Source organism: Paroedura picta, chromosome 8 (genome assembly GCF_049243985.1).
Source record: "Paroedura picta isolate Pp20150507F chromosome 8, Ppicta_v3.0, whole genome shotgun sequence".
NCBI lineage: Eukaryota > Metazoa > Chordata > Lepidosauria > Squamata > Gekkonidae > Paroedura > Paroedura picta.
Window position 1 is genome coordinate 2,321,830 of NC_135376.1, and position 60,948 is coordinate 2,382,777.

At 52.3% G+C, this 60,948-nt stretch overlaps 3 protein-coding genes across 5 annotated transcripts; 2 read left to right on the forward strand and 1 right to left on the reverse strand.

Annotated features, from left to right (window-relative positions):
• The first annotated feature begins 6,694 nt into the window (after nt 1–6,694).
• Nucleotides 6,695–33,038, forward strand: PCYT1A (phosphate cytidylyltransferase 1A, choline). Of its 3 annotated transcripts, none has more exons than XM_077348038.1 (9): nt 6,695–6,828; nt 17,074–17,226; nt 21,180–21,279; nt 25,135–25,251; nt 27,682–27,833; nt 28,133–28,211; nt 28,504–28,646; nt 29,733–29,921; nt 31,000–33,038. In XM_077348038.1, the coding sequence occupies exons 2-9, from the start codon at nt 17,110–17,112 to the stop codon at nt 31,204–31,206; spliced, it is 1,104 nt and encodes a 367-aa protein (XP_077204153.1). In that variant the 5' UTR covers nt 6,695–6,828; nt 17,074–17,109; the 3' UTR covers nt 31,207–33,038. The 3 variants fall into 3 exon arrangements, with proteins under 3 accessions (XP_077204153.1, XP_077204154.1, XP_077204155.1); XM_077348039.1 differs by lacking the exon at nt 6,695–6,828 and adding an exon at nt 9,954–10,103; XM_077348040.1 differs by lacking the exon at nt 6,695–6,828 and adding an exon at nt 13,984–14,003.
• Nucleotides 33,039–34,149: 1,111 nt separating this feature from the next.
• On the reverse strand, nt 34,150–45,575 carry SLC51A (solute carrier family 51 member A). Its single transcript, XM_077348041.1, has 9 exons — nt 45,374–45,575; nt 42,885–42,979; nt 42,289–42,443; nt 40,718–40,791; nt 39,904–40,062; nt 39,088–39,199; nt 38,403–38,549; nt 36,705–36,810; nt 34,150–34,470 (listed from the first exon to the last, which is right to left on the reverse strand). The coding sequence occupies exons 1-9, from the start codon at nt 45,397–45,399 to the stop codon at nt 34,331–34,333; spliced, it is 1,014 nt and encodes a 337-aa protein (XP_077204156.1). The 5' UTR covers nt 45,400–45,575; the 3' UTR covers nt 34,150–34,330.
• A 1,561-nt stretch (nt 45,576–47,136) lies between these two features.
• Nucleotides 47,137–59,947, forward strand: ZDHHC19 (zDHHC palmitoyltransferase 19). Its single transcript, XM_077347803.1, has 9 exons — nt 47,137–47,335; nt 49,197–49,318; nt 51,383–51,510; nt 52,829–53,001; nt 54,097–54,202; nt 54,993–55,075; nt 55,859–56,111; nt 57,858–57,918; nt 59,739–59,947. Exons 1-9 carry the CDS (start codon nt 47,229–47,231, stop codon nt 59,867–59,869), a joined length of 1,164 nt encoding a protein of 387 aa, XP_077203918.1. The 5' UTR covers nt 47,137–47,228; the 3' UTR covers nt 59,870–59,947.
• Nucleotides 59,948–60,948: the final 1,001 nt, after the last annotated feature.

Here is a 60,948-nt window from a genome sequence, read left to right on the forward strand (position 1 = left end):
ACCTTAAAAGGTTGCTGTGGCCTATAAAACAAGGTAGTGGCTGGGCAGGGTTTAGGTTTGCACTATATGCAAACACCATGTTTTGCTGGTGCTCCCAGAGGAAGAGGTATGTTAGGCCAAAGTATGCTTTTGGTCCTGGGCAGGCTTTTGTTCCTGCTTTATAAACTTCATCAAGGTCACTTGGGGCATTCAAGTTCCCAGGCCGCAGCAAGATTCAAATCAATTTCTTGTTCTTCGCACCTGATTGCCTCGCTAGCAGCTACAAAGAGCTGGTAGCCTCTGCCCCACAGCTGTGCGACTCCCTATTCCTGGAGAGTTGTCGAACTTGGCACCCCAAGCATTTCCCGGTTCTCACTCTGACTGGTCTGCATTAGCAATAAGCAAACTGAAGCCTGGGGAGGAGAGTGTCTATATGTGTCTGACTTCTAGAATGGTTCTCCTGGATTTGTGGTGTGACTGGCTGAAGGCATCGGCTGGGGGGGGGGAGTTTATTGCCAAGAACCGAAGCCTGCCCAGCAAGCGAGAGAGATGCTAAGGGCGTTTTTTCCTCGCCCCAAATACGGAAGGACCTCCGGCTGCTGTGCAAGAGTCTGTCTCCATAAGCCACACCGAGGTTGATCCAAGGAGTCAGGCCAGCGGGTGCTGCTGGGGGTCTTTCTTCATTCCCACTCCGAGAGCAACAGGAAAAGCAGACTTGCACCCAGAACGGAACAGACTTGCACCCAGATCTGTCACCTGGGAGTTGCTCAGGAAAAGGCCCTCAAACTGATGCAAAAAAAGGAAATCTGTCCGCTGGCTAATAAAGGTGCTGCATAGTCCAAAAATTCTTTGTGTGGTTTATTAATCCAAAGTACTCGGAAGCATTAGAGGTTAGTGAGAAGCAATCAGAACGGGGTTCCAGGGGAAGTTCCCGTTTTCAGCAGGAATCCTTCCTCAGTGAGTACTTCCTCAGTCTGGCGATCCCTTTACATGACCAAAGAACTTGGGCTTCCCGCTCACAGTATTCTGGGGTATGCATAGGAACGTCCCCCAGGATATTGTGACCTGTAAGTCTCAGTGAGACTTTGAGAGAGAGATTCATGCGTTATCACTGAAAACGGGAGCTTTACCCCACCAGGCATTGGCCCGAGCCCCTGGGGGCATCTCTATTCTCCTGCCACACAGAATACCCGGGCAAGTCAGAGGGCACGAGAGAGGAAATGGACTCCCTTAGCCTCTCCCAAGCTATGGGGAACTTTTTACTACCCGAAGAAGTCATGGTTTACAACAGGGGTAGACAAACTGCGTCCCTCCAGATGTCCATGGACTACAATTCCCAGGAGCCCCCTGCCAGCGAATGCTGGCAGGGGCTCCTGGGAATTGTAGTCCATGGACATCTGGAGGGCTGCAGTTTGACTACCCCTGGTTTACAATCTCACGCTAAGGGGCACTGCTTCCCTCCCATGCAGAGGGAAGGTTAGGCATATCCCTCATCAGCAGCCATGGCCACAGCTCCAATAGTAGGAGCCCTTAAAATGAGATTTTTCTATAGCGATCGCTTGTTTGTAAGTAGCCCATCCGGTAATGTGACCTCCTATTTTGTGTTGTTGTTTGCTTTTTCAACATATGGCAGCCCTATTTGCCCCCCCCCATGTGCAATCTGCTAGGCCTCCTATCCAACAGGGGGCAGTCATGAAGGGGCCCTGACGTTCTTGCCAAAGCATTGGACCCAGATGCAACAGGAAATGCTTGGCCCTTCCTAAGCAATGTCACCCCCTTGTGGGCTGAAACGGGGGTGCAGGTCCACGGAGAGGACCACCCCTGCGGAATCAGCCAGAAGTCCTCCCCTGGGCAGGCAAAACTAGTTTGCTCTCCCGTCTTTCCCAGTAATCCAAATTAGCATCCAGCTTCCTTTGCCCCCCTTCCCCTGTGGCCTCTCCAGCGTGGCCCCTTGCCCCAGCCATGGCCGACAAGCCACGTAAGCACAGCAGGAAATCCAAGCGCTGTTTGCTGTGCGAAGCCCCTTTCTCCGGGGCAGCAGAAGGAGACCTGTGCCCTGCATGCTCCTTGCAACCCCTCAGCCCCCTCCAGCCGCCTGGCGAAGGCTCAGAAGCAAGATGGCGTGACCCCCGGGTCCCCTCTCCCGTGGGCAGCCACGGCTCAGGCGACGACCAGCAGGAGCTGGACAGAGAGGAAGACGAGGTGCCGTTGCACCTGGCCGATTGGGTAAGTCCAGCCGCGGTCCTTGGAAGGTGTGCTCGGCCTAGCAAGAGTCTACAAGGTGTGAACTTGGCCTTCCCCAAGGCCTGCTTTGCAAGTCTGGGCTCAGACGGGGAGGAGTAGCCCTGAAAATGGATGTTCTCTTGATCATGCACAGAGTGCCTGGCCCTCCCTGCAGGGCAGCTACGATTAGCCTATGGCAAGCAAGGACCTCAGCCATATTTCAAATGCTAGGGTTGGGCCCAGGCTGAACTGAAGTTGCCAGCTCCAGGTTGGGAAATTTTGGGAAGTTGGGGGTGGAGGAAGGAAAGGAATTCAACAAGGGATAATGCTGTGGGGCCCCTTCCCTTTCTAGTAGCCGCTCGCCCCCCCCCCCCAGAGAACCGAGCTCTGTCGCTTGGAGGTCAGTAGCCCATTTTCTGCTCTTTTGTAGGTCACTGCCCACTCCAGATATTTGCAAAAAGCTCACCCCCTGCCACAAATTCTGGTAGTCCTGATGGTGCTGCTGGACTCTGGCTTTTTTCTGCTGCTTCAGATGGACCAACATAAGTGGCTTACACATCTTGATAAATCAATCTATATTTTTTTTCAACCTTCATAGAATCATAGAATTGGAAGGGATCTCCAGGATCATCTAGTCCAACCCCCTGCAGAATGCAGCAAACTCACAACTACCTGCCCACCATAGTGATGCCAATTCCATGGCCAAATGCCCCCCCCCCAAAAAAAAATCCCTGGCCAGTCTGGCCTGGAGGAAATTCATCTCCCAACTCTGAAGTGGCCATCGGCATTTCCCTGGGCATGCAAGAAAGGGCCGCAAGAGCCAAGCTCAGGCACAGTCCCTTCTACCCACCCACTCACAATCTACCACAGTCATAAAATCGGCATTTCTGTCAGATCTAGCCTGTGCTGAAAAACTTCTAAGGGAGGAGAAAACCACCACCTCCCGAGGAAGCCTGTTCCACTGAGATACTGCTCTCATGGTCAGGAACTTCTTCCAGAGAGATTCAAACAGGTAGCCATGTTGGTCTGAAGTAGCACAATAAATATTCTTCTGGATATTTAGCCAAAAAATCTTTTGAATTAATTTCAACCCATTGGTTCTGGTCAGACCCCCTGGGGCAATAGAAGGCAGCTCTGCTCTATCCTCTAAGTGGCAGCCCTTCAGTGAAAGGTAACAACACAAATCAACAATCAGTAAAAATATAACATCATCTACCAAGTGTGACACTTTATACCAGGGGTAGTCAAACTGCGGCCCTCCAGATGTCCATGGACTACAATTCCCATGAGCCCCCGCCAGCGAATGCTGGCAGGGGCTCATGGGAATTGTAGTCCATGGACATCTGGAGGGCCGCAGTTTGACTACCCCTGCTTTATACATTCCACCCCTCCCTCCCTCTTTAATTTTGTTTTTAGTTCATAATTTAGGGTTCCCAGCTTCACATTGGAAATTGCCAGGAGATTATGGGGGTGGAGCCTTGGGGAGGGGAGGGGCTTCAGAGAGCCATTGTAATCCTGGGAGAGCTCCAGCCACCGCCTGGAAGCTGGCAACACTAGGAATACAGGTTTCTCTTCATCCACCTACCCGAAAAGCCCAAGACATTATTTTGTTGTCCGTTTGGATTCCACCATACTATTGCCAGAGACTTTAATCAAAAAAGACCCACATAAAATTACATTCAAATTGTATTCTAGTCGAATACACTGTCGTTTTGCCATTACTCTTCGGCTAATAAATTAGGGATGCTAATTTAACAAAATCCAAGACCGTTCTTTTTGGTTTGCCAACCTGTAGGTGGGATGCAGAGAAAGCGACCTGTCTGAGGCTGCAATTGGGGAATAAGCAGAGAAATTGACCGGAGAAGTTTAGAAGCGACGGAGAAGTTTAAAGAAGAAACGTCTTTAGTTCTTGTTAATACATGATGCCCCAAATGTGGACTAGTTCAAAAACAAATTTTACAGCTTCTTCACTGGCTTGATTGAGTAATAACGAAATTAGCAGGCGATCTCAGAACTGGTCTGCAAAATCTCTAGGCAACATATCACAAAGTAATAGTTCTATGTAGGAAATTGTTTGCAACAACTCTTATGGGGGACCGAGCACTGGGGGCTTGGCCCCCAGTGCTCGTGAGGGAGGATATACTGCCTCAAGATTTTGCGAGCCAGTTCTGTGGTTGCATGTAAATTTTGTTATTTCTCAAAAAAGCGACGGAGGAAAGCTGTGAAAACGTGCTTTTCAACCACATTTTGGCGTTAGGTGTTAACAAGAGTTAAAGAGGTTTCTTTAAACATCGAACTCTGGGTGGGGCTCGGAGATCTCTTGCTATTACAACTGGTCTCCAGGCAACAGAGATCAATTCCCCTGGATAATACGGCTAGGGTAGACTCTCTGGCATTGAACCCCACCAAAGTGCCTCCCTTCTCCAAACCCCACCCTCCCTAAGTTCCACCCCTTTATTTGAGTCATTGATCATTTAGGGTTGCCATTTCCTGCTTGGAAATTCCTGGAGATTTGTGGGCAAAGCCTGACAGGGGTGGAATCTGATGTATGAAGGGAGCTCAGAGGAACGTGGTGCCATAGAGCAGAGGTAGTCAACCTGTGGTCCTCCAGATGTCCATGGACTACAATTCCCATGAGCCCCTGCCAGCGTTCGCTGGCAGGGGCTCATGGGAATTGTAGTCCATGGACATCTGGAGGACCACAGGTTGACTACCCCTGCCATAGCGGCCACCCTCCAAAGGAGCCATTTTCTACAGCTCATTCGTCTCAGTCATTCCATTGCTGGCCATAGAGTGGCAGTCTTCCAGCACAGAAACTTGAAGGGGAGATTACAATGAGAGGTTGTTGAACTGGAGTTCATTTACAAGTTCAGAACCATGGACACTCATCCATGCACAGAAGCTACTGACACTCATCAGGACACTACACAGCTGCGTAGAAGGAGACTGGACATATTCCGTCTGTTCCATTTTTTATTGGTCTTGTTATTCATAGAGAATGAATTGAATTTTTTATCTCACTGGCTGCTGTATCACTTGTGTGTTCAGGAGTAAACCATGAGGAAACCCCATTTTGGGGTAGAAATGTGTTAAGTCTTGCTTTGTGTGCTACATATTTATTATTTCAGTTAGCAGATTATGGGCTTTTCTGTTTTTAACTTTTTAAGTTGTCTCTAATGTTCTACTGGACTCGAATATAAATTCCCCCCCAGGGGAACTGCTCCCCCCCCTCAGAATTTGCAACCCTGTCACTTTTAGTTTGTGGAGTTAATTTCTTTGTCACTGACTTACGTAAACTGAGTCATTGGTGGAGGAGTGGAACCTGCCAGTTCAAAGTCTAGATTTTTACAATAAAATTTAGTTCAGCTAGCCTTTTGCAACCCAGCCCTGCTCTTTTCAACCTTTAGCCCAATCAATAAGGCAGCAGGACTGAAACAACTCCTCACAAATCCACAGCTCTTTTGCTCATTTCAAAGTTCTAAATCGGAGCAGCTCAGATTTAGCCTTCAGTAGAGTTCCCAGCTTGCTGGGGGGTAAATGGTCATGACTGGGGAAGGCACTGGCAAGGCCACCCCATATTGAGTCTGCCATGAAAATGCTAGAGGGCATCACCCCAAGGATCAGACATGACTCGGTGCTTGCAGAGGGGATACCTATACCTTTAGAGTTCCACATCCCTCGAGTCACTGACAGTAGAATTGCCAGATCCACGCTAGGAAAGCCCTGACAAACTGGGGATCTGGAACTCAACTGAAGGCTAAATTGTGTGTCTCCTAGCATCCCTCCCCTCCCCCCTACTTTCCCTTGGTTCCTGTGCATAATATTAGACAGCAACAGGAACCTATGCCACCTATCAAAAACCACCAATCAATATTATCATTGATACTGGCCTAATGGCCCAATGCATGAGTAGAGGTTGATATTATATTGCGTATACCGCCAATTTTATGATGTTGGGGTTTGTTTTTATTGGGGATTGTTTTATCATTTATTTATTTAGATTTCTATACCGCCCATTTCTTTGCAGCTCTGGGCGGTTTACACAGAACATTATAATTTACATGGAACATTACATAACATCAAAACAACTTTAAAAAACATCAAAAGATTACAAAACCAATCATATGTCTTATGATGTGCCTTGTATATTGTTTTATTCTATCTGTGAACCTCCTCGAGCGAGCTTGCTGGGAGTGATGGCATACAAATGAAAAATAAATAAATTTTGAATATGGTTGGTGCGGTTGCCACTCTCCAGGTGGGGCCCAAAATCCTCCCAGGGTTACAACTGAACTTCACCCGACCAGGATCAGTTCCCCTGGAGAAAATGCCAGCCCCAAACCTCCAGGAATGTCCCACCCCAGAGTTGGCAACCCCGCGAGGGGGAGGGGATGGGCGCACGGCAGTGAGGACGCCCCTGGGGTGTCGCCTTGGGCAGCCATAGAAGGGTGGGCGGGGCCTTCTAGGCTGGCCGGAACTTCCGTCCCGGGGGGCGGTTTCCCGGGGGACGCGCAAGGGACGGGCCAGTGCGGGCGTTCCGTTCCGGGAGGTTCCGGGCGGGAGCACTTCCTGTCCAGCCCAGCCTTGTTGGCGCTGTGCGAGGGCGTCCGAGCGGCGCAGCCCCAGGTAGGCAGAAGCCCGGCGGGGTCGCGGGGGACGCGGCGGGGAGGCTGGGCCAGGGCCAGGCCGGGATGGGAGGAGGCTGCAGGCCTTCAAGGGGTCCCCGCCGCCCCCCAATGCTCCTTGGCACCGCCCACACACCCGCCCATGAGGGAGGGGGCTTATGGGGGCGGGGTAGTTTAAAGAAGGGGCCCTTTTGGGAATCTGTTCCGAGGGAGGGGGGGTTGGTGGTAGGGTTGCCACTCTCCAGGTGGGGATCTGGAATTATGACGCATCCCCACCCTGCGGGGGTGAGTCTCTCCGGAGGAAACGGCAACTTTTTTGGTGGGTGGGCTCTGGGGCTTTCCACTCTAGTGCGATTCTTCTTTCCCCTAAGTTCTTCTTCCTCAGGGGGCTCTGGCTCCGTCCTGAAATTGCAGCTGTTAGAGATCAGTTCATAGAATCCTCGAGTGGGAAGGGGCCATGGAGGCCATCTAGTCCCACCCCATGCCCAATGCAGGATCAGCCTCAAGCATCCAGGACGAGGAACTGTCCAGCCTCTGTTTGAAGACCACCAGTGAGGGGGAGCTCCCCACCTCCTTAGCCAGCCCCTTCCACTGCAGAACTAAACTCCTAGAATCCTAGAGTGGGAAGGGGCCATGCAGGCCATCTAGTCCCACCCCCTGATCAGGGCAGAGTCAGCCTCAAGCATCCAGGAGAAGGATCTGTCCAGTCGCTGCTTGAAGACGGCCAGTGAGGGGGAGCTCCCCACCTCCTCAGGCAGCCCCTTCCCCTGCTGAACTAGACTCCTAGAATCCTAGAGTGGGAAGGGGCCATGCAGGCCATCTAGCCCCACCCCCTGCTCAGTGCAGGATCAGCCTCCAGCATCCAGGAGAAGGATCTGTCCAGTCGCTGCTTGAAGACGGCCAGTGAGGGGGAGCTCCCCACCTCCTTAGGCAGCCCATTTCACTGCTGAACTAGACTCCTAGAATCCTAGAGTGGGAAGGGGCCATACAGGCCATCTAGTCCACCCCCTGCTCAACACAGGATCAGCCTAAACCATCCAGAATAACTATCTAGTCCACCCCCTGCTCAACACAGGATCAGCCTAAACCATCCAGAATAAGTATCTGTCCTTCCACTGCTTGAAGACTCCCATTGAGGGGAGCTCCCCATCTCCTTAGGCAGCCTATTCCTCTGCTGAACTACTCTGACTCAGAATACCCCCCTCCCCAATATCTAGCTGGTACTGTTCTACATGTAGATTAAAGTAATTACTGCAGGTCCTATCCTCTGCTGTCAACAGTAACTGCTCCCTGCCCTCCTCCAAGTGACAACCTTTCCAATATTTAGTTCTCCTGGAGAAAATTGTAGTTTCAGAGGGTGGACTGAAACCAAATCTCCTGGAGTTAACAAGCACCAAATCTCCTGGAGTTGACAGCCCTACAGTCCATCTCCAAATATCCAGGAATTTTCCATTCTCAAGATGGCAAACCTATGTGGTGGGGGGTTTTATTAGGAGTGCAGGTTGCGGGGCATTAGACACCTTTGACAGACGTCCCTGTCCCAAACACAGATTCAGGCATGTGGGTTTGATTGCATGGAATGTGGAGTTTTGGTGAGAATTGGCTGGCCTTGGAAAAATGTGTCATTTTGTTGAAAGAGGGGCATGGAGGCGGCGTAGTTTGGGAAGATGCTGAAGATTAAGGCTAGGACTGTCGGTTTAGCCTTGCCCTTAAGAGCTACCACTTTAGTAGGGGGTCTAAGCCTGGCCATGAGTGAAAAGAACCAAGCATCATGTGCTCAACTCAACAGAATAACTAGGAGTGAATTTAATGAAAGGTGAACAAGGTAGGTGGGGGTGGGAGACCCCCTGAGCAGTATCAAGGGGTCCTCCATTTGTTCTTGGGTAATAGATTTTTTTGCCCTGACTTGGATGACTCAAGCTTGCCCAGTGTTGTCTGATCTTGGAAGCTGTGCTGGTTTGACCTCAGTTTGTTCTTGGAAGAGAGAACAGCAAGGAAGTCCAGGCAGAGGCAGGCCAGGGTAAACCACTTCTGTTTGTCTGTGTCCTGAATTGGGTGGCTCAGGGTAGCCTGATCTCATCAGAGCCTGGAAGCTAAGCAGGGTTGGCTGGAATTAGTACTTGAATAAAACACCGACAAGAAGTCCAGGGTTGCTAGGCAGAGGCAGCCAGTGGCAACCCCTCTCTGTTTTTCTCTGGCATGACCTGGATGGCCCAGGCTGATGAATCTGGGAAGGTAAGTCCTGGTCAGTCCTTGGGTCAGTCCTGGTCAGTCCTTGGGTGGCAAACTGCTGAGGTTTCTGCATAGAGATAGGCAACAGGTAACCGCATCTGAACATCTCTTGCCTTGAAAATCCTATGGCAGGCGTGACCAAACTTGGCTCTCCAGTTGTTCATAAACTACAATTACCATGACCCCCCTGGCTCGCGGTAATTGTAGTCCATGGACATCCGGAGAACCACAGTCTGGCCACCCCTGCCCCATGGGGTTGCCGTAAGTCAGCTGCACCTTGTCAACACTTCCCGCTGCCACTGGATTTAGCTTACAGCAGCATCAGGTGTCCATTTAAGAGCTCAATAAATCATAGGTGTTGTTGTAGTGTGTGGTATTTTCAGTTATGGCTTTTTTTTTTCCTCTTTTTTTTCTGTAGCATCTCTTGGCAATTCTCAGTGGGTGCATGAAGGATTGGTTCCAACCACCTTTTCCACTGGTGAAAAAGGAGGAAAGGAATTCTCTTTGACCACTAAGAGATAACGTTTGGGTTTATGGGACCTAAAAGTAATGTGGAAAAGGGGCTGGAATAAGGAATGGAATTAGCCAAGATTGAGCTAAGAACTGACCAGATTCAACTCAGATCTTATTCCTCATTTTGCATCAGCATGTTTTGTTGTACAACATAAAAAAGAAATGTGTTTGTGTGTGTGTAAAAAAATACATAATTTCACACTTTGAAGTGGTGGTGGATAAAATCTGATTTCTATAGTAGGTGCTTTCTAACACAGTTATGAGAAATTGAGACGTTGACAGAAGACTTGGGTTTTATACTCCACTTTTCACTGCCCAAAGGAGTCTCAAAGCAGCTTCCAATCCCCTTCCCTTTCCTCTCCCCACAACAGGCACCCACACAACAGGCAGGTGAGGCTGAGAGAGTTCTGAGAGAACTGTGACTTACCTAAGATCACCAGCAGCCTTCAAGTGGAAGAGGAGTGGGGAATCCTACCCAGTTCTCCAGTTTACAGTCCGCTGCTCTTAACCACTACACCACATTGGCCAGAGGTTAGCTTTTGTGGTTATGATGAAAACAAGAGTTGTCCCCCTGTGTTTATTTATATAACACAACACTTTGGTCATAGCATAAATGACAAGAAATGGTGAGGATGTTATAACCAGGGTTTGTGGAAGCAAGAGTCAGAAAATGTGGTCATTAAAACACAGAAACCCGGAAGGCTTCACTGTTCAGTCTGGAAAGTGGTGAGTGTGCAGACATAACTACAGAGAGAAGATGTTGTGGTCAAAGCAGCTAAGCGCAAAGGAGAGCAGGACAGTTGTGAGAGATCTGTGCAGACCCGGTGCTTCCACATCTGACTTTGAACAGAGCCAGACTAAATGAAGGTTCAACTTCTGTGCTGAAAACTCATTCCTCTTGCGTTCCAGAGGAACATTGACCTTTCTCTTATCTCAGAGAACAGCTAGCTCTCTCTGCTGTTTCGGCATCTCCCCCACACTGGCTTCTTTCCTGTGCTTGGAGAGCCAGATCGATGTAGTGGCTAGGAGCAGGGACTTCTAGTCTGGGATTGTGAGCTGCGCCCTAGCAGAGTTTGATCGCTTTGCTCCCTGAGAATAAAGGTCTCTCCAGGGATGAAAGCTGAGAATGCCCTCCTTCTCTCCCTTTGATCTGGCTGAACTGGAATGGAGGGGGGGGGAGATAGCGTAATGCTATTGCTTCTCCTTCCCCCTCCTCCCCCACCACCTGAGTCCTTTCAGGTCATTGAAGCGGCAGAACTGACTAGACCTGAAGAATTCAGGTGGAGGTTGGCACCCTTTGTCTGAACACAGTTTTTAAGTTGTGTTCTCACGCTCGTGAGGAAGATCGCTTCAGGGAGAGCTGTGTCAGTATGAGATCCCAGTCCTGTAGCACCAATGAGACCCTCAGGGTTTCTTGGAGAAGGAGCTTTTGAGAGGCCTCTGACAAAGGGAGTTTTGACTCTAGGAAGTTGGTGATTATGTTAGTCGGGTCCAGCCCTTGGCAATTCTCTGGCTCAACCGTCGCCATAATATTCAATCTCACACCACTTCTTTGAGTTGTGTCATGCTCTGGCCAGTGTCCTTATTGATAGTTAATGACTGCGTTCTTTGTCGGCCTGGTTTCCTTTTTCCACTGACCAAGCCTAGCAGAATCGCTTTCTGTGTTGTGTGTTGAGTTGGATCGCATGATGTGGCCAATGTAAGTGACCTGGAGTTTTGTGATTTTGCCTACCAGTGATGTATCAGGCTTTATGCGTTCTAGTAGTTTGTTGTTGGTGACTTTTGTGGTCAATGGGACCTGCAGAAGCCTTCTCCAGCACCAGAGTTCGAACGAGTCAGTTCTCCTCTGGTCTGATTTCTTCATCATCCAGCTTTCGCAGCCATAAGTGGCCTCTGGAGATATGATAGATCAAACTAATCTACGTTTGGTAATCTGGGAAGCTCCTGCCCCCCAAAATCACAGTGAATGTACAACTGACTTGGAGCGGTCACAGAATGAGAAGTCTTTTTATACCTCCAAATGAAATCCGACCTTCCCACAAGCCAGGCGTGTGGCTGAAATGCACTCCGGTGGCCCGCATTTGTGGCTTCAGGGTGAAGCGTAGCCTGAATGGGAGCCCTGGCAGGATGTGAGGCGGGTGGTGGTCGGAGAACCTGACTTTCCCTATCAGCTGGAGCCAGTTTCCTGTTTTTCCTCGGTTGCTGCTGTATTGACATAAAGGACATTTCCTGGTGTGTCGTAAGGAGAACTTTTTCTTACACTTTTGATGTGCCTTCTGGTGAATAGCTTCCAGAGGTCCACAATAGAACAGCCTGGGAGTCCAGTGGGCGCCTCCTCCTGATGGATGGCCAGCTGGACTTCCACCCCCCCCCTGAAACATTTGCCAGATGTTTGGAAGTGGTGTCTGGATACCTCAGGCAGAGTCACCTGAAACTCAACCCCCGCCCCCAAAATGGAGGTCCTGTGTCTGGGGAGAAGGGGCAGGATCAGGAAGTGCACCTCCCTTCCCTGGATGGGGTACAGCTTATCGCTGTACCTACCTCCAGGTATTTGGGAGTGATCTTTGATGTCTCTATGGAGGCTCAGATCACGAGGGTAGCCCAATTGGCATTCTACCATCTGCACCAGGTGAGGCTTCTAACACCCTACCTGTCTCCAGAGCACTTGGCCACAGTGATCCATGCAACGGTCACTTCCAGATTAGACTTCTGTGAGTCACTCTACGTGCGTCTTCCCTTGCCTCTGACCCGGAAATTGCTGCCGGTTCAAAATGCAACTTCAGAGAGATCTGTAATTCTCGGGGCTTTAAAAATTCTTGTAGGTTAGACAGGTAGGCACTGACTCAGTTCTGCGAAGAGCTACGGCAGAGGTAAGAACCAACCAGGTTTGCTGCTCTGTTAAGCTGTCTTCAAACAAGGAAACTTCAAGGGGAGATTGCAGTGTGGGACTGCAGATTCAGAACAACGGGCCGTGGGTGGGCAATTCTAGCCCCTGGGGCTGAATAGGGACAGTGGATTCTTTTCTCTCCACAGAAGCTACTGTCATGGCCTCCAGCATCCCCCCTCTTCTCTACTCGAGCTGATTCCAAGATGCATGGTGCCTCTGCTTCTTTTACAAGCATTCTTTCCAACACTGCTCCCGGCCAGGCGAAAAGGACTCTGTTTTCTTGCAGTTTTGCAGCCTTGGAGAAGTTTTTTCTCTCGATCTGGGCTTAACCTGAATTACTGCAGCACCTTCTGTCACCCTGGGGGGGGGGGAGATGGTTGCTTTGGAGGGTGGTCCCTCTGACAATATAGCCCCCTGCAGACCCAGCCCTGCTCTCCCTAGAATCTACCCCCAAATCTCCAGGTAGTTCCCAAACCTGACTCCTAGTGTCAGAGCACTCGTCTCTTGAGCAGGGATTCCCAGCCAGGGGTCCGTGGACCACCAGGGGTTCGCAGTAACTCCAGAGAGGGTCTGTGGCATTTCCCCTCCTGCCTTAATAAGCCACAAGCCAGGGAACCGGCTGCTCTCTTTGCCCCCCCCTCCTGAATGTGAGTGAGTTCTCTCATAGTTCCTGCATCTGGGAGGGCCAGAGCCTCCACGCCCACCCCCACCTCAAGCCTTGTCCAATCTCTCTCCCCCTCCCCTGCTCAGACCTCCTTGACACTGTCTGTCTAATGCAGGTGGTGATATCACTTCTGGGGACGTGGCCAGCTGGCATCACTTTCGGGGCTCCTTCAAACCTGAAGCATTATTTCAGGGGCTCCTCCATGGTCACCAGGGTGAGAAAGGCTGCTCTTGAGGAAGGACAGTGGAAGGGGGGGGGTTGACATGCTGGGGGGATCTCTAACAAGCTTGGTCATTTTCAAGTGGGTCGCCGTGCTGGTCTGAAGCAGCACAACAAAACGAAATCAGAGTCCGGAGGCACCTTTAAGACCAACAAAGATTTATTCAAGGCGGGAGCTTTCGAGTGCAAGCACTCGAAAGCTCCCGCCTTGAATAAATCTTTGTTGGTCTTAAAGGTGCCTCCGGACTCTGATTTTATGGTCTGGTAGTGCTAGTCCCTGATGTCTCCCCAGAGGTAGAACACAGCAGGACGGGAGTCGCTCTGTGCCAAGGTGTGTCAGCATCCGTCCTCTCCGGTCATTTGGGTCCCTCTGTCTCTCGATCTGGGCTTAACCAAAATTACTGCAGCACCTTCTGTCACCCCCCCCTCCCTCCCTCCCCGCCTGCTGAGGAAATAATTGGTCCTTGGTGTGCCGGGGTTCCCCTAAGCAAGCAGCTGGTGGCTTCTGAGGCTGACGTGTGGCTTTGCTCCGGTGAGTCAGCTAAGGAATGGTTGCAAAGCTGGCACCGTCTTGGACCACATGACAGCTGGGAAATAGAGAACGGCCCAGCTCAGCGGCAGAACAGGAAGTTCTTCAGGCCTCGCACGTTTGCAGGGAGAGGTACGTTGGTGGTCCAGGCCGCTTGGATTGAGGTCACCTCTGCGCCGATCCCTTGCCTCTTGGGGCTCTGCCCTTCAGGAGTGAAGAGGGGCAGAGCCACTCCCTACCCCGTCTATATGGGTAGGAAGGTTTTTCCTTCCCTAAGCTCTCTGCCGCCCTTGCTCCTACGCTCCTGCTCAAAGGAGCAATTGCTTCCTCATTCCATTCCATTCTGCAATTTTCTGGGTCAAAGAACTCACTCGACCCCGGTGGCTCCTCTCTGTCAGGAAATCGGAATCTGTCTGTCAAAATCCTCTCCTCTCCGGCTTGAGCAAAAGAAGACAAATCTGCCTGGCTGCCAAAGCCAGAGTGACATAGTGGTTAAAGGACAGCAGGCTCTAATCTGGGGAGCTGGGTTTGATTCCCCGCTCCTCCACATGCAGGCAACTGGGTGACTGTGGGCTAGTAACAGTTCTCTTAGGGATCATCTCGCAGAGCAGTTCTATCAGAGCTCTCCCCATCTACCTCACAAGGTTGTAGGAAGGGAAGGCATTTTTAAGATTCTTGGGAACTCCTTCGTGTAGTAAAAAATCAGGGTATAAAAACCAGCTCTGCTTCTGCTGCTACCGCCAACAGGAACTGCTACCTGCCCCCTTCTAAGTGAGAAACCTCAGGTACTTAAGGAATCATAGAGTTGGAAGGGACCTCCTGAGTCATCTAGTCCAACCATCCGCACTATGCAGGACATTCACATCCCAATCGCTCCTCCACTGTCACCTGCCACCCCCTTGAGCCTTCTCAGAATCAGCCTCTCTGTCAGATGGCTCTCCAGACTCTGCTTAAAAATTTCCAAAAGTGGAGAACCCACCACCTCCCGAGGAAGCCTGTTCCACTGAGAAACTGCTCTAACTGTCAGGAACTTCTTCCGGATGTTTAGATGGAATTTCTTTTGAATTAATTTCATCCCATTGGTTCTGGTCTGACCCTCTGGGGCAAGAGAGAACAATTCTGCTCCATCCTCTGTATGGCAGCCTTTTAAATCCTTGAAGATGGCTGTTCCCTCTCCCCATCCTCTTCTCCAGAGAGTGTTCCCAAGTCCCCCAGTCTTTCCTCATAGGTCTCCAGGCCCCTGGTCATCCCCATTGCTCTCCTCTGCACACTCTCCATTCAGTCCGCATCCTTTCTGAAGTGAGGCCTCATGAACTGCACAGAGGACTCCAGGTGTGGCCAAACTCTGAAATCTTACAATTTGAATGTTATGCCCTTGTTGATACACCCCAAGATGGTATTAGCCTTTTTTGCCGCAGCATCACACAGTGGGCTCAATGGGCAGAACAAACTGGGACAGCATATCTGAGCTGGCGTGGGATTGGCTGTCCCACCCTTCCTCCATCCAGCTGCCTCAGTGTCACCCAGCCCCCACCCTTATGTCTCCCAGTTCACCCCCACCCTGCCTGGCAAGTACAGCCCAGCCCAGCAAAAATGGGAGCAAGGCCCAGAAAGGGGAGAATGGGAGGCAGAAGTCAACCTTGCCCCTGGGAGTCCAGCTAGTGGGTAGCTGATTCAGTGGGTGGTAATTGAAGAACTATGAGCCGCTGGGACAGAGAGCGTTGTCCAAATTCTGCTCGGGCCAAACCTGATTCCTTCACCATTTCCGATACATTGAGATCAGTTCCGCTGGGCAATAACATCATAAGATGCTACCCTTCCCACTTGAAACACCCACCAATAGGAATGCCCCTGAACTGATAATTGTGAATTTCCTTATAGTTGGGAGTGTCCTGCATAGTGCAGGGGGTTGGACTAGATGACCCTGGAGGTCCCTTCCAACTCTAGGATTCTGTGATCAATCGCGACAAGGAGAAAAATAATAGGAGGGAGTTTTAGGAAAGATCTGTTGTTTTACGGCGTTTATTGTTGCTGTATATTAATCTCCCCGAGTCAACAGGGATGGGGTGGCATAAAAATAAAAGGTATGTTTGTTTGATGGTTTGTGGGGGTATCACAAGCACGTGCCCCCTTTGGGTAAGTGTGCTGTAGCGGTTAGACCAGCTTTTAAAAACTTTTTTAGCATTGAAAAACTCTTGGAACATTCTTCAAGTTCTGAGGAACCCCAGAAGAGGTGTGATCATGTAGAACAGGGGTAGTCAAACTGCAGCCCTCCAGATGTTCATGGACTACAATTCCCATGAGCCCCTGCCAGCATTCGCTGGCAGGGGTTCATGGGAATTATAGTCCATGGACATTTGGAGGGACATAGTTTGACTACCCTTGGTGTAGAATATGGTCAGGAAGCACAACTGTGGACACGCCCCCCCCCCCCGGGGCCCTTCCCCTTCCCACCCCTCCAGGCCATGTATGGTCATATTGGCCAATAAATGTTTAATGAACTTGTTTAAATATTAAGAATTAATTAACTCCCACCCATTTGGAAAACCCTCCTAGGGCTGGTAAGAACACCAGGGGTTCACGTAACCCTGGTTAGAAAGCCTGGGCTAGAACATCAAACTATGAGCCAGGAGAAAGAGATTCGAATCTCCGCCCTGCTGCGGGGGCTTGCTGGGTAACTATAGACCAGTTGCACACACTCTCAGCCTAACCCTACCTTGCAGGGGTGTGGTGGGGATAAAAGAGAGGCGAGGACAACAGTTAAGCCGGTTTGGGTTCCTGATGGGGGGAAACGTGGGGTGTCAATGAAACGACTAAATCCAGAAGTGCACGCTCTTGATTTTTGCATTATTATTCTCAGCCCCACAGGCAGGCTGGGCTGGAGACCGTCAGGCCTGGTTCTCCCTAGGACGGGCGTTGTGGGCCTTTGGCCCGCTGCCCAAGCCAAGCGCTAAAATAACTCCTGTCCAGATTCCAACATTCCGGCCGGGTCACGGGAGAAAGACTCTCCCTGCTGCCAGCTGGCTTCAGTGCCCCCTTCCCGCTGCAGCAGGCAGGCGAGACCTCTTGAGAGGGCAGCTCCGCTGGCCATTCTCCCCGTGGGCTCTGCCGCCAGCAGGCACGCCCTAGGCCCTTTGGCTCAGGCCTCCTCTGCACAGAGCCCTTTCCCCCAAGGGGTCACCCGCCACCTTTGTTTCGGCAGGTCTTTCCAGCCGAGCTGCCGGACACGACTCACGGGATGGAGCCGCAGGGCATGGCCAGGCTGAACTCCAGGAAGAGGAGGAAAGAGGGGGTCGGGCCCAACGGGGCCACCGAGGCCGACGGCATCCCGACCAAGATGCCCCGGAACTGTTTGGTGAGTTGGGTCCGGAGGGAGGGGCAGAGCTACTGAGCAGGAAGTCAAGATTAAGGTCACCGGATCGTCCCACTTTTGGAGGGACATCTGGGGGCACCTGGCAAATCGTACTTATGTTGAAATTAAAAAATATATATATCACAATATTATTTTTGCGTTCTATTCTGGGAAACTTTTTGTTGTTCCATATAGACCAAATTTTTAATCAAGAACCCCTCCCCACACACACACACACAGTCAATGGTGTCCCGCTTTACCAATGTTAAAATCTGGTCATCTTAATCAAGATGGATAGATTGGTAGCAACAGAAAAGAGCCAGAGTCCAGAAGCACCTTAGAATCATAGAATCCTAGAGTTGGAAGGGGCCATCCAGGCCATCTAGTCCAACCCCCTGCTCAACGCAGGATCAGCCCTAAGCATCCTAAAGCATCCAAGAAAAGTGTGCATCCAACCTTTGCTTGAAAACTGCCAGTGAGGGGGAGCTCACCACCTCCTCAGGCAGCCTATTCCACTGCTGAACTACTCTGACTGTGAAAAACCTTTTCCTGATATCTAGCCTGTATCGTTGTACTTGAAGTTTAAACCCATTACTGCGTGTCCTTTCCTTAATCTGTGGCTGGGGAGGAGCTTTGGAGGGCCACGCCCACTTCTTCCGAGGCCTGGATTTCCATTTTGTACGGCTAAATGTGGTGCCTCCTGTGGGGACAGATCAAGATGGATGGATCGCCCTGTTAGTCTGTCTGTAGCAGCAGAAAAGTGACAAGTAGCACCTGAAAGACTAGCAGCATTTGGGGCAGGGGAGGAGCTTTCGTGAGTCTTCAAATACAGACAGGAAGTGAGCCGTGACTCCCAAAAGCTCCTCCCCTGCCAGAAATTGTGTTAGTCTTTCAGGTGCTTCTGGCTGAGAGAGTTCCAGGAGAACTGAGACTGGCCCAAAGCCGCCCAGCAGGCATCATGTGGAGTAGGACTGGGGGACCAAACCCGGTTTTCAGATGAGCATCCGCAACGTTATGCTGGCAATGTACCACTAGAGGCAATTTTGTCGGTCGCCCCTCCCTCCCTCCCTCCCTCTAGAATCAGGGCTGCAGTTTTGTTTCCGCAGATATTGGGGCTGGGGCCTCCACAGCACACCTCCTGATTCTCTTTTTTTCCAAGCAGCAGCGATTTGGCCAAATTGGCCCAGGGGAGTCTGCCTGTAATCCAAGGGCCTAAAGACCTGCAGAGGGCTTTCTCCTTTCCTTCCCCAGGCATTCCTCTTCCCTCTGATCATTCTTTCCAGCTGCTGCCCAAGCTCAGTCCCTCCCACCATCTCATCTTTCCTGCTCAACAGCCAGCCTTCCTTCCCAGTATCAGATAACTGCCTCAATTGAGTCTGTCCTAACCCCCCACCCCACCCCCCTTGTTCCCTCTTTAGGGGACAGCCGTGGCTCAGTGGCAGAGCCTCCGCTTTGCCTGCAGAAGGTCCCCAGTTCAACCCCTGGTACCTCCGGTTAAAAAGGGCCAGGCAGTAATGATGTCAGAGACCCTAAAGAGATGCTGCTTGTCTGAGTAGACAATACCAACTTTGATTCAGAGGAAGGCAGCCTCCTACGTTTATGTTGGGGAGGACTGTGGCTCAGTGGCAGAGCCTCTGCTTGGCATGCAGAAGGTCCCAGGTTCAATCCCCAGGGGCATCTCCAGTGAAGAAGGACCAGGCAGCAGGGGATGGGAAAGAACTCTGCTTGAGACCCTGGAGAGCTGCTGCCAGTCTGAGTAGGCGATACTGACCTTGATGGACCAAAGGTCTGACTCCATATAAGGCAGTTTGAGATGTGTGAACGGGGAGGGGCCGTGGCTCAATGGTGGAGCATCTGTCCAGGGAACTGGTTGGCCACTGTGAGAGGGAATACTGGGCTAGATGGAGCCAGTGTGGTGTAGTGGTTAAGAGCAGCAGCCTCTAATCTGGAGAGCCGGGTTTGCTTCTGCACGCCTCCACATGCATCTGGCTGGATGACCTTGGGCTGGTCACAGTCCTGTCAGAGCTGTTCTCACAGAGCAGTTCTCCCAGAGCTCTCCCAGCCTTATCTACCTCCCAGGATGTCTGTTGTGGGGAAAAGAAGGAAAGATAATTGGGAGCGATTTTTGAGACTCCTTCAGCTAAAGAAAAGCAAGGTCTAAAAACCAAGTTTTCTTCTTCTGTTGGTCTGACTCACTCCAAGATAACTTCAAAAAAAAGTGACCCGGTTTCTCGTACTAGGAAATCTGGGTCTTCGTTCATCATTGAGGCCACAGCGTCTGGGGATTTGTTGCACAAGAACGTCCCCAAAGCCCCACTGAAACAGACCGGCACCCCATCCAGTCCAGCGTCCTCTTTAGCACAGTGGCTCACGGGGACTCAGATGTCCTTCTGTTCCCCTCTCTGCTTCCTGCCATTGAATCCGTTGGTCACTGAGTGAGAGGGAATGCTGGGCTAGTGGTTAAGAAAGGCAGCCTCTAATCCGGAGAGGCGAGTTTGATTCTCCACGTTCCACAGGCATACGGCTGGATGGCCTTGGGCTGGTCACAGTCTTGTCAGAGCTGTTCTCACAGAGCAGTTCTCTCAGAGCTCTCTCATCCTCACCTACCTTACAAAGGTGATTGTAAGCCACTTTGAGGCTCCTACTGGTAGTGAAAAGCGTAGCGTATGAACAGTGGCCAACAGATTCAATGACAGGCAGCAGAGAGTGGGAATAAAAGGACAGTTGAGTCCCTGTTAGCTGCTGTGTGAAAAAGGACGCGGGACAGGATGGAGCCTCGGTTTGATCAGTGGGGCTTTTGGGACGTTCTTGTGCCAGATGCTGTGGGCTTAATGTAGAACAAAGACCCAGATTTCCTAATAAGAAAAACTGGGTCACTTTCTTTTTTTTTATTGCTTGAAGTGAATCAGACTACCAGGTATCTAGAAGAGCTGGTTTTTATACCCCGCTTTTCTCTAGCTGAAGAGGTCCAAAGCGGCTTCCCTTTCCTCTCCCCACAACAGACACCCTGTGAAGTAGGGAGGGCTGAGAGAGCTCTTTGAGAACATTCTGAAGAGAACTGTGACTAGCCCCAGGTCATCCAGCCGGCTGCATGTGGAGGAGCAGAGAATCAAACGAGGCTTGCCAGAGTAGAGGCCACTGCTTTTAACCACTATGCCAAGCTGGCCCACAGGGATTTGCCGAGGTCTCGGGCAAGGGGTCTTTTCAGCTGCTTGTGGTCCTTGAATAAGGCCCCACCCTGGCCAGCCACCTCCTGGAGCACATAAAGCTTGTGGCCTCTTTTCCCTTAGAGAGTCAATGTGTTGCAGCGGTTGCAGTGATGGGCTCTGGCAGCCCTTCTCAACTTTTTTCCATTGAAAAATCCCTGGGAACATCCCTCAGGCTTCAAGAAGCCCCAGAAGTGGCACAATCCTGCAGAATAGGGTTGGGAAGCAGAGCGGTGGACACGCCCACCCAGGGCTCCTCCCCTTCCCACCCCCTCCAGGCCCGTCATCAGCCATGGGGACCATATATGGTCATATCTCCCGATAAATGTTTAACAAATTAAATATATATATATTAATAATTAATGCATTCCTACCCATTCAGGGAACCCTTCCAGGGCCGTCAAGAAGCCCTGACTGAGAAAACCTGGGTCTGGGAGACCCAAGTTCAAATCCTCTTTCTACCCTCTTTCTGCTTGGTGACCTTAGCCCAGTCATAAAAACTCTCCGACTTGCCCACCTCAAAGGGTTGTTGTGAGGATAAAGCACTACTGCTTTATCCTGTTGTGAGGATAAAGCACTACTGCCAAGAAGCTATTTTTCTGCTTGGGGAATAGGGTTGGATCCATCTCACCTCAGAGCATTTGCCTGGGCAGCTTTGGTGCCCCTTTCCAGGTGTGGGCAAAATATTTTTACTGCTTATGCGAGTTCTCTTGGTTTGGGCTGACTTTGAGCCCCACTTTATTATCTCAGGGTCTCCGGGAGCCGGCTCCGTTTTCCGATGAGCTCGAAGTGGATTACAGCAAGCCGTACATCCGGGTCACGTACGAGGAAGCCTTGAGAGGAACCCCACGTGAGTAGTTCTCCTGGGACCCCAGCTGGCTTAAGCCGGGACTTGGTGGCGCTTTCTACACCTCCGTGACCATAATCAATCTCTCGCCTCTTAACATAGGATGCCAGGTTCCCCCACTCAGACTGTATCTGAAGAAGTGAGCTGTGACTCCTGGAAGCTTCTCCCCAGCCACAAATGTTGTTAGTCTTTACGGTGCTGCTGGAACCCTGGCTCTTTTCTCCTGCTACAGGCAGACTAATAGGGCCACCCATCAAGGCAGATCCCGGAGGGTCCCTGTGTTGGTCTGAAGCAGCAGAACAAAGTTTGAGGCCAGGGGCGCTTTGAAGACCAGCAAAGTCAAGGTGTAAGCTTCCGTGTGCAGACACACTCTTCAGATGCATTGAAATAGAATCTCCTCAGACCTGATATCTACAGACAGGGGTGGGAGGTCATTCATTCATTCATTCATTCATTCATTCATTCATTCATTCATTCATTCATTCATTCATTTGCTGTTCAGGGCAGTTTACATCAACAGGAATAATACAAATAATAACAATAAACATTATGGGACGATAACACTGGGGAGGACAATAAGTCAACGCATACTGATGGCCCAGCGGGAAGGGTGAGTCTGCAGAGGTGGTTGTAGGAGGGAGGCTCAGGGGGCCGATGGGAAGCCGTGATTCAGGCTGACCTCAACCAAATGCCTGGCAGAGGAGCTGCCTTTTGCAGGCCCTGCAGAACTGTCCAAGGAAAGCCCAGTTAAACTGAGGACGCATAAGTGACTGAGTAACAAGCACAGTGAAAATTGGATTAAAGCCATTGGTACGATTCATAGATGGCAGGAAATCCTAACTGTTCTGTTATATCTGAGGAAGGGCCCGTGTGCCCACAGAAGCTCATAGAACAAAACTTGGTTGGTCCTAAAAGTGCCCCTGGAGTCCCAACTTTGTGCAGGAAGGGCTAGTTAAAGGTGCAAAAGTCACTGACCAACCAGGATAGCTAAGACTGGATTAAAGCAGTCGGCAGGGCTGGTGAATAGCAGCAAATCAGCATACAATTAAAAGAGTGAAGAAACAAAACTATGTTGGGGTCCAGCGGCACCTTAAAGACCGAGGAAGGTTAATTCTAGGTCTAAGCTTTCATGGGCGTGCCCACTTCTTCAGATACTTTGTTGGTCATAAAGGTGTCCCTGGGCAAAAATCTTTGTTTTTCAACTACTCGCCTTGAGCTATCCCTGATTCACATTTTGCCTCCTGTATGTAGAATGATCTTCAGAGGCTGAATGGCATTATTTTTATTTTGTTTCTTTCTTCAATGTGCAATCCACCCTGTCTTGAGTAGGCAAACAATCCCTCTACTTCCCAGGACACAGGACAGGTAGACTCACATTCGAGCAGTATCTGAAGACGTGAGCCAGCTGTGACTCATGAAAGCTCCTCCCCTGTCACAAATTTTATTATTATATTTCGATTTATCCTCCGCCACTTCTAAATTGGCTTGTGGCGGGTTACAGAGTCTTATTAAAATTAAAAACCCCATTAAAAAGACCAAAAAATCCAACATTTTTGTTTCTCTTGAAGGCCCTATGGCTCTTTTCTCCTGCTAGAGACGGACCCACCTTGATCCGGCTTCCCCATTTTGCTGTAATAGAAAAGCCTGGCCATTTCCTGTTTCTTTTTCACTGCAAAGACGCACCCTGTTTAATCCCCAGCAAGGGCTCAGAAATGCAGGAGGAGATTCCTCAGGCTGACTCAGCCACGGCCTCCTTTCCTGCACCCTCGACTTCCCCACGAAAATGCAAAATCCCCTTAATCCCCCAACTGTTAACAGCAGCGGAGTCAGCGGAGGGGAAGATTGAAGCTGCTCTGTACCATTCGATGCTTCTCTGGATAAGCTCCAGTCCAGATTTCTGGCAACTGAGAGCGAGGCAAAGCCAGCTGCCTCAGGTTCCCTGAACTGGGCAAGCAAGGGGGATCCAGAGCAGTGGTTCCCAGCATGGGGGTTGCGACCCCTCGAGGGGCTCACAGCCTTGACTCTCCATGATACAGGAGCATTTATCTAAAAACATTAACAAGGACGGACTCACTGCCACTGATGAAAGACTGAAAACGGAAAACAAATCTAGAGACCGTTCTGGCAGAGTCGAAGCCTGAATAAATAATATAAGAGACTCTTTATCTTTTCAAGCTTTATTAAGCCACTGGACAGATTCTTTTTTTCCTTAGTTCCTCTGCAGGGCCAGCCACAGGGCAGAGAGGCCGAGGCCTTCCCCTGAGAAGACCCTCAGAAGAGCCCTGCTGGGTCAGGCCAGGGAGGGTCCCTCCAGTCCAGCCTCCCGTCTCACCCGGGGGCCAGCCAGTTCCTCTGCAGGGCCAGCCCCAGGGCAGAGAGGCCGAGGCCTTCCCCTGAGAAGACCCTCAGCAGAGCCCTGCTGGGTCAGGCCAGGGAGGGTCCCTCCAGTCCAGCCTCCCGTCTCACCCAGGGGCCAGCCAGTTCCTCTGCAGGGCCAGCCACAGGGCAGAGAGGTCGAGCCCTTCCCCTGAGAAGACCCTCAGGAGAGCCCTGCTGGGTCAGGCCAGGGAGGGTCCCTCCAGTCCAGCCTCCCGTCTCACCCAGGGGCCAGCCAGTTCCTCTGCAGGGCCAGCCACAGGTCAGAGAGGCCGAGGCCTTCCCCTGAGAAGACCCTCAGAAGAGCCCTGCTGGGTCAGGCCAGGGAGGGTCCCTCCAGTCCAGCCTCCCGTCTCACCCAGGGGCCAGCCAGTTCCTCTGCAGGGCCAGCCACAGGGCAGAGAGGCCGAGGCCTTCCCCTGAGAAGACCCTCAGAAGAGCCCTGCTGGGTCAGGCCAGGGAGGGTCCCCCCAGTCCAGCTTCCCGTCTCACCCAGGGGCCAGCCAATTCCTCTGCAGGGCCAGCCACAGGGCAGAGAGGCCGAGGCCTTCCCCTGAGAAGACCATCAGGAGAGCCCTGCTGGGTCAGGCCAGGGAGGGTCCCTCCAGTCCAGCCTCCCGTCTCACCCAGGGGCCAGCCAGTTCCTCTGCAAGGCCAGCCACAGGGCAGAGAGGCCGAGGCCTTCCCCTGAGAAGACCCTCAGAAGAGCCCTGCTGGGTCAGGCCAGGGAGGGTCCCTCCAGTCCAGCCTCCCGTCTCACCCAGGGGCCAGCTAGTTCCTCTGCAGGGCCAGCTACAGGGCAGAGAGGCCGAGGCCTTCCCCTGAGAAGAGCTTCAGAAGAGCCCTGCTGGGTCAGGCCAGGGAGGGTCCATCTAGTTCAGCCTCCTGTCTTCCACAGGGGCCAGCCAGTTCCTCTTCAGGGCCAATAACAGGGCATAGGAGCCGAGACCTTTCCCCCAAGGTTGTGTCCTGGCACTGGTATTCAGAGGTTGACTGTCTCTGAATTTGGAGGTCCCCTTATATGAATATAAAAAGAGCTCTGCTGGATCAGACTAGTAGTCCATCTAGTCCAGCCTCTTCTCTCACACGATGGCCAGCCAGTTCCCCTGCAGGGACAAAAACAGGACACACAGTTTGTTCATATTTTAATTACGCATTTTAATCCCTCTCTGTGCGAAGTGGTCTCTCCTTTTCTCTGTCCTGAACCCACAGCCCAGCCTCTTTCTTTGCTTGGGTTCAAGCAGCCTTCTGTTTACCCGAGAGTCCCTTGCATCACCAGAAGGCTCCTCTTTAGGGGAAGGGAAATGCAGCCTTCGGTGGAACGGGTCTCTGGGATCCACCCCAGTTTGAGAGCCACAATGATTTTGCAGTGGGGGTGGTGTGGGGGAGGTTACATTTGGACGTGGGATCTGTTTGTGTGTGGAATGGATTTTGAGTGCCGTATTCTTGAACAGAGATCTGTTTTTCTTGCTCCTCTTCCAGTGGACAGGCCAGTCAGGGTTTACGCCGATGGGATATTCGATCTTTTCCACTCCGGCCACGCCCGGGCCCTGATGCAAGCCAAAAACCTCTTCCCAAACACATACCTCATTGTAGGAGGTAAGGAGAAAAGTCCTGCTAATTGGGGGGGGGGGGGGGAGCCTCACACGTTGCAAAAGAAAAACAGCACAGCTCTTTTGCTGTCTTGAGACCTTAGAACAGGGGTAGTCAAACTGCGGCCCTCCAAATGTCCATGGACTACAATTCCCAGGAGACCCCTGCCAGCCTTCGCTGGCAGGGGGCTCCTGGGAATTGTAGTCCATGGACATCTGGAGGGCCGCAGTTTGACTACCCCTGCCTTAGAAGTTGAGTTTTCATGCTGTGGATTGGGGGGGTGGAGGTGAGGGGTCCTTGGTACTGCACACAATTTGTTTCAGGTGCATGAAAGTGGTATTTTCCAGCCCCGTCTCCAAGTTCCTTTGCACTGGAACGTAACCTGCTGACTGCTGAGCCAGGAGACTGTTGTGGTCTGAGTCTTGTGGATTGTGATAGGTGCCAGGATGTGGGAGAAAGAGATAAACTCCATAAGTGTTCGGGGGCGACCCATGGTGCTGCCTGATACTGAACCAGATGCTTGATCCACCAAAGTCAGTCTGGTCTACTCAGGCTGGCAGTAGCTTTCCAGGGTCTCAGGCAGAGGTCTTGCCCGTCACCTTTTGCCTGATCCATCTCTGGGGATTCTGGGGATTGAACCTGGGACCTTCTGCATGCCAACCAGGGGCTCCATCACAGAGTGCCAGCCCCCCCCCCCCAATCAGTATTGTGTGCTCAGAAGCCAGCGCCCCTCCAGTTCCCAGGCAGAGGTCTTTCACATCAACTACTGCCCATTCTTTAACTAGAGATGCTGGGGGTGGAATCCGGGACCTTCTGCAGGCCAAACAGAGGCTCAGCCATTGAGCCAGGGTCTCAGGCCAAGCTCTTTCCCCTTCCCTCCTGCCTGGTCCTTTTAGCTGGAGATGCCGGGGATTGAACCTGGGACCTTCTGCATGCCAAGCAGAGGCTCAGCCATTGAGCCAGGGTCTCAGGCCAAGCTCTTTCCCCTTCCCTCCTGCCTGGTCCTTTTAGCTGGAGATGCCGGGGATTGAACCTGGGACCTTCTGCATGCCAAGCAGAGGCTCAGCCATTGAGCCAGGGTCTCAGGCCAAGCTCTTTCCCCTTCCCTCCTGCCTGGTCCTTTTAACTGGAGATGCTGCCTGGGATTGAACCTGGGACCTTCTGCATGCCAAGCAGAGGCTCAGCCATTGAGCCAGGGTCTCAGGCCAAGCTCTTTCCCCTTCCCTCCTGCCTGGTCCTTTTAGCTGGAGATGCCGGGGATTGAACCTGGGACCTTCTGCATGCCAAGCAGAGGCTCAGCCATCGAGCCACAGCCCCTCCCCAGTCACATATGAACACACATGAAGCTGCCTTATACCATTGGGCCATCAAGGTCAGTCTTGTCTGCTCGGACCAGATTGAGCCTGTGAACTTCTGCATGCTAATCAGACGCTCTTCCACTTAGGCAGGGACTGCAGCTCAGTGGTAGAGCCTTTGCTCCGCGTGCAGAAGGTCCCCGGTTCAATCCCCAGCATCTCCGCTTGAAAGGGTTCAGGCGACAGGTGATGTCGAAGACCCCGGCCTGAGTCCCTGGAGAGCTGCTGCCCACCTGAGTAGGCAATACTGACCTGGATCGACCAAAACAGCGTCCTGTGTGTTCACTGACCCACAAGCCCTCCCCATTCCAGAGCCACAGGTAAGAAATGGCAACCTTGTTTAAGAGAATAAGAGACTTGGTTTTATTTAGTTAGCTTATTTTGCGATTTCTATACCACCCCTCTCAATTGGCCATTTCGGGGCAGTTTACATAGTCTAAAAATTCAGTAAAACGATAGTTCACATAGATAAAACCAGATTAAGACTTCTATGAAACCACAATTGATACTCTTGCATCTGTCCTAATGACTAAGTTACATTCGGCAAGATGTTAGTCTTTGGAGGGAGCGGGGAGGAAAGGGAGGGCAGGGGGTGGCCCAGGATTTGCTATGTTATCTAGCTGTTATCTAGGTGGCCTCAGCCTTCGACCCAGTGGAAGAGCTCTGACTTGCAGGCCCTGTGGGACCCAGTTAAGGTAGCCGGAGGTATGAGAGCATGTCTTTGCGGTGGGGGCTGAGATCAGGACCCTTTGACGAAGAAGAAGAAGAGTTGGTTCTTATAAGCCACTTTTTCTCTACCCAAAAGAGTCTCAAAGCGGCTTACAGTCACCTTCCCTTTCCTCTCCCCACAACAGACACCCTGTGAGGTGGGTGAGGCTGAGAGAGCCCTGATATCACTGCCCGGTCAGAACAGTTTTATCAGTGCCGTGGAGAGCCCAAGGTCACCCCGCTGGCTGCATGGGGAGCAGGAGTGGGGAAATCGAACCCGGCATGCCAGATGAGAAGCCTGCCCTCCTAACCACGACACCAAACTGGCTCCACCCACCCACCTCGTCCCACTCTCTGTCTTCTCTGCCCGCAGTCTGCAGCGACGAGCTGACCCACAACTTCAAGGGCTTTACGGTGATGAACGAGAGCGAGCGCTATGACGCCGTGCAGCACTGCCGCTACGTGGACGAGGTGGTGCGGAACGCCCCGTGGACGCTCTCGCCAGAGTTCTTGGCTGAGCACCGGGTAAAGGAGGCCGGGGGTGGCGTCGGGCATCCCTCGTGTCCTTCCCCTGACCCCCAGGAAGGCGTCAGAACAGGCAGCCGTGGGAGCTCCTGCTTTCCCCTGAGAGTTCTCTATAATTGGGGGCTAGAAATCTGGCCTTCGCTCCCACAGCTGAGCCCTTCCTGCTCAGGGCATCCTGGGTCATTTTGGCCCTGGGATCCTGCCGCTACAGCAGGGGTGGCCAAACTGTGGCTCTCTATGGACTACCATTCCCATGAGCCCCTGGCAGGTTGCTGACAGCTCTTGTCGCCCAACTGCAGATTGACTTTGTTGCCCACGACGACATCCCGTATTCCTCCGCCGGGAGCGACGACGTCTATAAGCACATAAAGGACGCAGGTGAGTGCAGTGAAGCAGACGGTCAGGACAGATGGACGGAAGAAAGGAAGGAAAGACTGCTGGGCACAGAGAACGGTTACAATGGGGAATTTGCTGCCAGAGGATGCAGGGAGGGCCACGGGAATAGGCAGCTTGAAAAGGAGATTTGAGAGATTCATTGGGGATAAGCCTATCGACGGCTGCTAGATCTGGAGAGCCACAGTTTGCCCCCCCCCCCCGCAGCGTAGGGATTTCAGGCCAAGAGACACTCAGAGGTGGTTGGCCACTGCAAGCTGCCTTCTGTCTCTGCCAGGAATGTTTGCGCCGACTCAGAGGACGGAAGGGATCTCCACGTCGGATATCATCACCCGCATTGTCCGGGACTACGACGTCTACGCGCGGCGGAATTTGCAGCGGGGCTACACGGCCAAAGAGCTCAACGTCAGCTTCATTAACGTGAGTCCAGGGAGGGGCGGCCCCACCGGCTTCTTGTCGGTCACGTGGTGCCTCCTCCGGGCCAGCTGGTTGGAAGGGAACCTGGGCTGCGTGGAGAGACCTAGGCCCCGACGTGCTCTTGCCTGACGTGAGCTTGCTTGTTTTCATTTGGCAGAGCTGTGTTTGCCCTCCCCAAGACCCCCAGTGCAGCATTTGTAGGGGTCTCTTCCTTCATTTGGAGCCCCGGACACACACACACCCCACAGACACACCCTGCAATACGGTTTTCTAAGCAGGAGGCAGGCAAAGGGGGCTTGCCATGACCGGCCTCTGGACTTCCCGTGTGTTCTCCCACCCACTACTAACCAGGGCTGGCCCTGCTTAGCATACGAGATCTGAGGAGACGGAGCAGACTTGGGCCGGGCAGGATAGGGCAGGTGATGTTGGAAAGATGCAGAAAGTCACAGCTGACTTACAGCAATCTTGAGTCTTTTCAAGGAAAGAAGGCAGCAAACTGCTTTTTGGTTCCCCGCTTCCATTATCTGGAGGAATCCCAAGGCTTCTTCCAAAACCTTTTCCCTTCCTCTCCTCACAACAGACACCCTGGGAGCGAGGTGAATGTCACAGGTTTAGGGGGACGTCAGTATGGGGAGGGAACAGGGGGAGAGGGACACATCAAATGGGCAAGGCAGGTTGACAGGACCAGATAGGTTTATATGTCACCCGATAATTAACTTTAAAATATATACGCAAAATTAACTAATTCCATTCAGGAAACCCTTAAAAACAAATTTTATTGATAGAATCGTAAAATCCTAGAGTTGGAAGGGACCTCCTGGGACATTTAGTCCAACCCCCTTTACTATGCAGGTCACTCATTGAGGCACTGAACTTTGGCAACAAAATTCAACAGTATTTATACAGTATTTACAGTGGATGAGCAAGAGGGTTAGGGTTGTGAGTGCCCTGCATGGTGCAGGGGGTTGGACTAGATGACCCAGGAGGCCCCTTCCAACTCTGTGGTTCCATGATTCTATCCACCAGAACTGTCAGGGAAGTGTGCCGTACTGATATCTTGACCCGCCCAAATGCCCTTGCCTCTTCCAGGAGAAGAAGTACCATTTGCAGGAGCGCGTTGATAAGGTGAAGAAGCGGGTGAAGGACGTGGAAGAGAAGTCCAAGGAGTTTGTCCAGAAAGTGGAGGAGAAGAGCATTGACCTCATCCAGAAATGGGAGGAGAAATCCCGCGAGTTCATCGGCAACTTCCTGGAAATGTTTGGGCCCGAAGGAGCCCTGGTAAGAGCCCCCAAGCCCCCCGTGCCCCATCGCAGCCTCCCCTTCCCCCCCCCCCAGGGGCTTAGGGGCACCCCTGGCCACGGTACTGCGCTTTGCGACAGGTCTTCCCCAGGGCCTGTGTGAGCTCAGGGCCCAGAGCTTGTAACTTCACCCCCCCCCCATCTACTGGTATTATGGGAGGAGGAAAAAATCTCTATATCCGCTTTCTTCATCCCAAGCCATGACAAAAGTGGGAGTCTCAGGAGTGAATCTCTCCAGGGACAGGATGCTGGATAAGAGGAATAGAAAAATCAGGAAAGTCCTGCTGTATCAGGGCTATGATGGTCCCTCCAGTCCAGCCTCCTGCCTCACACAGGGGCCAGCCAGTTCCTCTGCAGGGCCAGCCACAGGTCAGGGAGGCCGAGGCCTTCCCCTGAGAAGACCCTCAGAAGAGCCCTGCTGGGTCAGGCCAGGGAGGGTCCCTCCAGTCCAGCCTCCCGTCTCACCCAGGGGCCAGCCAGTTCCTCTGCAGGGCCAGCCCCAGGGCAGAGAGGCCGAGGCCTTCCCCTGAGAAGACCCTCAGAAGAGCCCTGCTGGGTCAGGCCAGGGAGGGTCCCTCCAGTCCAGCCTCCTGCCTCACCCAGGGGCCAGCCAGTTCCTCTGCAGGGCCAGCCACAGGGCAGAGAGGCCGAGGCCTTCCCCTGAGAAGACCCTCAGAAGAGCCCTGCTGGGTCAGGCCAGGGAGGGTCCCTCCAGTCCAGCCTCCCGTCTCACCCAGGGGCCAGCCAGTTCCTCTGCAGGGCCAGCCACAGGGCAGAGAGGCCGAGGCCATCCTAAGAACACCAGAGGACCCCTCCTGGGTCAGACTAAGGAGGGTTCCTTTAGTCCAGCATCCTGGCTCACAAGATGGCAAGCTAGGTCCTCTGGAGGGACAACAACAGGACAGAGGGGCTGAGGCCTTCATAAGTACATCAGAAGAGCCCTGCTGGATAGGACCAAGGTCCATGTAGTCCAGCCAGCCCATCTCACATGGGGATCATAGCATTGCCATCTTTCCATCCCCCGACTCCAGCTCCTTAACTGCCTCTCTCCCCTGCAGAAACACATGCTGAAGGAGGGCAAGGGCCGGATGCTGCAGGCCATCAGCCCCAAGCAGAGCCCCAGCAGCAGCCCCACCCACGACCGCTCTCCCTCGCCGTCCTTCCGCTGGCCCTTCACGGCGCGGACGCCGCCAGCCTCACCCGCCAGCCTCTCCCGGAATAAGTCCACGATCACCTACGACATCAGCGAGGACGAGGAGGACTGAACCGGGGAGGGGAGGGGGGATCGCAGATGTGGATCGGGCAGTTCCCAACCTCCAGAGGGCGAGGAGAGCCAGCGGGGCGTGCCGGGAAGCCATCGCCGAGAGGCTAGGTCTGTCACGGGGCCCTCCTCAGGGAGGCTCTTCCTTCTCAGAATTAGGGGGGGAAAGGACATGGCTCCGACTTCTCCCGCAGTTTCCCCTTCTCCCCGCCCCACCCCCTTTCCCCTTTCTTCGCTTTTCCCCCCTGTTGGTTCCGAGGGGGAGAGGGGGAAGCGTGGCTCTTCTTCTTTTTTAAAAAAGCAAAGGCGTTCTACTTTTCAAGCCTTCACCAGTGGTATTCCGTGCACCACTCCAGTTGGTTGGGAACGGTCAGCCGGGCACAGCAAAGGAGCCAGTCGTCGTTGGGGTGGGTGAATGGGTGGGTGGGTGGGGAACCTCGCCTCTCTGCCTGTTTGGCCCGCTAATCGCGCAGCGCTTCGAAGCTCTCCAGGCCTGCATGCCGCAGAAAGAAAGCAAAACGGGCCACCCACAAGACCCCAGGGGGCAGGCAGCTTCCGAGAGGGGAGGGACAGAATGCCCTTTGGCTTCCCAAGATTTTGGAGCAGGTCTTGGCACCTTGAAAAGCCTGGTTGGAGGGAGGGAGGTGTTTCCTTCCTGTCACCAAGTCGCCAGTCCTCAAGAGAAAAAGAGGTGGCAGCCTGTGGGCATCCCACGCAGCATCTACTGATTTCCCCACTGTGACCCAGTGGCACTGTTGAATTTTGTCTTGCCCTACGTGGTTGTTTTGTCTTTGGGGTTTTCGGGGATAAAAGAAGGGATTAAAAAGGGAGCGATCCCCGTGTTCCCCAAGTCCCACCAAGGGGCAGAGCTTCCCTGAAAGGCAGAGCCCTGGAAGGCTCCGCAGGGGATTGTGGGCAGAATGGCCGCAGAGCATGAAGGGAAAGCAGCTCACTCCCCTATCAGAGGGGACCCTGAAGGCGGTGCTCTCGCCTCTGTTGTGTGCCGCTCACGACGCAGCATTTGGCTATCTGACTCGGGGAAAACCTGCTTCCCTTCAGAACTTGCTCTACAGCAGCCAAACCAAAGAGCGCCCAAAGCTGCCGGCGTGGTCTTTCTCCCACCCCGACCCCCCTCCATCAGCAGAAGTTCATTGTCCATTCCTCAGCCCCTGTTGTTGACTCTTCACAACGAAGTGACGGTGGCCGGGCTGCATTTGTGCTTTGACGAAACGTCCTTTGACCCTTCCCCTCCCATGTGCGTGCATGCGCATGTGTCCTCCCCCGGCCCAGACTGTAGCACGTATCTCTGTCCCGCGTCTGTCCCTGCATATCTGCTCCTGTCTCTCCGTATCAGTGTTTTCAGTGCTGACCGCCCAGAGGTCTGTGGGCTCCTGTTTGTGACAGGGGAGTGGGGGGGGGGGCCAGCCCCGTTGTTTAAGAAATCTCACTGAACCCATGCGCTGTGTGTGTGTGTCAACCCAACTCCAATATCCAGTAGGCATGATCCAGGTGGAGAGTCTGGCGTGGTCCATGTGCTCAGGCCAAGCGCTGGTGCCTCTTAGCTGCATCCCTGGCAGGGTCTAAAGCAGGGGTTTGTCAAACTGCGGCCCTCCAGATGTCCATGGACAACAATTCCCATGAGCCCCTGCCAGCATTCGCTGGCAGGGGCTCATGGGAATTGTAATCCATGGACATCTGGAGGGCCGCAGTTTGACTCCTCCTGGTCTAAAGTGACACGACACAGAGCTGCCGCTTCTCCATCTTGATGAACTGCCTGTTCGCCGGGTTATTGACTTTTGTTATTCGCTCTGTAATAAACGTTGAGATTTTACGGTCCCTCCTGTAGCTTTGTGTTCGAATGAATGCTTCCGAATGCTTTCTCGGGGGGCCCTGAGAGCTCTTGGGGAGGGGCTGCGGCTCCTAACCGCCACACCAAACTGGAGAAGAAGGGAAGGCGATTGTAAGCCACTTGTAAACTGGGGTGCAAAAAAAGCCCAAATGGAATGAAATGAACGGCACACATAAATTAGAAAGTCTATGGCGGGTTTTATTTCTTTCGACTGCATGTTGCAGTGGTCCAGACACCTCAGGCAGGGAGGGAGGATGTGCACACTCCAAATGACTCTTGCCTCCAATAAATCCCTCTCCCGTTCTTTTCTTCCACGGTGTTTTTGCCTTCCGAGACAATTCTTTGCTTCAGTTACTAGCAGTGTCCTTCAGGCCTTAATTTGGCTGCACACACTTTCTCCCTCCCTAAATTAAGTCTTGGAGCAGGAGAGGGTGTGTCTCATCTTCAACTCTTGGTCTGGAAATTCTGGCGATTGGGTACAGCCTGAGAAAGGAAGTCAGCTAGGCATCGTGCAAGAGATCCCACCCTCTGAAGTAGCACTAAAGCACCATGTGGTGGCATGCCCTTTCACATTGCTTTAGGATGCTCTGGGCTGATCCTGCGTTGAGCAGGGGGTTGGACTAGATGGCCTCTGTGGCCCCTTCCAACTCTATGATTCTATGATTATGCAGCAACAGAGGTTTGACTGCATGTATTGCAGGGCAAATACAGGGACACAAATGGATATGACGGCTCTGTCGTTTTCCTTGTACCTTTGCCAAACGTGCCAGTGGTTCGTTTTTAAATCTGTGTCTAATATGGCAGATAAAGTCCTGCCTACAGCTATTGTAGGGGAGATTCAACACTAGCAGAGAGAAATGTGAAGATAGGTTTGGCAACTCTAGGTTGGGAGAGTCCTGGTGATTTGGGGGTGTAGCCTGGGGAAGCAGGATTCGGAGAAGAGAGCTGTTATCCCACAGAGCCCCCCCCCCCCAAGCTGCCCATTGCTCCAGGGGGGGGGGGTCTCTGCCGTCTGAAGATTGGATGTAATTCCGGGAGAGCAATCACAGCTGAGGCAGCATTGTGGGGTCTGCAAACTGTGGGGCTATAAAAAATGTGTTGCAATTTTTATCTGTGAACGACTGGAAGGGATGGAAACCAGCAGGCGTCCCCCTCCCTTTCCCCCTCCCTTCCTGAGAATATCTGCTTTCTTGGTCCTCCAGAGACCAGAGTCAATGGTCAACAGGTGCATCCTCGTCTTCTGTTCGCCGGCAGGATCTGAGAGCCGCCGTCTCTCCCGTCAGTGGCCGATGCTCTCTGTTTTGCTTTCCGGAGGGGGGACTGGGCCGTACGCGGCTCTGTCATCCGGCTTCCGGTAATACATCCTCGCCAGCACCGTCATCAGGAAGGTCTCGATGATGAGGACCTGGGCATTCATCTCTTTGTGCAAAAGGACAGGAGAAAAGAGACGAGATTACTTGGAATAGCTGCCGTTCCTACTCCTGTGGCCCCTGACTGGGATGGGCCAGGCTAACCCTATCTCACCAGATCTTGGAAGCTAAGCAGGGGTGACCCCTAGTTAGTATCAGGATGGGAGACCTCCAAGGATTTCTATGACAGTTCCTCTGAACATCAGACAATCATAGACACATAGAAACCAGGTAGGGTTGGGAGTGTCCAGCACAGTGCAGGGGGTTGGACTAGATGACCTGGAAGGTCCCTTCCAACTCTATGATTCTATGATCTTTTTGTCACCCTGAAAAATCCCAGATTTGTCAGCCTTCCCTTATAGGGAAGGTGCTCCAACTCCTGAATCCTCTTGGGCAGGGGTAGTCAACCTGTGGTCCTCCAGATGTTCATGGACTACAATACCCATGAGCCCCTGCCAGCAAATGCTGGCAGGGGCTCATGGGAATTGTAGTCCATGAACATCTGGAGGACCACAGGTTGACTACCCCTGCTCTTGGGTACCTTCCTCTGGACTTTTCCCAGCCCTGCATGGAAATGAGGTGTTGCACCCAGGCGACTGGCCTCCATCCCTGCAAAAAACCCTCCAGATATCTGCCTCCTGATCCCACCACTGGCTTCTCTCCCAGCCCAGATGATGCCACCTTCATGCCCAGACCAGATCCCAGAATGTTTTAGTCTGGTCCGATCCAGTTGTATTACCTGCATCCCAGGTAGCTGGGCTTTTAAAAAATGTTTTCTTTATTACTTCATTTAGTCAGGTTTTCAAGGACCCAAAGCAGCTTGTGTCCGTCTCCTTGCCTCCATTTTTATTCGCACAATAACCCTGTGAGGTAGGTGAGGCTGAACGTGTGACTGGCCGGGGTCACCCGAGAGATTCCCTAACCTGGTGCTTGTGGGCAGCATGGTATCTGCAGATATCTTTCCTGGTGCCTGTCAAGGGTTTTTAGAAAAAGGGTGGCATTTTGCCTTGAAAGGTTACTGGAGATTTGATTGACCCTGATGGTTTTTTAAAAAACGATGCTTTGGCAGTATTTTTACGGTCTGACTGAAAGTAAGTTAAGGCAGCCTTTTTGTGGTTGGCTACACCTCCTGAGGCAGCCATTTTGTAGTTGGCTACACCTCCTGTGGCAGCCATTTTTTGACTGGCTACACCTCCTGTGGCAGCCATTTTTTGACTGGCTACACCTCCTGTGGCAGCCATTTTTTGACTGGCTACACCTCCTGTGGCAGCCATTTTGTGACTGGCTACACCTCCTGTGGCAGCCATTTTGTGACTGGCTACACCTCCTGTGGCAGCCATTTTTTGACTGGCTACACCTCCTGTGGCAGCCATTTTTTGACTGGCTACACCTCCTGTGGCAGCCATTTTGTGACTGGCTACACCTCCTGTGGCAGCCATTTTGTGACTGGCTACACCTCCTGTGGCAGCCATTTTGTGACTGGCTACACCTCCTGTGGCAGCCAGTTTTTGACTGGCTACACCTCCTGAGGCAGCCATGTTGTGATGAAGAGAGGGCTGAATTAACAGAGGGCTGTCATAAAGAAGATGGAGCAGGGTTGTGTTCTGTTGCACCAGAGCCAATGTGACGAAATTAATTCAAAAGAATTTTCGGCTAAACATCCGGAAGAAGTTCCTGACGGTTAGAGCGGTTCCTCGGTGGAACGGGCTTCCTCAGAAGGTGGTGAGTTCTCCTTTTTTGCATGTTTTTAAGCAGAGGCTGGATCGCCACCTCATAGAAATGCTGATTTTATGAACTCAGGCAGCTGGTGAGTGGGTGGCCCGGAAGGGATGTGCCTGGGTTTGCTTCTTGTGAATTCCCTCCAGGCCAGGCTGGATTCTGGAGATCTTGAGTGGTGGGGGGATCACTTGGTCATGGAATTGGGGTCACCATGGGTGGGCAGGTAGTTGTGAGTTCCTGCATAGTGCAGGGGGTTGGACTAGATTACCCTAGAGTTCCCTTCCAACTCTATGATTATATTCTATGACCTCTTGCGGCAGCCATTTTGTGACTGGCTACACCTCCTGTGGCAGCCATTTTGTGACTGGCTACACCTCTTGCGGCAGCCATTTTGTGACTGGCTACACCTCCTGTGGCAGCCATTTTGTGGCTCTGTCCATCACAATGTGTCAGAATTCCAAAGGTTTCCACCGGCTCAACAAGGTTGGGGACCCCTGGTGCAACCCCACAAGGAGGAAGACTCACGCTGTGACCTCGCTTTGGAGGAGAAAGGGGGCGAGCAGGCGATCTGGCCCCCGTTGGCCAAGACACTGAAGATGGAGGGCTGCAGGGCTGTCAGGATGAGGAGAACCTGAAATGCAGAAGCACAGAAGGGAGCGGGAGGCTCCGTTTTCAGTGGCTCCAGGGAAAAACCACTTGGGTTCTGCCCACCCGAAACACTGCTATTCCACAGTCCATGGGAAAGGGGCGGGCTGTACCAAGTGGTCATGTCCCTGCAGAGCACAGAGGTAGGACGGAGTAGGGGAGACCCATAACCAGGAAATGCAACACAGTCATGCAGAAATGTGGGTATTCCATAGAGCAGGGGTAGTCAACCTGTGGTCCTCCAGATGTTCGTGGACTACAATTCCCATGAGCTCATGGGAATTGTAGTCCATGGACATCTGAAGGACCACAGGTTGACTACCCCTGCCAAAGAGCATCTTGGGATTTTTTAAAAATTAAAAGCATGGCCTAGAAATATGTTAAATTGAAGGCCTCCCCAATTGCCAAGTACCTCTGGCTCCAAGCAGGAAAGGGGGGTATAAAGGTGCCAGATTCAGCCAGGGGAACTCCTTGGGGTTTGCAGATGGTGCCTGGGGAGATCAGGGACCTCAGTGGGGTAGAATGTCAAAAAAGGTCACCCTGTAAAGCAACTTCTCTTAACTTGTTTAACTGTTGAGAAACCCCTGAAATATTCTTCAGGCTTCAAGAAATCCCAGAAGCGGGCAATAACATAGAATTTGGTTGGGAAGCAGAGCTGTGTCCATGCCCACCTGGGGCCCCTCCCCTTTCCACCCCTTCCAGGCCCATCACTGGCTATTTTGGGAGGAAAGGTGGCTTGGCACAGCCATATATGGTCATACAGTCATATCACCTGATAAATGCTTGACAAATTTGGGAAACCCTTCCAGGATCCTCAAAAAAAAAAAAAACAACCAGGTTTTCTCAAAACCCTGGTTTAGAAAGCATCCGTTTTCTCCAAGGGACCCGATGAGCTATAACTCCAGGGGATCCCCAGGTCCCACCTGGAGGCTGGCATCCCTATATCCCTCCTCCACCTCCATGGGCCAATAAGAGCTCATAGCCAATCCACATGGCAGAGGCTGTGATTATAACTGCATTCAGAGATCATGATCAGGGGTAGTCAAATGCGGCCCTCCAGATGTCCATGGACTACAATTCCCATGAGCTCCTGCCAGCATTTGCTGGCAGGGGCTCATGGGAATTGTAGTCCATGGACATCTGGAGGGCCATAGTTTGATTACACCTGCCCTAGACAAATCACCAAATCCTGAGAAAAGAGAGGGGACAACACAGAAAACTCGGGACTGTGACCATTTGCCGACCCCCTCGTTTGGATTTTCTGGAACAGCTGGACAGAAGAAGAAGAAGAAGAAGAAGAAGAAGAAGAGTAAAACAGCTTATGTGGAGGCTGGCTTTGACTGCAAGGCAGGGATGCCAACTTCCAGGTGGGGCCTAGAGATCTCCCGGAGTTGCAACACAGCAGAGATCAGCTTCCTTGCAGAAAATGGCTGAGGCCTCTCCCTTCCCAAAGCCCTCCTTCCCCACCTCCTTCCAGGGGTTTCCCAACCCAGAGTTGGCAATCCCAAAAATGTAGCCCCTCCCCCACCAGGCAGAGTCCCCCACCTCATCCGGCCACGCCTATTTTGAGCCCCTTACCTGGAAGCAGACGAACTTCCCCACAATCTTCTGTTCGGCCAGGTGGGCCTTGGCTTGCCGGAAGAGGACTGCCAGGCCCCACAGAGCAAATAGGGTGGACACCCCCAGGCTGGTGTTTATCCACAGAGCCACGCTGCCTTCTGAAATCTGATGGCAGAAGACAAAAAGAGTTGAAAAGAGCAGGAGCACCTTCAAAATTTTCTTTGGAAATGTTTAAACAGAGGCTGGAGAGCCATAGAGACGGAGAGGCTGATTCTGTGAAGGCTCAAGGGGGTGGCAGGTGACCGTGGATGAGCGATAGGGTTGTGATTGTCCTGCATAGTGCAGGGGGTTGGACTAGATGACCCAGGAGGTCCCTTCCAACTCTATGGTTCTATGATTCTATGATTCTAAGACTAACAACATCTGCAGCAGGGGAGGAGAATTTGGGAGTCACAGCTCACTTGGATTTCCATTACGCAGAGCTCAATGTAGTGCTGGAATCGACCCTGCTCTGCTCTCTAGCCACAAAGAGCCGCCGCACCAAGCAAGGGCTACTGGCCAGGCTGGACATCCTCCCCCTCCAGGCTCAACCTTGTAGGTAGTGCCCAGCCGAGGCCATCTTCTGGGATTCTGAAGAGATTTGAACTCAGGACTCCTAGCTCTGGGCCAGCATTCTGAAGAGAGCATAGTTGCCCTCACTTACATCGGAGGGGTCGTAGAGATCTTCTGTACTGAGGACCAAACCAAGGAAGACTCCGGCTGCCTTGAAGAAGGCGTACTGGAAAGTACTCAGAAGCATGATCTTCAGTTTGCGCCTACAAGGGGGGAAGGGGAGATAGGGCTTGATCCGAGGAAAGCCTCCCCCTCCTCATCCCAATCCCCGCTGAACCTCCAAGATCTATTTTGGAGGGGAGGGGAGATGAGCTGCAATTCCAGGGGATCCCCAGGTCCCCCCTGGAGGCTGGCATCCCCCTTCCTCACACCTCCTGAACAGAAGGAAAGCCTCAAGGGGGAGTGAAGCCACACATGGACTGAGGAAGACCTCGGTGCTCGCCAAGTGCCCCTGGTCCTCCCCAGGAAACCATTTTCCCTTCTCGGGGAGCCCCCAAAAACAAACCCCGCCTCACAAGGGCTCCACAAACAACAGGAGCCCACAAAGAAGATAGTTTGTGTGTCCATAGCTGTATGCAATAATACAATAAGATGTAAATCAAAAATTCTAAGTCCTGTTTATCATCTAGTCCTTGGAATTTCTCCTGTGGCTTGTATTATTGCACACATCTGTGTACGAACAAACAATTTTTTGTTTTTTTATTTGCTCTTACGATGGCTCCACCCATTTGCCGGAAAGCTGGACGATGCCCAGAGGCACTAGCTGAAAATCGCTAGTAACAACAGACCTGTCCTCCATCGACGGGGCTTTAGGTAACGTCCAGATAGTGCTCTGCCGTGTGGAAATAGCCCTGGGAAGCCGATTGACTTCTCCTTCTGCGGGTCCCCCCTCCCCATCCTCACTCACCTGGTCATAAGGACGCGGGGGCAGCAGGGGCAGCAGCAGCAGCAGGGCCCCGTGCTGATCACCATGGGTGTGTCCTTCAAGGCCTGGACCACGGCTTCCATCCCCCCGAAGCCCTCCACCAAGACCTGCATCATCAGGTAGAAGCACACCGCAAAGTACCTAGAAGGAAACCAGGCAAAAGGAAGGGAAGAGAGCGGCACTGGGAGCGTCTCCAGGTGTGGGGCTTCCCCATGGCAGAAACTCTCCCACGTGCTTTTCTCCTTTCCCTGCACCAAATGGCAGGGCTGGACCAGGGGCAGCAACCTCTGCTGTCCAGGGGCTACAATTACCATGAGCCCCCGCCAGCATGCTTCCATGGACTGCTGGAGAGCCGCAGTTTGGCCAGCCCTGGCCTGGACGCTGGAGCGACTCACGGGGATGCCAGCCTCCAGGTGGGACCTGGGGACCCCCTGGACTCACAGCTCAGCTCCAGACTACAGAAGTCAGTTTCCCTGGAGAAATGGATGCTTGGGGGGAGGGAGATTCTGTGGCCTTGCTGAGGTCCCTGTTCTTCCCATACTCCAACCCCAAATCTGTAGGAGTTTCCCAGGCGGAATCTGCCGCCTTACCACCACCCCCTTCCCCACCGGTGGATTGAACTTGGGACCTTCTGCATGCCAAGCAGGCCTCTTCTACTGAGCCACAAACCCTCCCCAGCTTCCCTGGAGAAAGGGGCTCCATCGGAGGGAGGATTCTGTGGCAATGCACCCCACGGAGGGGCTCCACCCCTCAAATCTCCAGGGATCCCCCTAGCCTTCATCCTGGGGGTACTCACGAGCCAATGGCCATCTCTACAATCATCATGGAGCGTGGGACCCAGATCCCGAAGCAGCAGAATATCGAGACCACCTGGTGGACAGGAGAAAGCAATGCAGTGGAGACTCCAGGAGCATTCAAGCCCCAGGGAAGGGGGTGGCAATAGCCAGATTTGGGCCTCCGAGGGCCAAGAGTTTCCCACCTTTGCAAGAGAGAGATTGAAGCCAGGAAACAGGCAGGCTCCACTCTAAGGCTGCAGCTATGGACACAACCACGGTGTCTGCCCCTGACTGCTAGATAACCCACAGAAGGGCTTGGCTTGGAGTGGTTAGGAGCACGGGCTTCTAATCTGGCAAGCTGGGTTTGATTCCCTGCTCTTCCTCCCCATGCAGCCAGTTGGGTGACCTTGGGTTTGCCACAGCCCTGAGAAAGCTGCTTTGACCAAGCAGTTCTCTCAGAGCTTTCTCAGCCTCACCCACCTCACAGTGCGTCTGTTGTGGGGAGAGGAAAGTGAAGGCGACTGTAAGCCGCTTTGAGAGTCCTTCGGGTAGAGAAAAGTGGCGTATAAGAACCAACTCTTCTTCTTTGTAACGGCCAAGGAAGCTTTACCTATTGGACTTCTGCCTGTTGGGCATGCTGGAATAAGCCCGATCTGTAGTGTGCATGATTCAAAAGGATTTGAAGACTCTCCTGCAGAGGGCGTCAGGGGAGATGTGTAGGTGGCATAGTTAGATCAGGAACTTCCTGATATTTTTCCAATACTCTCCCTCCGTGTCCTCATCCGGTTACTTCAGGATTTCTCAACCAGGGTTCCTTCCCACATGGGTGGGAGTTCATTAATTTTTAATATATTTTTAAATTTGTTAAGTAATAGGTGATATGGCCACATGGTCATGTCAACCCACCCCTCCCTAGATGGCCCATGGTGGGCCTGGAGGGGGTGGGAAGGGGAGGGGGCACGGGTGGGCGTGTCCACAGCTCTGCTTCCCAACCCTATTCTGCACAGTTGTGCCATTTCTGGGGTTTCTCAAGAGTAAATAAGTTGAGAAAGGCTGGCTTAGTTGGATACTTCCTGCTGCTCTGAGCACCCTTCTTCTCTGCTTGCCTCTAGAGCAGACTGAATGAATGCAGAACACAACAGTTAGGCAGCTAGCTAGGTCTCTCTCCTCTCTCTTTCTATACAAAACTGTTCTTAATACAACTGTTATGTTCTTTTAAGCAGCTTCTATTTGCAAATATGAACTCTGTCAACAGGGCAGCTGGTCAAGAAACACAGCCTCTGTCTACATGGCTTAGGTCTGACCACCTGCCTAGTCAAGATATGCCCCATTCCCCTGTTTGCCACCCTCCAGCTGCCACCTGGAGATCTCCTGCTGTTGCAGTTGTTCTCCAGATGGCCAGGAGAAAATGGCTGCTTGTGGGGCAGGGGGGGGCATACTCCATGGCATTAGCTCTTGCTGAGGTCCCCTCCCTAAACCCCGCCCTCCCCAGCCTCCACCCCCAAAATCTCCAGGTCTTTCCCAGCCGGGAGCTGGCAGCCCTCCCCATTCTGTGCCCATGGACGCCCCCCCCCAAGGCCTTGAGCCTTACCGTGGGGGCTGAGCTGCTCCAGATGAGAGTTTTCATCTTGACGGGACAGCGGACCTTCTTGGAGAGGTACAGGGCTTCTTCGACGAAGATGATGATGGAGAACAGGGTGAGGAAGGTCATCGTGCCGGTGATGCTGCAGTCAATGATGGTCTGCTCTGCAAGGAAAGGGGAGCACCAGGCAGGGGAGAGTTCAAGCGGCCCTTCATTGAGCAGGGTTGCCAACCCACAGGTGGCGGCTGGAGGTTTCCCGGTATGTCCACAGATCTGCAGACCGCAGAGACCAGTTCCCCCGGAGCAAGTGGCTGCTTTGGAAGGGGGACTCTGTGGCATTAGACTGTCTCCCCCCATATTTCTCCTCCAGGAATTTAAGGGAAACAACAGGAGGGAGGAGAAATGGGGTTACCAACCTCCAGGCGGCACCTGGAGATCTCCTGCTATTACATTTAATCTCCATACGGTCAAAACCAGTTTCCCTGGAGGAAAGCTTTGAAGGGTGGAGACTACGGCATTGTCCTCCCCGCCTCCCCAGGCTCCACCCCCTCTCCCAAATCTGCAGATATTTTGCTTCACTGAATTTCAGTGCATGCCAAACTTACGATGAAGGAGCTGCAGAGCAGCTGGCGGGTTGGAGAAACAGGCCGCTGAGATGCTGTAATTGTCAATCAGCAGGTGTATCAGTTCAGGCGGGAACCTGGGGCATAGAAGAAAGATCCATGTGCAGGTGTGGAAGCTGGGCAATGAAGGAAGCTGGCTGGAATAAGGAAAGCTGGCATTCTGCAGGGGGTTGGACTAGGTGACCCCTGGAGGCGCCTTCCAGCTCTATGATTCTATGGAAGGATGTTGATTCCTCTGAAATATGCTACTAGAGGGGAGTTTGACAGAGCCCCTGGACCGCCAAGAAGACAGATTGCTGGGTCCAAGATCAAATTAAGGAACTTGGAACTTTTCCAGGAAACCAGAATGGCTAAAGGGCTGCTCCCAGTGGGAGAACCAGCAGAGATGGCCACGCTCACTTCTTTGATGAGAGGAAGGGCAACAGCGATTTTTCTTGCTAACTGGAAACCTCATTTTTGGCATGACATGGGGGGAAATGAAATGGTGTATCGTTGTGAAGATTAAGGTGGAAAATATGAGTTTACACAAAAAGGAGGGACCTCTTTTTAATATAATCATAGTGTTATTGATAAATGATTTGACATACATTTGCTGTAGATAAAATCCGAAGCCTTTTATTTTTTCTTCCCCTCCCTCTTCTTTTATCATCTCTTTTCTGTTCTTGTTAGTTTTGTGTCGTTTCTTTTGCTGCGTTCTAAAATCTCCCAGAGAGCCAGCGTAGTGATTAAGAGAGTTGGACTCTAATCTGGAGATCCGGGTTCGATTCTCCACTCCTCCTCCATATTTAGCCAGCTGGGTGACCTTGGGTCAGTCCCAGTTCTCTCAGAGCTCTCTCAGCCTCCCCTACCTCACAGAGTCCCTGTGACGGGGAGAAGAAGGGAAGGTGATTGTAAGCCGCTTTGGGTCTCCTTTGGGTAGAGAAAAGCCTGGTACAAAAAACTGCTCTCCTCCAATAAAATTATTTTGGAAACAAACAGAATAAGGCTTATCATACTTCGGACCACAGCTGAGATGAACGGGCTGTGTGTGTGCAAGAACTCCATAACTTCATGCAAAAAGGCCTTCCGTCTCTCCTTTTGACCCCTGAGTTCAGGAGGAAAATGCCACATCTTTGTTGCTATTGGAAATCCTATAAAGGGTGGGAGACCAGCACCTCCACCCTGAAGGTCACTGCACAAAAATCAGAGTGATGGAAGGGCCCTGGCTACAGTGGGCCCCTCTGTGTTGGGAAATCCCTGGAAATTTGGGGGCTAGACCCTGAGGACAGTGCAATTTGGAGTGGGTGGGACCTTGACGGGGTCTGATGTCACCAAGTCCACCTTCTGCAGGGGAACGGATCTCTTATCATCTAGAGATTAATTGTAATAGGAGAAGTTGGCAACTCGATGTCTCCGTGGTATTCTTTAAATAGTTTTTATTAAAAGTTTTTTAGACAGAAAAAGATAAGAACTACCGAACTAAAGGAAAGGGAAAAGCAAATTGAAAAACTATACGAAGACATAAAGAAAAGACTTCCAATTTCTCTATTACCACTATAAGCCAAATGACAAATGTAACGCTTACTCTACGGTTAAAATTTTAAAAAAGCTCTTTTTTCTATTTACTATGTCTTTTTTCTTCTTGTTAATCATCAAACCACAAATCATCACTTCATTTTTTATTCCCTTTTCATGCAAAAGGTCTATAGGGGTTTCCAGTTACTAATGAAGTTAGATATCTTTTCTCTGCCCAGGCTCACTTGTAAAGCACATGCTTTGCGTGCAGAATGTCCCAGGCTCCATCCTTGGCATCTCCAGTTAAAACGACCAATAAAGAGATGTGGAGGACCTCTATGCCTGACATCTGGGATTGCTACTGCCAGTCTGTAGGCAACCTTTACCTAGATGGACCCAGGGGGTCTGCTTAGTACAAGCAGGGCCAGGTTAAGACTGTCAGAGAGTTGTAAGCACTGAAAAGATTATGGTGCGCCCCTTAAGTAATATAATTCAAATTAAAAACCTACACTAAATTATAAAATATAATTTTGTTTTTTTTAAATGACACAAAACTTACCCTCAGGTGGGTAGCCATGTTGGTCTGTAGCGGCAGAACAAAATTTGATTCTGGGGCACCTTTAAGACCAGCCAGGTTTTATTCGTGGCATAACTTTTCATGTGTGCACATGTATCTGAAGACATGTGTGTGCACATAAAGTTCATTATAGGGATAAACCTTAAATGTGCCTCTGGACTCAAACTCTATTGAACAAACCATACTTGTCTGCTAAAATTAAAACAGCTTCTTTCTAAAAATATCAAATTCCTTTTTTAAAAAATTCCCCCTCCCCCTTTTTGGTACCCCTGCTTAGCTAGTGCTGTAATCATGCGCTTTGCCTGCCCGCTGGGTAATCCAAGGGCTGAGCGTCATGTGTGTTTGTGGTCTAACTCTGCCCAAAGCCAATTCACACGTTCAAAAGCAGAATCGTGATTACCTGGGGTCTTTCACCAGGTCTTCCATGGCTCCTTTCTTATGAGCAGGGTGCTAGCTTGGCGGATACTCGGTCACACAAGGCCAGGCTCTCTGGACATGCAGCTCTCCGGCTCCGAGCGGAAGATGCACCCTGTTCCAGGGTGTTTGCCAGCTGGGGTCAGAGTCCTGCAGCTGAGCGCGGCAGGGAGGCCCGACGCTTTGAGGCAAGTTCACTGACTGAGAGGCCGTGTCATCCGAAGAGATCATGGCCAGGGTTAGTCCCTGGGGAAGAGGCACCACCCTGCCACAGTGCTGCACGGGGGGTTTCCAGCGACACGTGCACAGCCCATGTGCCGAGCAAATCACTGACGGTCCTTCCGAAGGCTGTGAAAACCAAATACCAGGAAGAGGAAAATTATGGCCGTTGTCAGTTTATTGTATGTCGCATGGCTGCTTTGTACTCTGGGAAGGAGGTCTAGATTGGGACATGGGATGCCCCTGAGAGCCACGGGCAGGGAAGGAAGGTTGGCAACCCCCAGCAGGGGCCTGGAAACATCCCGGAAATAGAACTGACCTCGAGGTGAGAGATCGGTTCCCCTGGGGGGAAAGGGCTGCCTTGGAGGGCATGCTCACAAGCAAAGGTGGCCAAACTGTGGCTCTTCAGATGTCCGTGGACTACAATTCCCATGACCTCCCAATGGCCCCTTGGCTTTGGCCACTGTGTGTCACAGAGTGTTGGACTGGAGGGACCATTGACCTGATCCAACATAGCTCTTTTAGGTTCTTATGTCTGGGGCAGGGATGCTCTGTCTCCTTGGTGCTTGGGGAGCAAGAGTGGGAGGGCTTCTGGAGTTCTGGCCCCACTGGTGGACCTCCTGGGGGCACTTAGATTTGGGCTACTGAGGGACACCAAGTCTCATAGCATGGGGCAGTTAACAAATCCCAGTGGCCTGTTCCAGCATGGCTTCTCTTCCGTGATGTTCTTATTATCATAATCGCGGATGAGTGATCGAGTTGGGAGCATCCTGCATTGTGCAGGGGGCTGGACTAGATGACCCAGGAGGTCCCTTCCAACTCTGTGATTCTAAGAGCAAACAAATAGTCATTGGGATTCTGACCCAGCATGGAGGATGCAGCCCCATGATGGCTCCGGCAGGAGGCTGAGCCAGCCACAAAATGGCTGCCACAGCTCTAGGGCAGTCCCACAGTGAAGGGCCTTGCACTATGGTGGCAGCTGCGGCCAAAGCAAAATTTTAAAAACATCTGTACAGCAGATCTGTTCTCCACTGGCCAATCAGAAGCCTTCCTGAGTGAAGGCCTTCTAAATATTCTTGGCTGGGGCTAGGAAAGGCATCCGTGGGTGTCATCATCAGTTTATTTTATGTGGCAGCTCAGCTTTTTAGGTCGTAAAGGATGCCTGGTGGTAGACATGGAATGCCCCCAACAGCCAGGGTTCTTGGAAGTACTTTTCCCAACCTTGAGCATGGAGATTTCTGGAATTACAACCCATGTGCAGAAATGACTTTCCCTGGAGGAAAAGGCTGTTCTGGAGGGTAGGACTCCATGGAATTATGCCCCCAGTGAGGTCCCTGCCCTCCATAAACTTAATTCCAGGAATCTCCCAAATGGAGTTGGTCCCTTAGATTGAGGGGAAAGGTGGCCACTCCCACAATCCTTTGCACCAGCATCAGCTGGTTGCTAGCAGGTCTCCAGGAGGAGGCATCTTTCCCGCATCTTTGGAGCCACGGCAACGGTCCAAAGCAGACATCTGCCGCTTCTGCTGACATCATAGCATCACCGTGGCAACCGGTTGGCCACAGTTCCAGCTGGGTCAGCCTAGCCCTTGCCTCAACGGCCCTGGTGGGTCCCCCTGAGAAATGGGGCCCGATGGCCACGTTGGACGCTTAGATATCATCTCTAGCATCTTTGCCTCTTTCCACTTCAGTCTGCTCCTCTTCCTCACCTGCCTGTTCTTCACCTTCCCGTAAGTCCGGGTATGGGGCTGTCCCCAAACTCACTTCTGAGTCCAGGGCTTTTTATCCACTCCCAGCTCGAATAAATCCCTTCCATCTACACTGAATTCAATTTCCATTTTGATTTTGGGCACTTTAAATTTTCCCTCTGCAACATGCATGATTGATCCGGAATGACCCTACCTTTTCCCCGCAATATCCAGAAGTGGATATAAGCCTCAATATTTGAAAAATTGGCATCAGTAAGTGTGCAGATTTCTGCTTTTTGCAAATTAACCCCCTTCTCCCGTAGTTGCAAAGCAGTCTTCCCTGATTGGCCAGGATGTCATTTCAAAGACTTCCTGGTTCCTGGTTGCAAGGCTTGTCTTAGTCTATGCTCCAGAACAGCGGTTCCCAACTTTTTTACGGTTGAGGACCGCCTCTGGGGGTGGGGAAGAGCCGGTGGCCCGGGCGTCGAGCATGCACGCTTTTGCCACCAGGGGGCGCTAACGTGCATGCGCGGCAGCTCTGTGCATGCGCGTTTGTGTCCGCCAGCATGCCGGCGGCCGCACCTGCCTCTTCCCCCCCTCTCGCAGAAAGAAGCTAGCCGGGCCGCGAGCGAAGCTGCTTAGGCGGCCGCTTCCCTCGCAGCCTGGTGAGCTTCTCACTGTGAGGGGGGGTGGGAGAGGTAGGTGTGGCCGCCGCCAGCCCGTCACTGAGGCCTTGTGGCCCGCTACTGGGCCACGGACCACGGGTTGACCACCCCCGCTCCAGAAGCCCTAACTTCTCTCAGCAGAGATTTGCCTCTTGGATTTATTCCCGCTACTCTGCTGCCTCCAATCCTGTCCCCCCCCTTCCCTTCAAGAAAAGAAAGAAAGAGACTCCTGCTGTGCTTGGCTCCCCTCCCCGCTCTGAGCTTCCTTGATTGAGTGCAGAACACTTTCTGTTTCAGTGGGGTGGGGAATAGAGGAAGTCCCAAGTTCAAATCAATCTGAATTCAGCAAGATCCACAACAGAAAAAAACAAAGTAGGTGCAGAATCAGCCCAGGTGCAGCAGCAGGGATGGGTGTAGGGCCACCATTTCAACTGATCTCCGGGCAAGGAGAACTTGGCCCCTTGGGAAGGTGGACTCTGTCACATTGTGCCCCCCTGAAATACTTATTATAATACCAATATTTATTAATCAAGTTAAAACCCCAAGGCTTTTAGCAGAGCCTCAATAAAATCAATACATGCATCCATGCTAATGCCGCCACTGACCAGATGCATTTCAGTGTTATGGCTGGATATCAAATAAAACCAGCATATGTAAAATATACAATAACTGTTATAGCCAGTTGGCTCCTTTACATAAAAAGATCTGTTCAGGACACTGTGGACCTGTAGTCAATTCTGTGGACCAGAAGGCCAGACAGAACAATCTGAGGCCTTGAATATTTCAAAAAAGTCAAGGCTAGCACTTTCGGGGTCCAGTCAGTGTCTTGTAATCAGGAGCTAAACCACATAAAGAGGATGCTACAGACATTCAAATGGATGTGAGCCAGTCCCGTCTTCATTCCGGAGAGCAGTTTGTTTCTAGAGAAGTCAGTTTGATTCCCAGGATACCTGTTTGCCGAGTTTAACAAATAAATAGCTTTATTGAGAAATGAAACTACTGTGGAGAGAGAGAGAGAGAGGCTCAGATGTCTAACTGGTTAACTGTTCTTCATCTGAAAGCAAGCTGGTAGGAAGTGTGCTTGAAGGAGCAGGACGTCTCCAATTGAGCCAATCAGGAAACAGAGGACATTATGTGAAAGATACCAGAAAGTTCTTGATCTAAATCTGCCATCTACACATCTCCTCCAATGCCCCCTGCAAGAACCGGGAGCTGACGTCCCTTTGCTTCTCTTCCAGTTGCAGCTGGCTCACCCTCCATATCTCCTGGGGCTTCCCTATAATCTGTGGTCTCCTCTTCATCCCCACCATTATCTTCTTCCTACTTGCCAGTTTCACAGACACGAGCATCCTCCACAAGGGTAAGCAAGGGTGCTGTGCGTGCATGGGAAACCACACCCTGGGTTCTCCATGCCTTGCTGTTGGACTGGGAGGTTCCTGGAAATTTCAGCAGCGGAGCCCGGGGAGGGCGGGGTTTGCAGAGGGGAAGGACATAAGCAAGGAACTGATGCTAGCGAGTCCACCACTGAAGCAGGGGATCTGATCTGTATAGCAAAGAGATCCACTGAACTTCAGGCTCTGGGATCTCAATTGCTACCTGCAACTGACTAATGAAGGTTTAATGCTCCAGAGTTTCTATCAGTGTTTATTAGCAGGGTTGCCAGCATCCAGGTTGTGTCTGGAGATCTCACGGAAGTACAGGAATTACAGACTAGAGAGATAACATCTCCTGTAAATAAAAGCTCTGTTGAAGGGTAGACTCTGTCATCTGTGGGCCCCAACTCCTGCCCTAACTGGGCTTTACCCCCAAATGTGCAGGGATTTCCCAACCTGGAGCTGGCAACCCCCGGCGTATTAATCTCTATCCTGTTGTTGGCCCTCCAGAGGAACAGGTTGGCCATGGTATGACAAAGAATTATGGACTAGGTGGACCCTCACTGGTCTGATCCAGTAGCCTTCTTCTGATATTTTTAGGGTGGCTTCTGCGCCCTGTTGTTGGTCATCAACTGGTTGGCCACTGTGTGAGATGAACTCCTAGATGGACTGCTGGTCTGAGTGCTCTTCTGAGGTTCTTATGAAGGCCCCGGCTTCTTTGTCCCATTGTAGGCCCTCCACAGGAACTGGTTGGCCACTGATCAGACCTCTCTGCAGGGATCTCCTGATGTTTTTATGAAGTCTTTGGTCCCTCTGCCCTGTGGCTGGCCCTGTAGAGGTTCTTCTGAGCTCTTCTGAGGGTCTTCTCTTCTGAGGGTCTCTTCTGAGGGTCTTCTGAGGGTCTTCTCAGGGGAAGGCCTCGGCCTCTCTGCCCTGTGGCTGGCCCTCCAGAGGAACTGGCTGGCCCCTGGGTGAGACGGGAGGCTGGACTGGAGGGACCCTCCCTGGCCTGACCCAGCAGGGCTCTTCTGAGGGTCTTCTCAGGGGAAGGCCTCGGCCTCTCTGCCCTGTGGCTGGCCCTGCAGAGGAACTGGCTGGCCCCTGGGTGAGACGGGAGGCTGGACTGGAGGGACCCTCCCTGGTCTGACCCAGCAGGGCTCTTCTGAAGGTCTTCTCAGGGGAAGGCCTCGGCCTCTCTGCCCTGTGGCTGGCCCTGCAGAGGAACTGGCTGGCCCCTGGGTGAGGCGGGAGGCTGGACTGGAGGGACCCTCCCTGGCCTGACCCAACAGGGCTCTTCTGAGGGTCTTCTCAGGGGAAGGCCTCGGCCTCTCTGCCCTGTGGCTGGCCCTGAAGAGGAACTGGCTGGCCCCTGGGTGAGGCGGGAGGCTGGACTGGAGGGACCCTCCCTGGCCTGACCCAGCAGGGCTCTTCTGAGGGTCTTCTCAGGGGAAGGCCTCAGCCTCCCTGCCCTGTGGCTGGCCCTGCAGAGGAACTGGCTGGCCCCTGGGTGAGACGGGAGGCTGGACTGGAGGGACCCTCCCTGGCCTGACCCAGCAGGGCTTTTCTGAGGGTCATATCAGGGGAAAGCCTCGGCCTCTCTGCCCTGTGGCTGGCCCTGCAGAGGAACTGGCTGGCCCCTGGGTGAGACTGGAGGCTGGACTGGAGGGACCTTCCCTGGCCTGACCCAGCAGGGCTTTTCTGAGGGTCATATCAGGGGAAAGCCTCGGCCTCCCTGCCCTGTGGCTGGCCCTGCAGAGGAACTGGTTGGCCATTGTGTGAGACAGGAGGCTGGACTAGACGGACCCTCACTGGCCTGACCCAGCAGGGCTCTTCTGAGGGTCTTATGAAGGCCTCAGCCTCTCTGCCTTGTTGTTGGCCCTCCAGAGGAACTGGTTGGCCATTGTGTGAGACAGGAGGTTGGACTAGATGGACCCTCATTGGTCTGATCCAGAAAATCTCTAGATGTTCTTACGAGGCGGAAGTGTCTTTGATCCTGAGGCCAGGCCTGATGCTACCTGCCCATGCTCCCTGGTGTTGTTTTCTGCTGCCAGGCATCGAAGAAGAGTTGGTCAACCAGGCAGTTACCATAAGAGCTCTGACGCAGCACTGGTGTAACCGATGCCAGCTCCATGGCCTGCCACACACCTTCCACTGTGCCTGGTGCAATACTTGCGTGGAGGTAAGTTCAGACGGGGGGTAGCAAGGCAGGTCAGGCATATATGGCTTGGTAGGGTGGGTGTCCCACTTTTAGGACTGCCTTCCTCCATATGGGACCTGGACTCCATGAAGCGTTTTCTCCCTCTCCCAAAATACTCAAGGGCATCCAGTGAAGCTGATGGGCAGTTGATGCTAGACCAAGGGCAGGCAAACTGTGGCCTTCCAGAGGTCCATGGACTGCAATTCCCATGAGCCCCTGCCAGCATGCTGGCAGGGGCTCATGAGAATTGCAGCCCATGGACCTCTGGAGGGCCACAGTTTGCCTACCCCTGTGCTTGATGGACAGAAGGAAGACTTCTTTTCAGATTTCTTCTTTGAAATGGGGAATTTGCTGCCCGAGGATGCAGTGATGGCCACAGGAATAAGCAGCTTTCAAAGGATCAGATACGTGAAGAAGAGGTGGATCAGTGGATCACAATAGTTTGTGGTTCAAAGGAACCTCAAAGATACTCACTCCCTCAGAAATGGTGTGATAAATTCCCTCAGGTTCAATGGACCCTCAGTGACCTTTTCTGCACCAGGGATCTGGCCTGGCCCAACATTGCAGGGCTGATTTCCGCTTCCAGGGATGGTCCCAGGGCTGGCGCAATGCAGGCCCTCATTTGAAACGCTGACATCGTCCAGAAATGGGGATTAGCCCTGTGACCGGACTAGTGCTGGCCCAGCCCAGATTCCTGGTATGGAGACGGTCAACGAGAGAAGACACCTTCACATATGGTGTGTTTAATGTCACCACAACTCGCCACTATGTCCAAATGGCTCTATGTAGTCCTTAAATGGATCACACCATATTTGAGGGTGCGAGTTTGAGTCCAGGCACCCCAACAAAGTTCCATTCAAGTGTAAGCTTTTGTGAGTATGCCCCAGATCCATCTGAGATGGTTGGCTGGAGGGGGGGGGGAGGCAGGGCCGATTTACCCACGTAGCATGTGCTAAGGGCCCTGCACGGTGCCTTTCCCCCCATGGATCAGGGCCATAGACTCTCCCGTTCCCTCTTTTCCCTCTCTAAGGACATGCAGAATGACATCTTTTCCGACGGGGCGGGCCCCCTAGTCTGTGTGCTGCCTCTGCAGTTGTGCTCTGTTAGGGTCCCGTAAATCCTTAAAATGGCTCTCGTGCTAGGGTTGTGTGATTCGGTGGCTGAAATAGCCATTCGAGCCCGAAGCAGCGCTGACTCAAAGGGAGGAAACAGGGAAGGTGACCTTGACCTGAATTTGGGTATCTGGGATCGGAGAGGTTCCCTTGCGGGTTGGCTTCTAGCTCTCTGGCTCCCCCTGCAGGACTTCGATCACCACTGCATGTGGCTCAACAACTGTGTCGGCCGCCGTAACGTCCGGTTCTTCTTCCTCTTCGTGGTCTTCCTGAGCGCTTACAACACGGCTGTGATGTCTTCCTGCCTCACCTACCTGGTGCTCAGCTCCCAGCAGCCCTTCGGCGTGGAGAGGATCTGCACGTATCCTTCACCCAAAGCACAGGGCAGCGGCATCCCCCTGCCCCCCCCCCGCCATTCCAGCACCAAATTTGCATCCTGCAACACGAAGGGGAACTCTTCTCCCTCCCTCAGTGGTCTTATTTGGGTAGAACGCTGAACGTCAGATATAGGAAGCTAAGAGAAGCCGTGTTGGATCAGTTGATTGGCCCATCCAGTCCAACACTCTGTGACACACCATGGCCAAACCCCAGGGGTCATCAGGAGGTCCCCCAGTGGGGCCAGAACTCCAGGAGCCCTCCCACTCTTGACTCCCAAGCACCAAGAAGACAGAGCATCACTGCCCCAGACAGTTCAGCCTGGAGAAAAGGAGGTTGAGAGGGGACATGATAGCCCTCTTTAAGTATTTGAAAGGTTGGAGAAGGGCAGGATGCTGTTTCTGCTGGCTGCAGAGGAGAGGAAACGCAGTAATGGGTTTAAACTACAAGTACAACGATATAGGCTAGATATCAGGAAAACAAATTTTCCCAGTCAGAGTAGTTCAGCAGTGGAATAGGCTGCCTAAGGAGGTGGTGAGCTCCCCCTCACTGGCAGTCTTCAAGCAAAGGCTGGATACACACTTTTCTTGGATGCTTTAGGATGCTCTGGGCTGATCCTGCGTTGAGCAGGGGGTTGGACTAGATGGCCTGTATGGCCCCTTCCAACTCTAGGATTCTGTGATTCTAAATCATTAATTCAAAGGAGTTCTCTGTCCGGTCTGCTGGCCAAACACGTTGCCGTCTGACCAATAATATTCCCTGTGCCGCAAGAGTCAAGTCAGAGAGTTTTGCTAGCGGACTAATCAGAGTCTATGATTCTATAAGAACATAAGAGAGCCATGTTGGATCAGAACAATGGCCCATCCAGTCCAACACTCTGAGTCACACAGTGGACAAAACCCAAGGGCCATCAGGAGGTCCACGACTGGGGCCAAAACTCTAGTGTAGCCACCCAAGCATGTTTCCTCCAATGGTTGCATTCCCCTCCTCCCGTTCTCACACACCCCCCATGACCCAGCTGGCCTCCAGCTGGTCCCCCCCTCTCCCTCTCCCTCTCTCTCCTTGACACTCTGGCTCCCAGCATCGTGGTCACCATCCCCACGGCCTTCTACCTCCTGCCTCTACTCATTCAGCTGAGCACCCAGCTCAGAAACATTCGGAGGGCTCGGTCCAGCTGCAAGCTCCAGGTACCCGCCGCAAAGTGGGTGGCGTCACGTGGGCCGATGGCCCCGCCAGGCTCCTGCTTGTCCGTTGGGAGTTTACATTTCTTCTGCAGACTTCTTAACAATGTCGCTTACACCCCAGCAGCCACCCTAGCAAAAAAAAAACAACAACTTCCCAGCGTGGCTGCAAGCAAACTGCAGCAGCCATTTTGGGACTGGCTCTGCCTCTTGCGGTAGCCATTTTGTGTCTGGCTTGGCCTCTTATGGGAGCCATGTTGCGGCAGGCTCAAAAAGGTTGGGGATTCCAGAGCTAGAGGCACCTGGCGTCAGTATGTTGCGCAGCGACAGCGCCTGGTCATTGGCCATAGCCTGGTCACTGGTCATTGGCCGGGAGGGGCTCATGGGAATTCTAGTCCCTGGACATCTGAAGAGCCACAGTTTGGACACCCCCGCCATAGACCCAAAGCAGCCATTTTCTCCAGGGGAACTAATCTCGGCTCTAATGTTCTTCTGAGAGGTCTTCAGGTCCCACCTAAAGGTTGCCATCTCCAGGTTGGGAAGAAAATGGAGAATTTTTGGAGGGGGAGGAGGGGGGTGAAGCCCACCTTCTGAAGCAGCCGTTTTCTCCAAGGGATCTCTTGTTGCCTGGGAGGTCCGTTGCCATCCCAGGAGGTCTCCAACCATCACCTGGATGGTGGCAAGCCCAGGTGACATGTCCAGGGCCCATCTTCCACAAACGGCTGTGCATAAAGGCCTCCTGCCTCCCCCCAGCTGGGGCTGTCCAGCACTGACTGCTCGCCGTCTCCTCCTACAGACTCACGCGGCCCAAGGAAACGCCTTCCAGTCGCCCCAGGCCTGGTGGAGGACCCCAGCTTGGCACATCCGACATGGACCAATGTAAGCAGGGGGTCAGGAATTGTCCCATTGGTGCTGCCGGCAGGGGTGGGGGCACATTTGGGGAGTGAGGGAGGAGGGCAAAATGGGTTGACGTCACCGAGAAGCAGAGTTGGCCGCTGTCGACTGGAAAATGACTGGAGACTTTGGGCGTGGAGCTGGGGTTGGGGTGGAGACAGCCCTCCGTGGAGTACAATAATATGGAGTCTGCCCTCCCAAGCAGCCATTTCCTCCAGGGGAACGCCTCTCGGTCACCTGGAGATGAGCTATCAAACTGGGGGATCCACAGGTCCCACACAGGGACTGGCATCCGTACCCGGAAGTGACATTAGGACATTGGTGGGGGAGGATGCGCTGACTTTTGGGCTAAACTCTATGGTAGAATTAACTTCAAACCATGGAGTTTTGCCCCCAAGCCAGAGTGTCCCCCCTGATGCACTGACATCACTTCTAGAGAATGGCGGCACATGGTGTTAATTTGTGGCATTCTTCCAGTTTGGGATGTTTGGGGGAGTTTGGGGGGGCCAGATGTGTCTAGAATGTGGGGGACTCCCACTCAGGCCAGGGGGCCCATCAACCCAATCTACAAAGGACAAACAGCTGCTTTCCCCAGAGAAAATGGCTGCTCTATGGCCATGCTTGCCAATTCCCATCTTTCTGTGTCCTGCCTCTGGAAGATGCCTGCCTAGAATTCCCAGGTGATGCGGAAAACCCACAACATCCTGTTGACTCTGGCCACGAAAGCCTTCCACAGTTCACCGTGAGATTCTTCCCTTCTGCTCCCAGGTCCAGGGCGAAGTCAGCCACGGCAAAAGCGCAGGCCCAGAGAGGCCGAAAAGCCTGGGCCGTCCTCCGGGGCCTCCCCATGTCCAGCTTCCACTGGGCCACTCCGCACTCCTCCGAGGGGGCCTGCCCTCGAGACAAGCCCGCTGAGTGGAGGGCGGGCGAGGCCTGGCGTCACTTCCTGGCTGCCGTGGGGAGCGTCCTGTGCTGGAAGGGCCCCGCTCCGGGAGAGTCGACGGAGCAGGTTGCACAGGAGGTGAGTGCAGGTGCAGAAGGAGGAGGGCAGAAAAGATGAGACAGCAGGCAGAGGTGGTCTTAGGATTGCCGGGGTCCCGGGCCGGCGAAATGAATTTTAATCGGCAGAACTGTAAAATATTACCTTTGGGTAATAAAAATGGGAGGTCTATCCCTAGATAGGCTACGCTGCCTTGGAGGGTGGCGGAGTCTCCTTTATTGGAAGTTTTTAAGAGGAGATTGGATGAGCACCTGCCAGGAGTGAGTGAGAGCGATTCCGCACCGGGATCCATGTTGCAAATTGGTTGTGGAACGAAAAATCGCCATTTTAAATAGTGGAATTCGTTGTTATGCATACCTGCCTTTGTAGTGGAATCCAGTTGCGTTTCTAGCGTTTCCCACAAGCTTCCGGTCTCGGCAAAAATCACTAGCCAGGAAGCGATATTGCCGAGCTTTGTCCCGCCCCTGGCCATCAAGCAGCCAATGGGCGGCCGTTATCATGCTCCCATCAGCCCCTTTCCCTTTAAGGAAGGTTTAAAAAAAAACACACACACACACGTTGCAACGAATCTGCGTTGATTCGTTGCAACGGAGAGACCCATCCAGCTAGCAGGTGGTGTTTGAGCTGCCGTTTCATCGTTGCCACGCTCCCCCCGAGTGAAAAAAAAATACCCCCCCCCAGGCGCGATTTTCGGCCGAAAATAGTGTGAAAAATAAAGGGAAAATAAACCAGCAAACGGGCCTCTGTGTTGCTTGTGCTTAGTGACTGTAAACAAAGGGACTGCAGACGGGGAAGCCTCACTGGCTAAACAAAGGCTCGCCAGTGCGTTGATCTCCACTCGCTCAGAGAAAAAAAAAATGGCGATCGCTTCGCCGGAAGATCAGAGGAGAGAGCCAGGGGGAGGGAATTTGCAGAAACCTCAACAATGGTAACACACAGAACTTTCCTGCTAGTGTTGCAGATTGGTTGCAGGAGTGTAGCGCTTTCCGGAGGGTGAATCCACTTTTTGGGATTTCCCTGAAAGCGCTACAACGAAGCACTTTTTGCAGTTCGGTTTCAGGAGTGTTGCAGATTGTCAACGACGTTGTGCATAATGGCAAAACTGTTTCAATTTGTTACAATTTCAATTTGTAACCATTGTGCTATTTTGGACGAGTGCGGAATGGCCCTGAGTTTTAAGCCCCCAAAGGTGGGGGGGGCTGGACTAGATGGCCTTGGGGGTCTCTTCCAGCCCTGTGTGGTTCTTATTCTAGGCAGGATGAGGCCCTGGATCCAGCGTAGCCCTTCCACACTCACATAACCCAGGGACAAGCAAAAGTCAGCCCCTCTGGAGAGCTAACTACAGGGCAGAGAGACTGAGGCCTTCCTAAGAACATCGGAAGAGCCCTGCTTGGTCAGACCAGGGAGGGTCCCTCTAGTCCAGCCTCCCGTCTCAGCCAGGGGCCAGCCAGTTCCTCTGCAGGGCCAGCCACAGGGCAGAGAGGCCGAAGCCTTCCCCTGAGAAGACCCTCAGACAGACTAGTGCGGGTTCATATAGTCCAGGATCCTATCTCACTTAGTGGCCAACTAGATCCCCTGGGGAGCCAACCACAGGACACAGAGTGACACCATCTCTAGAGGATGTTTCCCGTCTCTGGGATTCAAACATTCACTGCAGCAGATAATGTACAAATGGGTGCAGCTTATTTCAAAATCCGTAGATGGTGGAATGCTTTGCCTCATTCCATGTCTTCCCGTTGAATGGTGACTCAATGCTTCCCTCTACAGGCCGGAAAGAAGAACAGCAGCTGGCCTTTGAACAACCCAGACAGGATCACGGAGATCCCCAGTGAGTAGATTTCCTGTAATCTGCTCTCTAGCTTCTTTGATGAGGTCAAGTAGAAGCAGCAGACAAAGAAGCTGTGAGGCATAGATGTGATCTTTTAGATTTCAGAGCTGTAGCCGACCCCCAGAGAAAAGGATTGTTTCTGAATCATAGAATCATAGAATCCTAGAGTGGGAAGGGGCCATACAGGCCATCTAGTCCAACCCCCTGCTCTACGCAGGATCAGCCCAAAGCATCCTAAAGCATCCAAGAAAAGTGTGTCTCCAACCTTTGCTTGAAGACTTCCAGTGAGGGGGAGCTCACCACCTCCTTAGGCAGCCTATTCCACTGCTGAACTAGACCCATAGAATCACAGAGTTGGAAGGGGCCATATAGGCCATCTAGTCCAACCCCCTGCTCAACGCAGGATCAGCCCTAAGCATCCTAAAGCATCCAAGAAAAGTGTGTATCCAACCTTTGCTTGAAGACTGCCAATGAGGGGGAGCTCACCACCTCCTTAGGCAGCCTATTCCACTGCTGAACTACTCTGACTGTGAACATTTTTCCCCTGATATCTAGCCTGAATATTTTATCCAGGATGGCATCAGGGATACAAACATGACTGCAGTGTTCAAGGACAGGAACTGAATTTTACCCTCCAGAGTTCCTTTCTTGACAATGTTTTGATGGGAGTTTGCTCACAGGGTCTCCTCGACTTCCATGATTTCAGGGGAAGGGAGGGGAAGAATTCCTACTAACAAGTTTAAATATGCAAGACAGAGAAGCACCAAGCTGCTTTAAAAGATAAAAGAGTTTTATTTGGAAGAGAAACAACTTTGCATAGAAAGGGAGAGGAGAGAGAGAGAGAGTCCTAATTAACTGTCTGACTGTTCAGCATTCATTCAGTCTGTCTGTTCTGGAGGCGAGCAGGGAGGAAGTGTGCTCAAAAGAACAGGAAGTCTCCAGTTGAACCAATCAGGGGATTGGAAGAGAATATTTGAAAAACATCAGGCAGTTCCTATTCTACCTATGCTTAATTACACATTTCCTCCAATGCCCCCTGTCAGACACTCTTCTTATGGCTTTGAATTGTGCACACTACAGTTTTTGCATATCCCAATACAAATTTCTAGGGGATGGAAGAGAAAAATGCCATTCCCAGCAGTGCATGGATTAAAATGCCCACTCGAACCAAATGGAGTTGTTTGTGCAGGCAGGTGGTCTTTTGCTGTGCCTTTTGTGTCAGAGGAAGGGCCAGGGTTGCCAACTCCAGGTTGGGAAATTTCAGGAGAGAGAGAGGTGGGCTCTGAAGACCGAAGGGCCTCAGTGGGGTCTATCACTAAGGAGACCACCCTCCAATGCAGCCATTCTGTCAGGGGGAATGGATCTATCTAATCTGGGAGCCCTGAAATTCTGGGAGGTTTCCAGGTGACATTAGCACATTGTGATAAAATGTGTCATTCTTCTGGTTTGGGGTCAGTTGAGGGGGGTGGTGTGCATCCGGAAAGCAGGCGTCCTCAGCCCAGACCAGTGGGCACAGCAACCCTAATGCCCCCGGTTCAAATCTTCCTTCAGCCATGAACTCATCAAGAAATCCCTCTGCAATTTACAGACCTCCCAGCCTCGGCCTCAGGTGAGGATACTAGAATACTGATTGTAGCTTGCTTTGTGAAGCCTAAATGAAGTAATTCGTGATCCCTGTGGCTGCTGTTCTCAAAGAGCTAGATAAGTGATCCCTGTTGATTCGGGGAGGCCCAGAAGATACAGAGGGTGCCAACTGCAAATAGTGACGTGGTGATTATCGGGAGAAGAAATCTCAGCTCTTGCCCGCTCTTTCCTCCTAGTCCCAGAACTGCCGGAGTCCCTCCAGCTACTGGACGAAGACCAAGACATCCATTGGAAATGCCAGCTCTACATCAACAGGCACGCCCCTTCCTCGCCCACAGGCACCCTCCTCTCTCTGTCGGATATCTGAAGGGGATGCTTGGAGCTTTCCCAGCAACCACCATTTTGGAATAGGAACACGATAAAAATGTAGCATAAAGCCCCTCTATTTTCTTGGTTGTGCCTCATTTTTTATTTTGCCCAGTTTGGCTCTCCAAGGTTAGCTGGCACAGAGAGCTAACCTCGGCTTTAGGACTGGAGAGGGTGCCTTGAAGGTGCCTCAGCAGGATATGACACTATAGAGCCCTTTCCAAAGAAGCCATTTTCTCCAGAGGAACTGTTACTGATCGATTGATTGTCTGGCTGTTACACACAGGAAGCATAAAATACATAACCAAGTAGGTACAACAGTTATGCAGACTGATTCGGCAATTCCCCTAAATACTAATATCTAAGTTTTCAACCATTCAATCACAGCTGGACAGAGTCCAAAGAGCTCTGCCACATCTCCTTGGAAAGCACAATGCTCACGTTCCTGTGACAGATGGAAAATAGTTTTAAAAAAATTAGTGGGCATCGCGGGCCCTTTAAAAGGTTGAGAAAGGGGACTGGTTGCCTGGCTTGATTGACAAGCGAAAGAGAGTTGCGTGTAAAGCGCGTTGCTCTCTTCCGCCATTCCAAGCAGGCATGCAGAGTGTAAGAAGCACGGAAAGGCGGCAGATGGAAGCAAGACATCCAGAAGGTGAGGAATGGCCGGAGGCACAATTATTTTTAGTGCTACGCCATTCCACTGGCATAACGTTATTTTTTTAGATGTGCGGAAGTGCCCCAACTCTTCTTCTTCTAAAAGGGCCATAGCCCAAAAGAAAGGCCGAGAATGTCTGATTGCTCCTTCCTAAGAGGCCTCTAGGTGGCGATAACTCTCCACTAGTGCTCCGTTTTGAGCACATGGCTGCCCTGCGCATTGTGCAAACGTGGAGCTGAAATATTCACCAGGGAAATATTCACAGGACCCACGCCAGGCCTGGACAAAACATCGGCTGCTCCATGCGTTGCCTGATTTCAGAAGGCAGCACAATACCGTGGTTGGCTGAAGGAGCATCAGGGGAGTGCTACACCCCCAAAGGTCCACACAACCCAGCGTTCTGTTTCCCTGTGGTTTGCCGCAAA

Excerpts from the sequence above, each read along its gene's own strand:
- PCYT1A (XM_077348038.1), top strand. The coding sequence starts at position 17,110 with ATGGAGCCGCAGGGCATGGCCAGGCTGAACTCCAGGAAGAGGAGGAAA. Across the intron at positions 17,227-21,179 it reads AGATGCCCCGGAACTGTTTG|GGTCTCCGGGAGCCGGCTCC; the intron begins GTGAGTTGGGTC and ends TTATTATCTCAG. Across the intron at positions 28,212-28,503 it reads TAAGCACATAAAGGACGCAG|GAATGTTTGCGCCGACTCAG; the intron begins GTGAGTGCAGTG and ends TGTCTCTGCCAG.
- SLC51A (XM_077348041.1), bottom strand. The coding sequence starts at position 45,399 with ATGGAAGACCTGGTGAAAGACCCCAG. Across the intron at positions 38,550-39,087 it reads ATCTCTACGACCCCTCCGAT|ATTTCAGAAGGCAGCGTGGC; the intron begins GTAAGTGAGGGC and ends TTCTGCCATCAG. Across the intron at positions 34,471-36,704 it reads CTCCAAAGCGAGGTCACAGC|AGATGAATGCCCAGGTCCTC; the intron begins GTGAGTCTTCCT and ends TTTTGCACAAAG.
- ZDHHC19 (XM_077347803.1), top strand. The coding sequence starts at position 47,229 with ATGGGGCCCGATGGCCACGTTGGACGCTTAGATATCATCTCTAGCATC. Across the intron at positions 49,319-51,382 it reads CACGAGCATCCTCCACAAGG|GCATCGAAGAAGAGTTGGTC; the intron begins GTAAGCAAGGGT and ends TTCTGCTGCCAG. Across the intron at positions 53,002-54,096 it reads GGCGTGGAGAGGATCTGCAC|CATCGTGGTCACCATCCCCA; the intron begins GTATCCTTCACC and ends TCTGGCTCCCAG.